General features: G+C 36.2%; 1 long non-coding RNA gene across 2 annotated transcripts; it reads left to right on the top strand.

Moving 5' to 3' along the window:
* The first annotated feature begins 33,176 nt into the window (after window positions 1-33,176).
* LOC106998587 (uncharacterized) lies at window positions 33,177-59,428 on the top strand. Of its 2 annotated transcripts, none has more exons than XR_003729871.2 (6): window positions 33,177-33,269; window positions 33,393-33,508; window positions 35,287-35,545; window positions 51,735-51,988; window positions 58,388-58,613; window positions 59,208-59,428. It is a non-coding gene; the product is annotated as an uncharacterized LOC106998587 (long non-coding RNA). The 2 variants fall into 2 exon arrangements; XR_013417485.1 differs by having other exon boundaries at window positions 35,287-35,413.
* Window positions 59,429-72,089: the final 12,661 nt, after the last annotated feature.

The following is a 72,089-nucleotide window of genomic DNA, read 5'->3' on the forward strand; positions in this document are numbered from 1 at the left end:
CGATCATGGAATGGCTCTAGACTTCTGTAGCAAATGGAAATATGAGGTTAACTCCAGGTTTATGTAAATCACCAAGGGTTAGATGAACTCTCATATGGCATGTTACACCAATTTGTAAGGACATCAGAAAACAGTTCACATTGTTTCAAAGTTGGCTCCATAAGCGGGCAATTATTTTTAATATATATCAGGGCTTAGAACATGACACCCCAAAATATGGCACCTTGGCATAAGCAGAAAGCTCACTCTCTTTCTCCAACCTTCTCTCCTCAGGCCATAAAAATCATTCTCTATCCCTCCATGTGGAGAATGAAGACCTTTTGGGACACCTTGTACCCAGAGAAAAGGAATGAAAATACATACAGCCAGAGCAGAATCTGAACAAACAGGTCAACAGGCCTTGCTAAGTTCCCCCTGGTTTATTGATCATATCCTTTTTGATCAATCAGTTTTGTTTGTTTGTTTGTTTGTTTGTTTTGAGATGGAGTCTCACTCTGTTGCCCAGGCTAGAGTGTGCAGTGGCATGATCTCAGCTTACCTCAACCTCTGCCTCCTGGGTTCAAGCAATTCTCCTGCCTCAGCCTTCCAAGTAGCTGGGATTACAGGTACCCACCACCACGCCCGGCTAATTTTTGTATTTTTAGTAGAGATGCGGTTTCACCATGTTGTCCAGGCTGGACAATCAGACTTCTATGTGACTGTCCATTCTTTAGCAAACCTAGGCATAAAAATACACAGCTTTTCCTAAGTCTTTGGGTCGTCATTTCTGAAGTTTCCCGTGTCACATAAAATTTTGGTTAAAAAATTTTGTTATGCCTTTCTCTTGTTAATCTGCCTTTTGTTATAGGTGTCAGCCACTGATTGTCAACTTCACAATTGGTGTGAAAAAGATACTACTTTTTCTCTCCTGCACATCTAATGAAATTCTTCAGTTTAAATCCTTAGGTGTAAACCAATAATATCCCCAATCTTTGTTTTGTACTAACAGTCTTGCCTTTTTCTAAATCAAATACATCCTTGTGGATTATTACTCTCACCTACATTGTCTTCAGAAAAGGAAAATAAAATTACTCTATTGGAGATCACAATGACACAATATTCTGAAAGTGGAGCTGCCTTATAAAACTATTTTTTGTTCCATTCTTTCACAGCTATTTTTAAAGTTCTGTTTTTAAAATTCACAGTTCTACTCTTTGAGACTTCAACTACAAAGTCAAGTATTGCCATTCTTAACATTTAATTCATACTTGCAGCCAGGAGTTCAAGACCATCCTGGGCAACATAGTGAGATCCTATCTCTACAATTTTTTTTTAAAATTAGCTGTGCTTGGTGACATGTACCTGCAGTCCCAGCTACTTGTGAGGCTGAGGTGAAAGGACTGCTTGAGCCCAGACGTTCAAAGCTGCAGTGAGCTATGGTCATACCACTGCACTCCACCCTGGGTAAGAGAACAAGACCCAGTCACAAAAAAAAAAAAAAAAGAAAAAAAAATTCTTCCTGCATTCAACGACATTGCCTTTCATTTTGGCCATTTCCTCCTCTCCCCAATTGTGACCTCCATACTGAGTTATGCTACAAGTCCCTGATTCCTTTTCAGGTGGTCTCTGTAATTGGAATTGGAGGTGTGAAGGGAGTTCACATTCACACAGAGCCTGCTGAAGTAAGGTAAGCCTTACTTACACAGGCAACTTTTAACTGTGATGATACCTCAGTAAAATGTTATGCAACTTCGGTGTCTTTTAAATATTCTGTGACACTTTCAGAGGAAATTTTCCAGTACATAAAATTATCTCTTGTGTTACCTGAGAGAATGACAACGCTGTTTTAAAAATTACTCTGAAATTCCTAGAAAATCAAACCAAACCAAAAACCTCACTATGTTTTTTTATTTTCCCGGTAAATAAATATTTTTTCTTTGTCATATTTAGGTTGTGGTGAGAGTTACGTAGTATGTCTGAGAGTACATTATTTACCATAAATCTTTGTACAGACACTCCTATTTTTATTAGCTATTTTCAAAATATCAGAAACTAATAATTCCCCTTCATTTCCACAGAGCAATAGTGATCCTAGACCAAATTCATTCTTTTTCTCTCCAAATTGGTTATGATCCTACTTCAGTTTGGTCCACTATATTTAGGCATGAAGGACAAGGAGAGACAAGCTGTCACTGGTCAACAACAGCAGCAGCAACAACAAAACAGATACAAGGGCTTTTCAGGTTAGTCCTAGAGAATTTCACGACATCCCAGGGTTTTCACCACTTCCGTGAGTAAATTTTCTTTCCTGCTCCCATGCAGGAAATGGTTCAGCGTTGGCAAGCCATTCAGGCCCTTGTTACTGCTATGTTATGAATGTGCCCCCCTGAATTTCATGCATGGGTTTCCAAATTTCCTATGTGGCAGTACTGAGAGGTGGAACGTTTAAGAAGTGAGTGGTTCATGAGTGCTCTGCCCTCCTGAGTGGATTAATCTTCTCATGACTTAATAAATTGATGGGTTAATGGATTAATGGGCAATCATAGGAGTGGAACTGGTGGCTTTCTAAGAGGAAGAGAGGCCTGAGCTAGCATGGTAGCATGCTCAGCCCCCTCACCGTGTGATGGTCTGCACTGCCTCAGGACTCTGCATAATCCTCACCAGGAGGAAGGCTCTCACCAGACACTGAGCCATGCCCTTGGACTTCCAAGCCACCAGAATTGTAAGAAATTTCTTTTCTTTATAAATTACCCAGTTTCAGGTGTTCTATTATAAGCCACAGAAAACAGACTAAGACAGCTGTGTTATTAAGACTCTCACTTTTGAGAAAATGTAGACATGATCCTGAAAAGAGATATATATATGTGTAGGTGTATGTGAGTTACACAGTTCTAAGATTGCTTGTCTTCAAAATATACAACAAAATAATTAATAGGAAAAAGAGGCACAGTACGATGTTGTAATTATTTTTCAGAAAAAGCTATCAGACTAGGATGGAGAAAGTGATGTCATGTTGTCAAGGGAAGACTTTGATTTTAAAGGGGGATCTATTTACTTATTGCATATATATAGACAGCTTTAAAGAATATTAAACCTACTAAGCTACTTATGGCTTTGCTCTTAGAACTACTTCCTTTGGTGTTTGGTTTCAGTTGGCTTCTTTGAGTCATCTTGCTTCTCTGGACAAGTGAGGTATTTGCTGTCAGTGATGTGGGCTGAATCAATATGGTGTCACTGTTTATGCTTTAAATTGATGAGTTTTCAGAAGGTGGCAGTGGTATGAGAGCCAGTGATTCAGCTCACCCTAGGATTGTTAACAGAGGTTAATATAGTAGATACATGGTGTGTTCTATTTTTCTTTCAAAATAATGATATATTAAAAATATTATGAACATGGAAAAAGCTTTCAATAAAATCCAGCATCCCTTCATGAAGAAAATCCTCAATAAACTAGTCATCGAAGGAATATACCTCAAAATAATAAGAGCAATCTATGAAAAATCCATAGCCAACATCATACTGAACAGGCAAAAACTGGAAGAATTCCCTTCAAACTGAAACAAGACAAGGATGTTCACTGTCATCATTCCTATTCAGCACAGTACTGGAAGTCCTAGTCAAAACAATCAGGCAAGAAAAAAAAACAAACGACATCGAAGTAGGAAAATAAGTCAAACTTATTTTCTTCATGGATATGATTCTATACCTAGAAAACCCTAAAGACTTTACCAAAAGGCTCCTGGAACTGATAAATGACTTCAATAAAATTTCAGGACACAAAATAACTGTACAAAAATTAGTAGCATTTCTACAAACCAATAACATTCAAGCTGAGTGCCAAATCAAGAATGCAATTCCCTTTACAATAGCCAGCCATATACAAAAAATTATGTGGGAACATATCTAACCAAGGACGTGGAACATCTCTACAAGGAGAACCACAAAACATTGCTAAATGAAATTACCGATGACACAAACAAATGGGAAAACATTCCATGCTCATGGATACAAGAATCAATGTTGTTAAAATGACCATACTGCCCAAAGTATGGTCATCAATCTATAGATTCCATGCAATTCCTCCCAATATCATTTTTCACAGAATTAGAAAAAACAACCCTTAAATTCATATGGAACCAAAATAGAGCCCAAATAGCCAAGGCAATACTAAGCTAAAAGAATGAAACTGGGGGTATCACATTACCCAACTTCAAGCTATACTACAGAGCTGCAGTAACCAAAACAGCATGGTTCTGGTAAAAAAAAAAAAAAAAAAAAAAAAAAAAAAAACAAACCAGATATATACACCAATGGAACAGAATAGGGAAGCCAGCAATAAAGTCACACACCTACAGCCATCTGATCTTCAACAAATTGGACAAAAATAAGCAATGGGGAATTGACTCCCCACCCAATAAGTGGTGCTAAGAAAGCTGGCTAGCCATAGGCAGAAGAATGAAACTGGACCCCTAATTTTCATTATATATAAAAATTTATATAAAAATTAACTTGGCTGGGTGCAGTGGCTCACACCTGTAATCCCAACACTTTGGGAGGCTGAGGAGGGCGGATCACCTGAAGTCAAGAGTTCAAGACCAACCTTGTCAACAAGGAGAAACCCTGACTCTACTGAAAATACAGAAATTAGCTGGGCATAGTTGCAGATGCCTGTAATCCCATCTACTCAGGAGGCTGAGGCAGGAGAATCTCTTGAACCTGGGAGGTGGAGGTTGCAGTGAGCCAAGATGGTGCCACTGCACTCCAGCCTGGGCAACAGACAAAAAAAAAACAAACAAACAAACAAACAAAAAAACTCATGACAGATAAAAGATTTAAATGTAAGATCTCAAACTATGATAATCCAAGAAGAAAACATAGGGCATTCTAGACATTGACTTTGGGAAAGAATTTATGACTAAGTGCTCAAAATCAATGGCAACAAAAATAAATTGGCATGTGGGACCTAATTAAACTAAAAAGCTTCTGCACATCAAAAGAAAATATCAACAGAGTAATTAAGCAGATTACTTACAGATTGGGAGAAAATATTCACAAATGATGAATCCAGGGAAAGTCTGGTATTCAGCATCCAGAGGAAACTTAAACAACTGAACAAGCAAAAAACAAATAACCCCCTCAAAAAATGGGTGAAAGTCATGAACAGACACTTCTCAAAAGAAGATTCAAGAGGCCAACTGACATTTGAAAAAATGCTCCACATCATGAATCAAAACCACAATGAGATACCATCTCACACCAGTCAGAATAACTATTAAAAATTTAAAAAGCAACAGAAGTTGGTGAGCATGTGGAAAAAGGGATACTTATACTCTGTTGGTGGGAAAATCAACAGTTTAGCTACAGTGGAAAGCAGTTTGGAGATGTTTCAAATAAAACAGAGTTACCATTTGACCCAGAAATCCCCTTACTGGATATATATCCAAAAGAAAACAAATTATTCTACCAAAAAGGCACATCATGCACTCACCTGTTCATTGCGACACTATTCACAATAAAAAAGACATGGAATCAACCTAGCTGTCCATCAACAGTGGACTGAATAAAGAAACTGTGATACATATACACCATGCAATACTACACAACTATGCAAAATAATGAAATCATGTCCTTTGCAGCAACATAGTTGCAACTTGAGGCCATTATCCTAAGCAAATTAACCAGGAACAGAAAACCAAATACCACGGCCTCACTCGTAAGTGGGAGCTAAACATTGGGTACTCATGGATGTAAAGATGGGAACAATAGAAACTGGAGACTACTAGAGGGGGCAAAAAGGGAGATAAACAATCATTGAAAAATTATTGGGTACTATACTCAGTACTTTGGTGACAGGATCATTCATACCCCAAACCTAAGCATCATAGAATATAACTCGGAAACAAACTTGTACATGTACCCCTGAATCTAAAATAAAAGTTGAAAAAAATATGAATTAGACTATTATATTCATAATTGATAAGTAACCACCGTGCTTTAAGCTTCCATACAGAATTTTCTGTGCAGATAATAGTCTCTTACATATGCTAATTAAGTTGGTAAAACTCTGCTATTCTTCCATAGAATATTTGCCTAATCTGTGTTTCTTTCTCTTAACATATCAAATAAACTTAATTTTCATGGGTTTGCTAAATATTTTTGCTCTGTCTTTAAGAGTTAGGTCAACTGAGTTGTTGGTGTTGAAATTCTCCAGCATTCAAACTATGGTTGGTCATTATGGAGATTGAATCTGTTTAGTCTCAAATGCCTCTGGTAGCAATAGTTTCTCTCCCATCTCTATTTTGCATGTCCTAATTTTGCTTGTAGACTATAAAATGCAATCTAGCACAAGGACTGCCTTTATTGCTTTTCAATCCTAGCATCTAACATAGCATATTTTGCAGATGCTTCTCAATTTACAATGAGACTGTCACAATAAACCCATCATAAGTTGAAAATATTATAAGTCAGAATACATTTAATGTATCTAACCTACTAGACATCATAGCTTAGCCTAGCCTACTTTAAACATGCTCAGAACACTTACATTAGCCTACGGTTGGGCAAAATCATCTAACACAAAGCCTGTTTTATAATAAAGTGTTGAATATCTCATGTAATTTATTGACTATATTACACTGTGTAGTATAGTACTGGTTTACCCTCATTATCACCTGGCTGACTCAGGGCTATGGCTCACTGCTGTTGCCCAGCATCTAGAGAGTGTCATACTGCATATCACTAGCCTGGGAAAAGATCAAAAGTCAAAATTTCAACTATAGTTTCTACTGAATGTGTATTGCTTTTGCATCATTGTAAATTCAAAAAGTCATAAGTTGAACCATCCTGTCTGGGACTGTCTGTATATATGTTTGAGCTTCACAAATATATGACATTAACAATGGTACAATATTGTAAGTAATTTTTTTAATTTTAGAAGAGTAGTATTTACTAGAGGAGTATTTCCTATGTAACTGAGAACTGTGATAAATCCTCCTAATACTTTAGCTCACTTGTTCCTCATAATAATCCTATTTTACAGATGAGGAAATGGACTTAGACTAGGAAACTTGCCCAAGGCTTAGGATAAATATATTTCATCTTAAAAGATAGGTGTGATTTGAGCTGTCACTGGCATTATCAGACTTTTTGTATCAGATTGATTGATGATAGATAACATAAATTGGGTTCTTAATATGTTAAGTATTGTTCTAAGTGTTAATTAACTTATCTTCACAGCAACATGAAGAGGGAGGTAGATTATTACTTGTGTTTTGGAGATGAAAAATGCAGACATTGAGGGTTTAGTAGCCAGGCCTCAGAGGTCCTGTAGCTAGCTGCTAAAATACCTTGCCAGAATTTAAACCATGAAGTCTCTTCAGTGGTGTGGCTTTCTGCTGATTTGTTATACAGCTGTTTATTTAAAATTAGGTTTTAACCCAGCACATGACGTGAAGACTGTTTAAGATTTCATTTCCCATTTTGAATAATTTTCTGTGTTTTCCTAGCCAAAGACATTTAATGTTAGTTTTCATTTTGATAAAATTATCTTATCAATATTTTTACATTACTGTCATCAAAAGACTGTTGTTGAGATTAATCATGCAATGTGTTTAACTAAATGATAAAATAAAAGCCACATGTTACACACAAACACACTCAACTGATTTTTAACAAAGGTACAGAGACAATTCCATGGAGGAAGGATCTTCCTTTCAACAAATGGTGTGGGAGCAATTGGGCATTCCAAAGTATAAGAATATAAAACATTTAGAAAACAATAGAGAATATCTTCAGGACTTAGAGCTAGGCAAAGAGTTCTTATTGATGACACACAAAGCATGATATATAGAAAAAGGTTTTTGTTTTTTTTTTTTTTTAAATAAATTGGACCTTGTGTTAGTCCATTTTCACACTGCTAATAAAGGCATATCAGAGACTGGGCAATTTACAAAAGAAAGGGAGGTTTAATGAACTTACAGTTCCATGTGGCTGGGGAGGCCTCACAATCATGGTGGAAGGCAAGGAGGAGCAAGTCACATCTTACATGGATTGCAACAGGCAAAGAAAAAGCTTGTGTAGGGGAACTCCCCCTCATAGAATCATCAGATCTCATGAGACTTATTATCATGAGAACAGCATGGGAAAGACTCACCCTCATGATTCAGTTACCTCCCACCAGGCCTCTCACACAACACATGGGAATTCAAGATGAGATTTGGGTGGAGACACAGCCAAACCATATCAGACCTCATAAAAATAAAAAGTGTTTGCGAAAAACCCTGTGAAGAGAATGAAAAGGCAAGCTATACAGTGAGAGAGAATATTTTTAAAGCCCATATAGAACAAAGGGATTGTATATAGAATATATAAAGAATTCTTGAAAGTCAACAGTTTTAAAAATACAAAATGATCAAAAGACACGTTTCCAAAGAGAAGGTGTGGATGACAAATAAGTGCAAGAAAAGGTGTTCAGAATCATTTGTCATTAGGAAAATGCACATTCACGCTACAGTGAGATACCACTGTAAACCTATCAGGATGGCTAAAATTAAAAATAGTGGGCCAGGCATGGTGGCTTACACCTGAAATCCTGGCACTTTGGGAGGCAAAGGCAGGCGGATCACAAGGTCAGGAGTTCAAGACCAGCCTGGTCAGCATAGTGAAACCCTGTCTCTACTAAAAATGCAAAAATCAGCTTGGCGCAGTGGCACATGCCTGCAGTCCCAGCTACTCGGGAGGCTGAGGCAGGAGAATTGCTTGAACCCAGAAGGCGGAGGTTGCAGTAAGCTGAGATCACATGCAACAGCAATCCAGCCTGGGTGACAGAGCAAAACTCCGTCTCAAAAAAAAAAAAAAAAAAAAAAAAAGAGCGATAACACCAAATGCTGATGAGAATGCCGAGAAACTGGATATCTTTTACTTTGTGGGAATCAAAAATAATAGAACCACTTGGGAAGTAGTTTGGCACTTTTTTAATAGAAATATATGTACCATTTTTGTAACTTCGTATTAATCTATAATTATTTCAAACAAAGAGTTAAATTACCCATCAAAGTAAAATGGGAATGAGTTGTTATTGTATTCATCATTTTGTTGCATCGTTTAAAATAATATAATTCATAGTGTGCTCATAGTAGATATGTGTGGCTATTTTTTAAAAGTTTTTGTCTCTAGTTGCTTCATATTAAAATGTCTGAAACATTCAAGCAATTCAAGAATAAAAATGTCCTTTAAAATGTTAGTCATGACTTGGCAAATTTTTTTTTTTTTTAATTCTGAGCAACCACTGGGTGGCAGTAAAGGCTTGGGTTTTTGTTCATTTGCCTGTTTTTTTTGAAAAGCTGAGAAAATAAGGAACTAACTGCTCTTAGCAAATTAAAAAGTCTGTAATGATAGATATTATTGCTGATTGGCAAGGTTTAAGCTGCAAATCCAATCATTAAGAAATAATATTGGTATAAGTTAAAGCAATAAGTAACACACACTCTAAGGGATCATATGCAGAGTAAAACCTTATAAACATAAACCTTGGGCTAACAGTCTGAGACGAGATGGACAATTCTAGAGAAAAAAGGAGTTTGGCATTGAGTGTTGTAATGGCATGTGGGATTTTCTGGTTCAAAATTTTACTGGCTTTCAGAAACTCTAAACAACTCCTTTATTTTTCTGTTTCCTCCCACTAATAATTAATTACACAAAATTCAACTGCTCTTCATTTCTTATTTGGAAAATAGTCTTCCTCTTTTAAATGTATATTAAAATGTCAGAATATGAGGAGAATGATAGATTCTCCTCTATAGGAGACAGAATATATCACATTTGGAAATGTGATGGGTAAGAGACTTAATGTCTTTTTATCTTTACAAAGCTGAGAGAAAACCTCCATACAACCTGTTGCATTTTTCATAAAATTTACTTGCCAGGAGCAAATTGAGACATTGACTTTAATAGCAAGTTTGAAGAGATCCTGTGCTTTTCTTCACAGCTTAACCTCATTGATGCATCTCATTCTAAATATATATTATCATCAAGGATGAGGCGTATATTTGCATGTGTTACTGTTCTTTTGTGTCATCCTAATGTCATATAAAATAAAACAATGGATATTAGGTCTGGCACTACCCAGGTGGAAGAGTCACATTCAAAATTTCTGCTGAATATTCATAATAGTATTGTCAAAGCAGATTTCCATGTGAATCAGGCATCAAAACAATTTACAGCCAAAAGGTCCAGTTTTTAGTCTGTCTGCTAAACCTTATGGCTGCAGGGCAATGAGGATAGAGCAGAATGTCTGTAATGAGACAACTACAGTGAGGTTGGGATAATAATTCATTGTATCATTGTGTGATTTGACTGTGATGATGCCATGAAAAAGCTTAGCACTGTTCCTGGGTGACAAGAGCAAGACTCTGTCTCAAAAAAAGAGAAGAAAAAAAGCCAAGCTGTGCCCTGATCACCTTGGGTACATGTCATCAGGACCTCCTGAGGCTGCGTTATGGGCACACATCCTCAACCCTGGCAAAATAAACTTTCTAAATTAACTGATACCTGTCTCAGATATTTGGGGTTCTTATTTGGGTGACCACAAAGGGATTCTGCATGGAGGTGCCCCTGACCTTTGAGAAATCTCCTATTGGTGCTTGGTACCAGCTTGAGCTATCTTTATGGCTCAAACCAACAGAAGAATGTGCTGAGACCTGGAAGCACCCCTCCAGAGAATCCTTGATCTCCTAAAATTTGGTCGAGATCTAAAGTTTATTTTGCCATACAACTAATTGTTTTGGAGTTTTACTTGCTTCCAACACAAGAAAGGCAAGTTTTTTCTGCTTCCATGACGATGGAAGGCAGGTAACTCCTTTATGGAGTTTGAACTCACTTCCAACAGGTAAGATGAATTTGAGATTTTCCTGTTTCTAGGTTAGTAGAGAGCAGTTTTAGCCTGAGACCTGTCCCTAGGTAAGTAACTGAATTGGGATTTTTCTTGGCCAAAGTGAAGATGAACAACCAGCTGGACTTAATTTCTCCTCACCATCAGAGCATCCAGTAACTGTATAAGTTGTGCCATCATTTGTTTTACTTAACTATTTTTTTGTTGTTGTTGTTTGGGTCTTTTCCCCATTGGGTTTGATTAACTCCATCTGATTTGATCAAATCTGAAGGAAAGTTCCAAATTATGGGGAACAAGACCTCTGAAGTGGCTAAATTCCCACAAAAAAAAAAAAGAAAAAAGAAAAAAAAAGGTGTTGTGGTGTGGGGAGACAAATGGCCAGCAAAAGAAAAAAAAGAATTTTTTTTAAATTTTTGAATACTTAAGGGGCTTTTTATTACATAACAAGGCCACCTTTTTGCTAGCCAAGCCAAACTGAAAGAGCAATTGCTGTTGCCCCATTTTGCATTTCCATAGCTAAGGGTTCTACCTTCTTTTTTTCCACCATGACAGCCTGGATTTGGTTCCTAAATCAAACCCTTTCTGGTTTGATACTTGATACTTCTGAAATAGCACCAATTTGTTCTAGCTGAAACATGGTAATGAGAATTCAAAAGATTTTTTTAAAGGAGCTCAATGGTTAAAAGTCAGCTTAATTAAAAGCTAACATCCAAGATGCATGTGTGTATATGTGCATGTGTGTGTATTTAAAAGGTCTTCATTTTGTTGTTGTTATCATCTTTGTTTCAAAGCCAAGCTATAAAGTAAGTTCCTCCAAAAGTCCAGGAATGAACAAGGACAGCTTGGAGGTTAAAAGCAAGATGGAGTCAGTTAGGTCATATCTTTTTCACTGTCTCAGTTAGAATTTTGCAATGGTGAATTTTGTAACTGTAAATTATGACTATTGCAGTTTTCATAAACAACCTAGATAAATGAGTAAAATAGGTAAATGTAATGGGATAAACACATGTAGACAAACTCATCATAATTTAGAATCTAAAGTTAAATTAAATAATAGATATTTTATTATTTTGGTATTTTCCAACCAAAATATACTGTAGGAAAACATTCTTTCTAAAAAGAAAATGTGTCCTTTTTAAAAAGGTGAACAATTTTTGTGTATTTCAAAGCTTATATGAACGGTATGTATAAAACAAGGTTAAAGGGAACCAGGAAATAAAAGAGATGTAAAGAAAGTTGTAGAAATAAAGAGGTATTTTTTGGTAAGAAAGCTTAAAGAAAAATAATTTTATATGAGAAAGAATCTTATATAGTAAATTTAGTCCTAGAATAAAATGACTGGTTGTTTAAGAAAGACGGATGTTCAGGACAAACCAGAAACTCCAAGTATATCATGAATGGTTTGTGTAAGTCATAGAGTGCTTATAAAAAAACAGAAAACTTTTACATGATCATGTTGTCTATAATTAAAAGAAAATTACAATGCTCTTTCTAGAGATTAGTTTTGATATAAAAAACACTTTTACATGAAAGAAATAATTAGAAAAGTGAAATTTTCTGAAGGGATTGATTTACTCTTAGTAAATTATAAGATACTGTAATTTTTTTAAAACCAAAGTTCAACTTTTATTGCATCTCGTGGTTTTCAGTTTCTCTTCCCTTTTAAGAGGCACAAAATATTAATATTAATGCTCTCCTTCAATTCATTTTCAGCTTATGTAAGTTTTTTTTCCCCTCAAGTTCCATTTGTTGTGTCCTGATGTTAACAATGGTTTCTTAAGGGTGTAAAGGAAATGTTTTCTTCCAACATAATATCCTGTGGACTGCAGAAGGTCTTTCCTTTTGCTTTTTGGTAACTGGTCTGACAGATTTTACATTTTATCGAAATAACTCCTATGCCATTTTTATTAAGTATAGTTTCCTTAGGAAAAAAAAAAAAAAACTGAGTTAAGGCCAGGTGCGGTGACTCATGCCTGTAATCCCAGCACTTTGTGAGGCCGAGGTGGGAGGATCACCTGAGGTCAGGAGTTTGCAACCAACCTGGTCAACATGGCGAAACCCCATCTCTACTACAAATACAAAAATTAGCCAGGCATGGTGGCACACACCTGTAATCCCAGCTACTCCGGAGGCTGAGACAGGAGAATTGGTTGAACCTGGGAGGTGGAGGTTGCAGTGAGTTGAGACTGTGCCCATTGTATTCCAGTCTGGGTGACAGAGTGAGACTCTGTCTCAAAAAGGAAAAAAAAAAAAAAAAAGAGAGAGAAAAAAGAGAAAAAAAAGAAAAAACTGCGTAAAAAAAAAAATTTAAATTAAGGTTATTACATCTGTGGATCTTTCTGTATGTGCTTTTAAAGTCCTTGTGACATCAACTTACAGGGCTTTGACTCCTGGGTCTAAAAAGGGGACCAAATCCTGGTAAAGCATAAACATTGAAGATGAAGCTTCAATTGCCTCATCTTTAGGCACCTAGAAGATGCCAATCAAAATAAACTGCATTCCTGAGACACAGGGCCAGAAATTAAAGCTATTCAACTGCTCAAGGCCCAGGGACTATCGTGGAACAGGTGGGCATGTGGGATTGTAAGGGCCAATTTTGAGAGAAAATTATGTTCAGTTTCTTTATAAGTTAACCATTAATGTCAAAGGCACACTGATGCAAGACCAGTGTATGCCCTGTGTCAGATTAACAAGGTTTTCTTGAAGCATTATCCAACTCCTTAATAAAAGTTCTAAAGGTTATAAAAGGCTAATGGAAGTTATATCTTATAGTCAAGATTAAAATCTTATAGATTGTTTAGAAAATTTCAGAAACCTAATTTAATTGGTTTCATGCTGTTTTTATTAGGGCTAATTATGTGGAAAATTCACTCTCCTCTCTTAAATAATGAAGGTTTCCACCTTTTTTTTGAAATCCTTGAGTTATCCCTTTGATTAAATGAATAACTTATTTTACAATGATCTGTGATCCTATTTTGTGATATTAAGTGTTTCAAACCTTTGATATTTGACAAACTATCCAAAAGCAAATTACAAACTATGTCTTTTTCTGACCTAATTAATACTTCAAGATATTAGATTCCCTAACGTCCAAAATGACATAATTTGGCTTATTTGCTATCAATATTATATATGAAGCATTGTTAAATATGAAATGGTGTTTGCTTTTCTTTGGGCTGTATTTATATAAATGTGTTATTGGTATATGTTCCAAAATTATGGGAAACTCCTATAATTCTGATATTACTCAGTGTACATTATCAGTAATAATAATTGCTATGTTAAATTATTGTGTGCCACAGAGGTAACAAATTTCCTTCTCAATTATGTCTTTTGACTATGGCTGCCCTAAAATATTTGTCATCCATGGACATTTTTGTCTTGTTTTGGTCCTCTTTAGAAGATGATTTTATAATCAGCTGTAAAACCCTGACAGGTACTCTTGAAGGCAGGTTTCTGATAACTTTGGAGACTGATATCAGAATAGAGAAAAAACTTTCAGGACTTATGGAAAGCTGAAATGTTCATAAATATCAAGCAGAACAGGAATTAACTGCAGGGACTGAACTAATAGAAGACTGAAATAATCTTTTTTACTTTTTTCTTAAAATGTTACTGGTTCTATGTTTTATTTTTCAGAGTAAAAGAAACGTTTCTTTTGAGCTATTGACAGCTTTTAACAATTAAGTATACTCTACTCCTATGAACAAAATTTGGAGCATATTTGTTTGTCTCTACCTTATTTCTCCAGAATTTAGAAACCATTTATGAGTATTCTTAATATATGGCAATATAGTTATTTGCATGAGTGCAAGAAGAATCTATTTTCATTTGTAACAGGACACAATTAGAGAAACTGGTTATTTTACCAAAGCTTTGACTGGAATGGTGTGCTTTACTTTCAGGAATCAAACTTTACTTATACAGCCAATAAAACCCCCTTGGGAAAACTGGCCTCATATCTTGTCTACACCATCCCTGTAGAGAATTCCTGACCTGTGGTAAGTAAAGAATGTCACTTTCTGACAGACCCAAGAGCCCCAAGTTGTCTTGGGACCTCAAGAGGAGAAGAATTCACCCAACTCATAGATATTTGATGGTACACATCCATGGCTGGGCTTGGCTTTAAAAAAATCTTATCTGAGATTCCTTCTATAGAACAACCTCCCTTAAAGCCATTTACTTATTTATTTATTTATTTATTTATTGAGATGGAGTTTCACCCTTGTCACCCAGGCTGGAATGCAATGAAACAATATTGGCTCTCTGCAACTTCTGCCTCCTGGGTTCAAGCAATTCTTCTGCCTCAGTCTCCCAAGTAAGTGGCACTACAGGTGCCCATCACCACATCCAGCTAATTTTTGTACTTTTAGTAGAGACAGGATTTCACCATGTTGGCCAGGCTGGTCTTGAACTCCTGATCTCAGGTGATCTTCCTACCTCAGCCTCCCAAAGTGCTGGGATTACAAGCATGAGCCACTGTGCCCCTCCCATCAAAGTTAATTTAAAATGCCTGTATGAAAAATAATTATTCTTGCTGCACTTTATACAAATAATCTGGCCAGGCATAATGAAGCAAATGGGTCCTACCATGATTTGTCTCTAGTAAACCTGGGAAACTGCAGAGAGAAAAATTATGTTTCAAAAACTATAGTATACCTGTTGTTAGATTCTAGTCTTGCCTAATGTTTTTCAGTTTTTACCGTTTTCTACAATTTGGACTAAATTCTAATTTTTCCTGACTTCAAGTCTCCAAAATAATGTTTTCAATTTTTCTTCTTTCTTTTTCTTTTCCCCTGCATTTTTGCTAATGAGTAGTCACAAGGATGTAGCTATGCTTTCTTAAAGCCCCATGAACTGAACCTACTAGACAACTTAATCTTCAGAAGAAAGTAATAGCAATCTATTTACCTACATAAGCCACTGTCCTACCTGCCTACTAATGTATGGACTTCCAAGGAATGTGGCCTATATGGATTTTCCAGGATTGTTTATTTGTTTGATGTTATTTTTCTCTCTTCTTCTCCCTATTTTCTCTTCATAGGACATGCAACTTCTCAACCTTCTAAAAATGGGGTTTCCTAATAGCTTGGGACCAGCCATCTAGCAATAAACCATTGTAACCATGAGAGATCAGACAAAACCTGACACCAGAGACTCATTTTCTTTTAAAATGCTTTCTCCAAAATATTTTTAAAAGGAAAGGAGGGGGGAAATGTAATAGGAAAAGAAATCTTGGGGCACCAAAAGTCACTAAGCTAAAGGGAAAAGTCAAGCTGGGAACTGCTTAGGACAATTCTGCCTCTCTCCTCACTGAGGTAAAACACATTTCTGATTGCCTCCTTTGAAAAGGCTAATCAGAAACTCAGAAGAATGCAACTGTTTGTCTGTTACCTACCTGTTACTTGGAAGCCCCCTTTCTGCTAGAGTTGTCCCGCCTTTCCAGACGAAACCAGTGTAAATCTTACATATATTGACTGATGTCTCATATCTCCCTAAAATGTGTAAAATCAAAATGTGACCCAACCACATTGGGCACATGTCATCAGAATCTCCTGAGGCTGTGTCACGGGCATGCATCCTCAACCATGGCAAAATAAGCTTTCTAAATTAACTGAGACCTGTCTCAGATATTCAGCTTCACATATTCATCTCATCTTGGCCGTCTCAGCAAAGAAGCAAGAGGTAGAAAATCCATTTTTATTAATGACAACATTAAAGCACAGAATATACTGTAGGAGACTGTCTCCAATACTTTCCAGAAGTGTTTGCCACACCAAAATCAGTGGCATTTACTTTTGTGAGCAGATAATTAATCTGTGCTACCAACTTCACAACTGAGTGGAAATCAAGTAAGGTAGCTGAAAAAAAAATACTGAATCATTTTAATTACGAGTCCATGATTACCAATGTGCTACGCACTGTAAAATGATTTTATCAGCAAATCTTTGCAACTCTATGATGCAACATTGTTTTTACACATGAGGAAACTGGATTCAGCAAGGTGAGGTGACTTAGGTCACACAGCTTGGAGCAAGCGGAACAAGATTTTAAGCCCTGATACGTTTGCCTGAAGGCTTAGCTGTTTCCACTGTGAATACTGACCTTTAAATTAGGACGTGAACTCAACTGAAAATCTTCTAACCCAGAGATATGAACCCACTAATAATCATCCCAAAAGCCATTCCTTATTTGCTGTTTTCTAGGGTATGGAGACCTTGGCATTTCAGGATCCAGTCTCTGTTTGAGAGGCAATATAGCTTTAGAGTTAGGCATATCTGCTAGATATAAGATGCAAAAGCCATGTAGCTTCTTTATGTCTCAATTTCCTTCTCGCTACATTATTAAATTTGTATACTAATATTTACTAGGTTGCAGAAGGGATCAAATGGGAAAATTTTTCTAAGGTACTTATCATAGTACTTGTCATGAAGTAACTTATTGTCTCTTACATAGTGCATGGTTTTTGAGGCATATATTGCTAAATTACTCATTTTTGGCCAGCACCTGGGTCCAGGTTATTTAGGGCTTTGCCATTTGGAGTGTGAACAGAGGAATAGCAGCACTGGCCTCATCTAGGAGCTGGTTAGATCTACAGAATGTCAATCATAGTTTCTGGCCTAGGCCTATTGACCAGAGACCTGTAATGTAACAAGATCCTCCAAATATTTTTTTATGTACATGAGATTTTGAGAAGCGCTTAAACATAGAGTATTTTCTCATTCTTATTGGCCTCTATAATAGGTAAGTCAGCTTACTTCTTCCATTTCTATCCATCGTACTATCCCTCTATGTCTCAATACAGATACGCATACATACAGGCACATACATATATCTATCTATGTGTTTGCATGTGAATTTATATGTATACTCATTATATGTATGCTTTGTGTCAGGCAGTATGATAAAAAGTTAGGTTTGTTAGTGAACAAGATAGTCTTTGCTCTCCTAGAATTTGAAATTACTGGAGGACAAGCACCATAATCAAAAGGGGAATCTCTCTGAAGGCCTAAGGTTGAACCAGAAATAAGTTGCAGGGGGATTCACAAGAAAGAAGGTAGACATCCCACCTGAAATTCATGAATTGGTCTTTCTACATAGCCAGTGGTAAAGTCTGATGAGAAGTCTCAGCTTCATAACATTAAAAATTTATTTCCATGGGCTTGGGGAATCCTGTGAGTCCATGGGTTGTCAGTTGAATCTGCTCATACAATAATTCTTGAGGCGTCTTGGTCTAGATTAAATTCACTTTGGTGTGAGCTCAAGGGAGCCTCTAATTGTTCCACTAGAGGATTCAGTTTATAGCCTCGCCTCCTAAACTATACTAGGTGAATGGAATTAAGAACTCTTACTCAAAGTGAAGCTTGTTAATTAGAGCTTATTTATTACTATACTTTGTAATCGTACAGATTATAATTATCATTATGTCATATATTACAACTATATGGTAATATCAATAATTATTGTTCTTTAGGTACTAGTAGATTATTATTCAATAGATAGTAAATAATATCACATAATTATATGTAATTATAATTTATAATATATTATTCATGCATCATAATCAGATTTGTGAATGGTTTTGATTTTCTATTTCAAAATATAATAAAGTTTAAAGCTTGAGCTTTCCTCACAGATGTGATTCCTGGGTTGATTGTTTCTCTATTTTGTAGCCCGATCTCTCATCTAATAAGTTATTTACCAAGAGGTCAGTACATAAATGAGTTCCATAAAGTCCTCCAAACTGAATAGCACGTTGTCTCATATTGCATTGATACATAGAAGTTTTGACATTTTTAAAACCTCTGATAACAGAGGAATAAGGAAGCCAGTTTGCTAACCTAAGAAAAGTAAACTTTTTTGGTGGGCTGAGGAAGTTAAGGAAACTGGCTCTACCTGGGTATATTGACTGATTTACATGCTTGCATTTACTTTTAAATTGTGTGGATATTGAAGTCTTCTCTCTCTTTATAGCTATGTTTTATTCACAGCAAAGCATAAGGACCATTTTGAGGGGTTTATTGATTGGTGAGCATTTGCTTTGAGTATTCAGGAATCCTATCTGGACACCATGCCACCACGTGGGAGAAGTCCTTTCATAAGCTTACAAGATAGGTACTGTCATTATTACTATATTTTTAAGGGTGGAAACTAAAGCTCAGTAGTATTTATCACTTGAGCTTGGGAAGAAATGTTTTACCCAAAAGAGGCTGCATAGGTCAAACACTTAAATACATCCAATGTATATTCACCTAGATTAATTTATTGCTCTTTACCCAGTCTGAAGGTGGTAATAGGATACCCCAATTTTCTTTGGGAATATTTTATCTTACCATATTTTTTTTCAGCTACACATATTCTTAGCTATCTTTTGTCTGAATTAGTATGAAATTAAATATTTTTTTCATTTTTTTAATAGCAGCTTTATTGTGGTATTACTTCTATACCATACAATTCACTCATTTAAAGTATGAACTTCAAGATTTTTAGAAGTATTCCACTTATTTTATTTTATTAATTAATTTTTAAAGTGTATAATTGACACATAATAATTGCAAATATTCATGGGGTACAATGTGATGTTTTAATATATTATATAATGACCAAATCAGGGTAATGACCTTATCTATCACTTTAGATGCTGATCAGTTCCATGTGGTGATAATATTTAGAATCTTCTCTTCTAGCTACCTTGAAGTATATGCTACATTGGTGTTTGCTATAGTCACTCTATTGTGTGATAGAACACCAGGACTGATTCTTCTGGTCTCACTGTAGCTGGCATTATCAATTTTTAAGGAATCCTATTCTAATTTAATTAGTCTCTGGACATGGAATATGGTTTATTTTCCTTTTTATTTTGATATAATTTATTTTGTTTTTTTTATCACCTTACTGAAAGATTACCCACTTGCTAGCTATGTAAACCTTGGTGGGTTACTTACCAGCTCTGGGTCTCAATTTTCTCATCTAAAAATGGGGTAAATAGCAATCATACATACGTCATAGGGTTGTTATAATAAATAATCAGTTAATTTTTAAAAAGTTACTATAACAGTGCTTGGCACATAATGAGAGCAATGTGTTTGCCAAGAAAAAATTAAAAAGAGATAATATGTCCAGAAAATTAGCTTACGTTTTTTCTAGATAATTTCTAACTAACTTTCTTTAATTGTGAGAAATTGAAATAGCGAGGCACAGTGGCTCATACCTGTAATCCCAGCACTTTGGGAGGCCAAGGTGGGCAGATAGCTTTAGACCAGAAGTTTGAGACTAGCCTGGACAACATGGTGAACCTACCCCCCATCACCACATCTCTACCAAATAATACAAAAATTAGTCAGGTGTGATGATGCAAACCTGTAGTACCAGCTACTTAGGAGGCTAAGGTGAGAGAATTACTCAAGCCGCAGAGGTTGAGGCTGCAGTGAGCTGAGATTGCACCACTGCTCTCCAGCCTGGGCAACAGAGTGAGATCCTGTCTTAAAAAAGAGAGAGAGAGAGAGAGAAATTGAAAAATTGAAACACAAAATGCTGGACCCTCAGTAGAAAAATCAACATTTTTTTTTTAGAACTATTTTCAAGGGGTTATTGGGAGGGTGCCATAGGGCTCATAGCCCTTCCCTTCTAGGCTATAATTCTCCTACACAGGTGTCAGTTATTGAAGGGCTGGCAGCATAACGGAGAATCTTCCAGAAAGTTGGTGACTGATAAATGTTGTCTGAATTAATGAGCATTTAACTCATTCTTTCTCAGTAATTATCCTGGAATTCTCAGCTTGGTCAAACACCCCCTTTTCCAGATGTCCCTAGTTAGTCCAGATCCTTGTGACCACAGCAGTCAACCACAAAGTCACTGTGGTGGGAGAATTCTGACATAGCTAGGAGTGCCTGGAAGAGGCAGAGGTTGATAGATGGTAACTTCCAGAAACCACACCACCAACTTCTGCATCTTCCAGTTAAGTAATTTGAAATAAACTTTTGAAAATGAGATGACTTCAGTATCCTGTTTGTATTAACATGAAGAAGCACATCAAAGTATTTCATGCGAAATAATAATGATAGGATAATCCTTGGAATTTTAAACCATTTTGTCCAATGAGTGGGTTTTTTAAAAAATATTTCTCTAGAGAAGTTCAATATTTAAAAAACATTGTTCAGCACATGTTTATTGAACAATCAGCAAAATAAAATAATCTGTTGTCCACATTCAAAGCATTTTTTGAAAGTTGTAGATAAGTATTTTTAAAATATTGCCATTGTTTTAAAAATATTTGCTGATGTCCTGGGTTCTTAGGGAGATAATGCACTTAGCATATGAGTGTTCATGAATTTTAGTGTCATTATTGTTATTGCTATTATTACTGGTATTCTCATCTTTAGTAGTTTCCATTCCTCACCCTTCTACTTCTTACCATCATCCTTTTAGGTCTAATTGCAATCTTCCATGGCTTGCTCCAAGCCTGGCTTTTGGACTCATGCTGCTCCCTACACCCCCAAGTCCAGCAAGGATTTTTGGTTGGAATTTTTGCCAGAAACCAAGCTTTAAATCTTGTTCATCACGTCCTCTAACTGGTAGCTAAATGGGATCAGCAAAACTAACCCAACAGCCACTTTGCACACACTTTAACCTCCAATGAAGTTATGGCAGTTGTGTCTCCAGCATTATGTCTAAGAGAGTCATGGGGGGAAGATGAAGAGAATATGGGAAGAACAAAGTAGGTAGCAAGTTGATAAAGTTATGAATGAAAGCAGAGTAAAGGTGGGCAAATGAATATGAGAAGGGGTCTGTTCCCTACTGAGACAGGTCACTGGTGGAGAAAAATATGTGGAAAGGTACAAAGGCCTAGTGAAGTAAACACGGGCACAATCTCTTTTCTTCTAAGAGTCTTTCAGTTTTCCTTTCATTAAATGTTTTTCTTTTTGAAAATGACATCTCAGAAAATTGTCTTTTTTTTTTCCCATGACATCCTTGTTAGATCTCTAGGATATGATACTAATATAAGGAAACCTATCGTGAGATGTATTATGAGACCAAAGAAAACCAGTGGGTGACGTATTTCCTTTTGACTATTAGCTGTTGTGGCTGCACTCTGTGATGAAAATTATGGATAACATAGGATAAAGGCAATATTTAAAATATTGTCTTTTTTTTTTTTGAGATGAAGTCTTCCTCTTGTTGCCCAGACTGGAGTGCAGTGGTGTGTTCTAGGCTCACTGCCACCTCTGCCTCCCAGGTTCAAGCAATTCTCCTGCCTCAGCCTCCCAAGTAGCTGGGATTACAGGTGCCCACCATCATGCCTGGATAATTTTTGCATTTTTAATAGAGACAGGGTTTCACCATGTTGGCCATGCTGGTCCTGAACTCCTGACCTCAGGTGATCCACCTGCCTTGGCCTCCCAAAGGGCTGGGATTACAGGCATGAGTCACCGCACCTAGCCTGTTTTTAAAAATGTTGTTGATGTCCTGGGTTATTATGGAGATATGCACTTAGCATATGAGCGTTCATGGGGTAAAGTATATTTGTTCTCAGTGCCTGTATTCGCTTGCTAGGGCTGCCTTAACAAGATACTACAGACTGGATGGATTAAACAATGATAATTTATTGTGTTGGAGGTCCAGAGCCTGGATGTCTAAGACGAAGGTGTCAGCAAGGTTGTTACCTTCTGAAGATTATGGAGAATCTTCCATGCCTCTCTCCTAGCTTCTGGTGGTTTGCCCACAATCTTTGGCTTGTAGAAGCATCACCCCGTGTCTGCCTTCATCTTCATATGGCATTCTGCCTGCCTGTGTGCCTGTGTCAAAATTTCCACTTTTTGTAATAACACTGGGCATATTGGATGAGGGACCTACTCTCCTCCATTGTGATTTCATCTTAAGTAATTAAATCTGCAATCACACTATTTCCAAATAAGGTCACGTTCTGAGGTACTGGGAGTTAGGACTTCAACATATGAATTTTAAGGGGACACAATTCAATCAATAACATTGCCAGTTCAGGAAAATTTAACTTAATTTACTGTTCTTGGAAACCTATCATTTAGGTTGAGGGTTCTTTCTTGGATAGGACTTCTTAATGAATAAAACCCATTAACTTAAAAACTTTTAATTAATAAAGTACCATTTCCAAGCTACCTACATAGAAACTTTCGCATGTATCTCACATGGAAAAACCTACCTATATTAAGTGAAAGTCGTCATCCAAGTAAATTTGTAATGAGTGAAGAGGGCACAGGTGAACACAGGAGTCCAAGTTGTTCCTCCCATACGTCAGTCCTAAAATCAAAAAGTCGTCTTTCAGTGTCAATGTCAGGTCCAAGTTGCCTGAAGAAATCCTAATGGTTTGTTTTTGTTTTTGTTTTTCCAAGATAATTACTGTCTGGGCTAATGGTCTGTTTTTGATAGACTGTTTCTATCTTGACTGGATAAATTCTTTCCAAGTCTGTCTTCCCCGCTTCTCCTATTGGTTAAAGGAAATCCTTTGTGAAGCTTGTCTGCAATCTCTAGATATGGGGTCTTAGAGGTAACAGAGAATCTACTCATTCTTTTCTGTACACTTCATCTTTAAGGAGCAGGGGAGGCTGAGGAGAGGTAATTCCATTTCTGTTTTATCTCTAGAATACATACACACACCCTATGAAAACATTTAGTCCTAACCAAGTATACTCCACACCTATCACCCTCTCCCTACCCCCGACACATGCACACACACACAAGCTCTCTCTTCCTGTGTTGTGGGAAACTTTTAGGGGCAGTTGCATATGAAATGTTCATTAAAACTGCCTGAGCAGTTTGAGGCTATTGTATTATACTTGAAAATGAAGAGTATCTTATTTTTAACATTGAACTGTTAACGCATGCAGGGAATTGGGAAGAAATGTGAGTCTGACTAATAGATGATTAGAGAAAAAGCCATAGGGTTAACTGGAGTACAAACAGCAAGAGAATCATGAAAGTAATTTTATTTGGAGTTTTTGAATAGCTAAACTTTCAAATTTGTTTTTTAGATTCTGGTAGGAAAATATACAAGCTGTTTCTCCTCCCCTAGAAAAAGCTGATATCAGAAATAAGTCAAAATTATAGGCATATTTTTTCCATTTACTAAAATTTTTATAGAATAAGGACTTCCAATTATCCAAGGAGGAATTTTGAATATTATGCATGTGTGCTTGCACGACTGAGAATTTTTGTGTCTATTTTTTGTAAAAAATATAAAATACATGTATTTATAGAAGGGAAAGTTTAAAAAGTAAAATTAAAAAGTAAAATAAGGTAAGGTGTGATTATTTATTTTGAGCTTATTTTAGATTTTTTCTTTCAAAATCATGAATTTAAAAGAAAATAGAATTTGTTCAAATATTTCAAGATTGCTTTTAATAAGTACCATCAAGGCACTATTCCTTTCTTGTGAGACCTTGCCCCTGGTTTCTGTGGCACCATGAGAGTGATTCAATAGGAGCAAATGAACAGTTACACACAAACACACACCCAGGCACACTTAAATGTTGGCATTCCTCTTTGCAAGTCTCACATCCTTAAAGACAGAGTTAATGTTTGTGCTAAAGATAGTGGTGTTCACTGAACATTCCGTTGCTGTCCATATTTCTCAACTTCCTTGCAATTATGCAGGACCTTGTGATTTGTTTTGGTCAATGGTTGTGTGTGGGAATGATGTGTAATGTTTGCCATTTTAACATAGCAGATGTGTAATGTTTGCCATTTTAACATAGCAGCCTACTCAGCTAATACAAAGGTTTTACACAGGATATACCACAACACGCTTTAACTGTTCAAATATCCACAATTTTATCCTCCTAGTGTGAAAAAGATCTAAAGGTATATTCTGACGGTCATGGACTCTCAGTCCTGGGTCATCTTTCTAGCTGGGGAAGAGGAGGAGGCTGACACATCTTTCTAGCTGGGAGGTCTATAATTTTTTAAAAGACAGACAAATTAGAGCAACTGGCCCATTGTAAGAGGACAAGGTGGCCACTTACATAGAATTTTAGGGTGCTAACTGATGCCTTTTTCACTTAGAGCACACTAGGGCTACACAGAATATTAATTATCTTAGCTTAATTTAAACACATTTTTAAACTTCCAGTTCACATGTTTAACATTGAAATGTTTAAGCATTTGAATCCTTCTGCTGCATTTTAAACATTCAACACTGGCAGCCGTTGCATTATCTCAACAGAAAATGCACCTTAAAATCAATTAGGCTCATTCCATTTGAATATGCAACTCGTGTTAAATAAAACATTTAAATATTCCCTTCAAAAATTAATGTTTGACAATTATTGGGCCTACTAAAATTATCTTCCAAGAAAGCAATTGCTCAAAGAAACAGCATAAGAGGAAGAAACTGGCCCTACTTCATGTTGCCGCAGGACAGCCCACCTTCCTCTCTGTACTGTGATGTTTGCAAGATTGCAGCTTCTATGACACTCAATAATTAGGAATATAATCAGTCATTTTCATTGCTGTAAATAGTGCATTGTAGAGTCCCCACCAGCATTCTGCTTCACCATCTGAGGTCCCAATTAAAATCAAAGGAGGAAGAAAGGATCTACTACTTGAAAGTATCCCACTGATTCATTGTTAAAAAAATTTTTTTTTGAATAGTTTTGTTCCAGTCATACCAGCTGGAAGTGATTTCCCTTTAACTATTAAATAGAACTTTCTCTTTTGGCCTTCGGTAACACTTGCATTTATCTCCGGCTTAGTTCATTGCAGCAAATGTTTCTAATATTTCAGAAAACTCCAAGTGCAAATCATTAATATAGAAACATGAAAGACATTTAATACCATTAATCCTTCCCCACAATTTAAAAGATTACATTTAAATTAGAATTTAAATATAGGATGAAATAGGATTAAAGATTAGGGCTATCTGCTTTCGAACCAAAGGTATAATTCTATGTATCTCTTGGGTACGGCAGCTAAGGAAATGCAAAAACTTTGTGTTTTCTTAACTCAAGGAGCTATTGAGAGGGGAGACCTGTTAGTTCTCTGCATCCAAAAGGCTGACTACATTTTTTTTTAATATATACAGATGTTCGTAGTTTGAAACATCAAGACTCATAGAGTTGAGCTGACAAATTTAAAACTCTGCAATTTTGGATTTACAAGCACTATGCTAAGCACTAGACAATAGTGAAGAAAACTGAACATGAATTGTGTCACCATGGTGCTTGAATAGTGATGGAGACAGAGATTACACTAATAATGTAAAATTATATTTGTGATAAGGACAGTATGTGGTATTTGGAGCCACATCATCATTTAGCCAAGGGATGTGATATATAACTTGCAGACCAGACAAACTTTCCTTGAGAGAGTGATGATAGAGATGAAATCTGAAGGTTTACTTTTAGCAAATGAAGTGGGAGGGGAGACACTGTAAGAATTTAGCAAATGAAGTGTCCAGGCAGAGACAACAGTATGTGTTAAGGACTTGTGTTCAGATGATATGCAGACATTGCATTTTTCAGCTCTCGAAGTTTGATTTGAGTCCTTTTCCATTATCTCCCATGTCTTTGCATGCGTAAATCTTCTTGAATATATGGCATGTAGTTATACTAACTGATTTGATGTTCTTGTCTACTAAATCTGTATTGTTTCTAAGTCTATTTTTATTGATTGATTTTCCTCTTTATTATGGGCTATATATTCCTGCTTCTTTGTAACGATGGTAAGTTTTAATTATATGCTAGAAAATGTGAATTTTACCTTTTTGGGAGTTGCATATTTTTGTATTTCTATGCATATTCTTGAATTTTGCCCTAGGATGCTGTTAAATTACATAGAAACAGTTTGCTTCTGTTTTTTGTTCTTAAGATTTGTTAAGTGGGACCAGAGTAGCCTTCAGTAGCCAATTTTGACCTTTTAGTAAGGTAGTAATGTTTTTTGTATTCTATCCAATGCCCCTTGAATTAAGAGGGTTTCCAGTCTCACCGGTGGGCACACAAGCTATTCTCAGCTCTGGGTGAGCCCTAGGGGTTATTTCCCCTGATCCTTTGGGTGTTTCTTTTTCCAGCCTTGGGTAATTTACTCACATGCATATCCTGATCAATATTTGCCTGAATACCCAAGGGGGATCAGACAAACATGCATGAGAGCCCTCCCTTCATGGCCTTCCTCAGGTCCATTTTGTCAGCGCATGCACACTATGTAAATTTGTGCATATTCAAAGAGGTTGAGGCAATGCGGAGTTTTTAAAGGCAAATGAGGAGGATTACCTAGGTTTTTTAATTTGTTTGTTTGTTTTTAAGTCAATCATCCTTGGCTACAAAGATCAATAAAAAGGGCAAATCAGTCCAAGGTTAAACAGAAAGTTGCTGGGCAGACGCCCTTGCAGAAGCATTTACTGGACAAGGTTGTGGTGACCTTTGTGCAAGGTTGTGGTTTTTGCAGTCTGTTTTTCTAGTTGTTGTTATCAGACAAACATGCATGAGAGCCCTCCCTTCATGGCCTTCCTCAGGTCCATTTTGTCAGCGCATGACACAAGTAACTCCATTTTGATTCTGACAGCTTTGACAGCCTTGTGAACTCTTGCTTCCTTGGCCTCCTTGAACTCTCAGCTCCATCTCCTCAACTCAGGGAAGTCAATGGACTTCTAGGTTCTTCATCTTTTTTTATTTTGTCCTGCTATAACAAAATACAAGAGACTGGGTAATTTATAAAGAAAAAAATTAATTTTCTCACAGTTCCGGAAGCTGAAAAATCCAAGATCGAGGCACTAGCAAGTTTATTGTCTGGTAAGGGTTGCTCTCAGCTTCCAAGATAGTGCTTGATTGCTGCATTCTCTGAGGGGAGGAAAACTGTCTTCTCACATGCATGGTAGAAGTAGAAGGTGGAAGGGCATTCTCTGAGGAGAGGAAAACTGTCTTCTTACATGCATGGTAGAAGGTGGAGGGGCAAGTGTGAAGCATCTTTTATAAGGGCCATAATCCCACTCACAGGGGAGGAGCTCTTATGGTCTAATTGCATGTTAAAAGCTCCACCTTTTAATACTTTCACATTGGCCAGTAAGTTTTAATACCTACATTTTGGAGAGGACACATTCAAACCATTGCACCCTCCCTATACTGCAGCCTGGAAACTCTTCAGGCAGTGAACTGATCCAACTACAGGGCTCACCTTGGTTGCTTTCCTTGTCACAGGAATTGCAATCCTGTGCTACCAGTGTCTACAAACCATTGTTTTATGTCTTGTTCACTTTTGTGGTTGTTTCACATGGAAGGGTAAATTAAGTCCCTGTTACTCCATGATGGCAGGAAGTGGAAGTTTGAAAGACTGATAAAACACCTATGTGGCTAGAATTACATGCTGCCAGATGAGACCAGAGGAGTAGACTAGCAGCCAGAAGATTTTCCAATCTGAAAAATATTAATGCATCTTTTTCTCTTTGCCTTTTCATATACACAATGTGTAGATGCCACCATAAGGCACCTGTTTACTTGGAGCAGGGGATGTGACATAAAAGAGATACAGAAGCATCCTTATGTTATTTTGATTATCATTTTTATTATTATTATTTGAGACAGAGTGATTCTGTCACCCAGGCTGGAGTTCAGTGGTGCAATCTCAGCTCATAGCAACCTCTGCTTCCTAGGTTCAAACAATTCTCTTGCCTCAGCCTCCCAAGTAGCTGGGACTATGGGTGCCCACCACCATGCCTGGTAATTTTTGTATTTTTTAGTAGAGACAGGGTTTCACCATGTTGCTCAGGTTGGTCTTGAACTCCTGACCTAAGGTCATCCACCCTCCTTGGCCTCCCAAAGTGCTGGGATTACAGGCATGAGCCACAATGCTCAGCCTGCTATCTTGATATTGAGGGTACAAGGTGAACTGGGAGACCTGGAGAGTCTAGCATGTAGCAAAGAGGGCATGGTACTTGGGGATTTGATATGGTCAAGGCTAGCAGAAAAGAAGGATGATGGGAACAGTAGCACTTTATGATAACTACTGGGAGAGTCCTGTAACAACCACTTCATGCACAGGTCAGCCAGGACCCACAGAACTCTGAGGGGTTTCAAACAGTCTTATTTCTCCATCCTCCAGCAGCATGAGATCTTGTGTTATCTTTACTTTTCTCATAAACTTCATTGTCATCTAGGAGGAAGGTTAAGAGAGGGTAAAAACTCTGATTTGGGATTTTCCTGGCTCATTTAAACAGCCTAAGTTACTTAGAGACTGTTTAAATGAGCATGCATCAAAATTTCTCCATCTTTTGACTTACCAGATTCTTTTTCCTCTGATACTTCTGAAGATGAGGTCTTTTAAGTAAATGAGGTCTTTTACTGATGAGGTATTTGAAGACCAGAACAGTAAATAGAAAATAAAGGAGTTTTTTATATTTTTATTTTATTAGTTTTTTTTTTAACATATCTGAATGTTGTGTGAGTAAATCTGCAACCTCACCATAAAGTTAAGAATTTCTGTTTTAATAATGGAGAGTCAGTTATGTTTTTTAAGCATAGGTAGTTGGTGTGAGGGACAGGATCATATTGGTGTTTTCAAAAGTTTGAAGTGCATTTCAGAAGTTCACTCAGCCAAAGTAAGTGAACTATTAAAGCTTAGAGATCTTTCAGAGACTATTAGGTAAATGCAAAAACTGATTGAAAATACTCAGATTTTAAGAAAATATTTATGATAATCCTTAGTATATATTTATATATATATTTATATAAATATTTATTTATTTATATGTATATTTATATCTGTAGAGTTTACCACTATTCCAAGGCACCTAGATGACCATGCTACTAATATAATAATGTTAGAAGAAAGGCAAATCTCATTTTTATAAATGCTAACCCATTTTGAATACAAACCACTATCTTTTAAAATTTCTCATCTCTTTTCAGAGGAAGAACCACCTAATCCAAGAAATTTAAAAAAAAAATTACAATAGTTATTTTTACCACATGTATCAAAGTGCATTGCCTAAGGCCATGTGCTCTTTCAGTAAGTGAAAATCCATAAAAATAATTCTATACTAAGAGGTATATCACCATTCTTTCTCAAGCTGGAGGCTCCATCCTTACCTTGGACATTCCCAAGTGTCCAATCCGATTGTTAACAACTGTCACAATTTATGAAGTTCTTTGAATATACCTTATCTGGATGGTTGGTAAATCAGAATAATAAGGATATTTGGCCCTTGAATTAATTAGTAGCTGCTTGATTTGACTAATCTCTTCTAGTCCCTACTACAGCTGGTACTATCTTATAAATCTTACTTAAGGAAATGGCTGACTCAAAGTTTTCTAGTCATTTTGCTTCTTGTTACCAATTGTATTAGTTCTGTCTCATGCTGCTAATAGAGACCTACCTGAGACTCGGTAATTTATAAAGGAAAGAGGTTTAATTGACTCACAGTTTAGCAAGGCTGGGGAGGCCTCAGGAAACTTACAATCATGGCAGAAGGGGAAGCAAACACATCCTTCACATGGCAACAAGAAGGAGAAGTGCCAAGCAAAGTGAGAAAAGCCCCTTATAAAACCATCAGATCTCATGAGAACTCACTATCATGAGAACAGCATGGGGGTAACCACCCCCATGATTCAATTACTCCCACCAGGACCCTCCCATGACATGTGGGGATTATGGGAATTACAGTTCAAGATGAAATTTGTGTGAGGACACAGCCAAATCATATCATCAGTGATCCCTTTTCTCATGTACCTAATGCAGGAAGAAAATTGAGGTTTTACATTCTGAAGTGCTATTCCATCTTTAAAAATCAGAACTTTCTTTATGCTTGAATGTCCCATTCCATATTTTAATGTAAGTGTTTTTCAATCAAGTAGATTTCTTTGTATTTTTTTTTTACACAGGTAATATTTGAATATATGATTGTTCAGAAATAATTGAAAGATATAGGTAAGTAAAATAGAATTAAAAAGTCACTTATACCAACAACAGCCTGGAAGTAATCACTGTTATCTTCCTCTTACTGTACATTCTTCAGATTTCATATTATTGTTATTTGTAAACATAAAGACATCATGCTTCTTTTGTTCAGCAATGTATTATGAACCTGCTTCTTTGCCAGTAAATATTATTTTAAAACATTATTTTAAAAGGGTGTTCTATTACATGAATATGCCTTACTTTACTTAATAAAGCCCTCATTTTTGGATGTTCAAGTTCTTTTAATTTTTTTTTTTTTTTTTTTTTTTTGAGACGAAGTCTTGTTCTGTCACCCAGGCTGGAGTGCAGTAGTGCGATCTCGGCTCACTGCAAGCTCTGCCTTCCGGGTTCACGCCATTCTCCTGCCTCAGCCTCCCGAGTAGCTGGGACTACAGGCGCCCGCCACCACGCCCAGCTAATTTTTTGTATTTTCGGTAGAGACGAGGTTTCACTGTGTTAGGCAGGATGGTCTCAATCTCCTGACCTCGTGATCCACCCACCTCGGCCTCCCAAAGTGCTGGGATTATAGGCGTGAGCCACCACGCCGGGCCAAGTTCTTTTAATTTTTTAAAAATATTGCAAACATAGCTACACAATTTAACAAACACAGTTGCAAAAACAGGTAAATGTTTGAGTGTATCATGAACTGCTTTCTTCAAATTAATTGGGAAATATGTAATGAATTGAGATGACTTAAAATTGACCCCTGTTGCCATTTTCCTTATCATGGAAAAGAGTAAAATATATGTTACCTTTCCAACCACATCATAGAAAAATGCCACATAACGATGCTACACTGAGGCATCTAGGGAGTCAATTATGCATCCTCAAACTCCCAGTAGGACTAATTAGGTTTGCATAACCTGTTTCACCATGTGGTTTGGTTCACAAGGTATGGACTGCTTATGACCAAATGACTTATTAAAACATATGTACTCAAACCAGTTAAAAACAATAATAATAAAGTTCAACTTGTATAAATCTACTGGGAAAATAAACTACAATTTATAGGACATCTGATAGGAAAAATAGCACCTGTACATTAGCTGTGAATTGTGATTCCATTTTTGGCTACATCCTGACTGGAGCATACAGGAAGCATGCAGTGATCAGTTTGCTCCCAGAGTCCTCATGGTAAAACACAAGACAGATGAGCTAAGGACTGCATTGTGGAAAGGGTGCCAGGGGGACCAGGGCCACATAGTTCCTGTTTCTTCATTCTGTTTTCTATGTTAAGAAAAGGAGAGAGAGAGAGAGAGCATGAGGAAGAAAAAGGAGAGAGGCAGAAAGAGAGAGAGAGGCACTGATTGACTTGGCTCAGGAAATACTCAAGCAGATAATTTTTGGTTATTTCATCTTTTAGATCCCTGTGTCTTTGACTCTTAGAGGATCAGTTGGAGCAAACAATTTAGAAAGTAAACCCACTAAGCAATAAGCTTTAGGCAATGCGTTTGGAGCCCATCAGAGAGTATAACTATTTTGGTAGTAATTATAAGTGTACAGTGGAAAAGTAAAACTCACATGTCCAGATCTGTCTCTGATTACAAGTCTGAAAGATAGAGAAAATGAGCAGGATAATTTAAAGGCAGCTGGCAAGTGAGTTTTATTTCCAGATGACATTGCCAGAAAGCTCCTCTGGTTTAAAAACATAGTCATTACTTTTAAAACAAATCAAAATGTTAACATTTTTTACTTCCATTTATTTATTTAAAAGATATATTATGCATATATGTGTGTGTGTGTGTGTATACACACACACACACACACACACACACACACACATATATATACCAGGTATACCAATGTATAATACAGAGGAAATTAATTAATATAAAATGTACCAAAGAATATAGAAAATAATACCATGAATACGCATGGCCAGGCAAAAACTTCCAAGGCTGTTTGTGTTTCCTCACCTATTACTTCATGACATATATAAACATTGCCAAACATTATGTAATAATTTTGTATATTCTTTAACTTTATATAAATACATTTTTTCTGTATGTATTTTTCTGTAACTTGATATTATATTTGTAAGAATCAACCATATTAACACCTGTAGCACTAGGTCATTTGTGATAATGTCTATTTTGTTTGACATTAATGTAACTATATATAGCAATTTTGGTTTTTATAAGTTAGTATATGTTTTTCTATGTAAGTCACAGATTTGTATGTGCTTTAGCTTTATTTTATGTGTGCCTCTTGCTACAATATGAATGTTTGTGTCCCACCAAAATTCAAATGTTGAAACCTAATCTCCAATGCAAGAGTATTAAGAGGTAGAGACTTTGGGAGGTGATTAGGTCATGAGGGCTCCACCCTCATGAATGGGACTAATGCCCTTATAAAAGAGGCTTGAGGGAGTCTGCCCCGTTTCCATGTGAGGACACCTAGAAAGCAACATCTATGAGGAATGAGCTCTAACCAGACACAAATCTGCTGGGAGCTTTAGCTTGAACTTCCCAGCTCCACAACAGTAAGCAACAAATTACTATTTTTTTTTTCTTTCCAGAATAAATGAATTATGATATTACCAGGGTCAAAGTGAATTTGACTTTCAATTTTATACAATCCATCAATGACTATTCTCTTTTTAAAGGCTTGGCAGCTCTTTGGGGGTTGGAAGAAGACCATGAAGCTCTAAGTGCTTCAGAGGAATGGGGTTGCCAAAACAGATGTGAGAGACACAGAGAGGAGGCTGGGCCAGTGCTGAAGGTAAAGATCCAATTCACCGTTCCGGCTAAACTTGATCTTACCGGTAGTTTCAATAAAATAAAGTAACAACTATTTCTCCTAAGAATTTACTATTGACTTTTTAAGAAGCAAATATACCATTGCTTAGAAAATAATGGGTTATTGTTTTCCTTTTGAATACAGTTTTCTTTTTCTTTTTTACTTTATTTTTCATACCTCCAAGCAGCACCAGAACAGATGAATTCAGTTTTCTGTGCATGTATTCTCCAGGGAGAGTCAGGGGAAAATTTTTACTTTTGTAGTGGCTGGAAAGTATATGTTTCTTCATAGCAAGGAAAAGTTGTGTATGACACTTCAAAAGTAGAGTCCTTCGGTTCCTCCTGGGGACCAGCGTAGCAGCTGCTATGAGATAAAAGTTTCAATAGACTCTTTGCTCAGAAAAATGGAGAAAATTGAATCCCTTGGAACTAGATATTTATTCCTTTATGTTGTTTAGTTCAGGTTATGATTTCAATGGGAATCTTCAATCAGAACTGTAGTGAAGGTTTATCTTCCTTGAAATGAGATAAATTGGCCAAAATCATCCCCTACTTGCATAAACTTATACAATTTCAGATAACAGTCACTGGTGGGTGATGTTTCTTTATTTTGTATCTAACGCCTGCTCTATGCGTTCTCTGCTCTATGCGTTCTCTCCTCCTAGGGTGTTATTTTGGGTCTGAGTGCAGAAGTAAGAGACATGTGCTAAAAGGTCATCAGTTTAGAACCAGCCCTAGATCTCCTGGGATCCTGCCCAGCTGAATCTTCCTCCTTGTAACATGGGCTTTGGGAATTCATGAGAGATTTAAATAAAGTTAGAGACACTGCGGAAATGAATTCATAGGGCCCTGGGGAAATGCTGAGGATATAGGGGCAGGAACTATGGTTGGGGCAGAGAGGAACAGGAGATCTGGAGATATTTATAGCAATAAGTTGTCACTCAGTTCATAGTGGATGACTAAAATGAGGCGTGTCTGCCCTCTGAGCAACCTGAATGGAAGGAAGCGTTTTCACCTTTTATCTGCAGTGAGTGGGTGCTCCACAGAATGTTCAATCAAATCTGAACTGAAAGAAACATTTTAAACTCACACTTCAGGAGATCATAGAATAAACAGAAATTAGCAAGAGATTTTAATTTCAATTTTCTACTTGTGATAGTCACTGGTAAGAAAAAACTATAAAATAAAATAACAATCTATATTCTAGTTAGTCTCAAGCAGAATTTTTGGGGATTGCTATTGAAAGTTCTATATAATCGTTCTTTATATTAAAAGTATATTTGTCTAGGCTTGGTGGCTCACGACTAATCCCAGTGCTTTGAAATGTCAAGGCAGGAAGGTTGCTTGAGCCCAGGAGTGCTAAACCAACCTGAGCAACAGGGCAAAATCCCATCTCTACCAAAAATACAAAAATTATCTGGGCATGGTGGCACATACTTATAGTTTCAGTTGCCTGGGAGGCTGAGGTGGGAGGATCACCAGAGCCCAGGAGGTTGAGGCTTCAGTGGGCAGTGATCATGCCACTGCACTCCAGTCTGGGTGACAGAGTGAGACCCTGTCCTAAAGTAAATAAATAAATAAATAAATATTTGTGTATATATATTTGTAAAAATATACATATATTTATAAATACTTTTTATTTACAAATATTCACAAATAATTAACCCATGATCTGATAACCTATTCAGAAACTTGTAAGTGATATGTTAGCCCTAGCATTGCTATATCCCTATTTATTTTCTTCTCTTACCTTCCACACAGTGTGTTTTATTAGGATTTGCTAAAGCAACGTCTTCAAAGGGGTGTTTTAGAAGAAGAGGTTGGTCGGAACCAGAAAATGCATTCCTGGGGTGATCTCTGGGATACATCCAACTGACCCTCCGAAAAGGTCAGCCACATGTGTTTAATCATTATACTACATCACCACACTCCAAAGTCAGGGTGGAACTTATCTACCAAATCTCAGCCTTCCAAGCCAACAGAGTTACTTTCTGATCCCTACTATGTATCACACTAGAAAGTAAGTATGTAGACCTTATTATCAAAGTGGCTATGCATGCTCAAAATACAAATGAGTTTAAAATGATTTCTAATTGTTGAAGCATAAATTTGAGATAATGCTGTTTTTGAATGACCTATGAACTTAGAATTGTTTTTATATTTTTTAATGGCTAAGAAGAAATTAGAAGAATAACATTTCATGACACATGAAAAGTATTTGAAATTCAAATTTCAGTGTCCATAAAGTTTTATTGATCACAGTCACATTCATTCATGCTGCTTTGTATTACAATGGCAGGATTGTGTACTTTTAACACAGCCTAAAATTTCCAGTATATGGCCTTTTAAAGAAAAAAGTTTAATATTCGCTACTTTATGCCCTTGTCAGGTAGAATTCAGGGGTCTCCATGGGTCAGATCCAGGTATGGCTATCCCCTGTTCTTTCTTTTGTATATCAGTGTATATAAATTGTCTTTCCTCTGGTCTACATAGCCAGGAGCATAGCTTGAGTAACCAGTTATAATGTTTTCTGATATTCTGCATGGGAAGAACTCAGAGGGCCACTCCAGATGTATTCCGGAGGACACCAAATGTCTGGGGGACACCAAATGTATTCACAGGGACACTCCAAATTATATTCTGTGTGGGAGGAACTCACAAGGACACTCCAAATGTAGTACAATCTGTATGTATATGGCACTGTATGTATATGGCACTTCAGTCCATTTATGAACCGAAAAGTTGAGAAGCCTATTTCTGGCACAGCACTATATTCTGGTACCCCAGAGGCACCATAAAATTCTAACTTGATTTTTGCTGTATTAAGAATACCACCTCTGTGATCTTCTTATTTGGTCATAATTTTTTTGAGTTTTTTATCCTTCAAATAGCTAGGCCATTATTTTGGAATGCTCAGACTTGTAGAAATTTTTTTTTTTTCCAGTTCATTCCCACGATTCGGAGTGGAATTTGCATGCCTTTAGATTATTTAACGTGATTTCACAGGTTTACTGGGGCATCCAAAGTCAAGTAAAACTGTGCTAACACCATGACATTTTTCCTTTGGAATTACATTCTGGGGAACTGGAATTCTATTTTTCTATTCCCTGTGCTTTGGGAAACCAAGAATACTGGCTTCATAGCAGCAAAGACAGTGATTAATATTCTGTGCTCAATGTTCCATTGGTCTGAGAGTAAAGGGAAAAGGGTTCAGAGCCATTTCTGCCTCCAACTAGTTTTGTAGCTTTATGCTCCTCATTTAAATTATATGGACCTTAGTTTCTTTTTTAATTGGCAAATAATAATTGTATATATTTATGGGATCCAATGTAGTATTTTCATACATGTATACATGTTAGGATAATCAAATTAGGTGAGTTAACATATCCCTCACAGAACATTTGATATCCTCTTTTAGCTGTTTTAAAATATATAATACATTATTATTAACTATAGTCACCATGCTATGCAGTAGATCATGTTCCTTATGTTCCTTATGTCTAACTGAAACTCTGTACCCTTTCACCATCATCTCCCCTTTCCTTGTCTACTCCTGTGCCCCAATCATTGCCAGCCTCTGATCCATTCTACTCTCTACTTGAACGAATTTGACTTTTTTAGATTTCATATAAAAGTGAAATCATATGGCATTTTTCTCTCGGTGCCTGGCTTATTTCATTTAGCCTAATGTCCTCTAGGTTCATCCACGTTGTCACAAATGCCAGAATTTCCTCTCTCTCTCTCTCTTTCTCACTGTGTGTGTATGTGTGTGTGTGTGTGTGTGTGTGTGTGTAAAGTCCTAAGAGTATTCTATTGTGTATATATATGACATTTAAAATATCAATTTATGCTTCAGTAGACACTTGGGTTTTTTCCATATCTTGGCTCTTGTGAAAAATTCTTCAGTGAAGGTGGGAGTGCAGATATCTCTTCAAAATACTGATTTCAATTCCTTTGGGTATATACTGTACCCCAAAGTGGGATTTCTGGATTATATTGCAAGTCTTTTTATAGTTTTTTTGAGGAAGCTCAATACTGTATTCCAAAATGGCTGTATTAATTTGTAATATCACCACCAATATACAAGGGTTTCTTTTTCTCCACATCCTTGCCAACACTTAACTTTGGTTTTTTTAAATCCAATTGAACAGGTAGGTATGAGGTGATATTTCATTGTGGTTTTGATTTGCATTTCTTTAATGATTAGTGATGTTGAGCAGTTTTTTCTTATATCTGTTAACTATTTTTGTCTTCTTTTGAGCAATGTCTATTCAGCTTTTTTGTCCATTTTTAAATAGGTTTATTTGTTTTCTTGTTACTGAGTAATTTGTGTCCTTGTATATTTTGAATATTAGCCCCCTTATCTGATGTATAATTTGCAAATATTTTCTCCCAATCTGTGCATTATCTCTTCACTCTATTGTTTCTTTTGCTGCCCAGAAACTTTTTAGTTCAATACAATTATATTTGTCTATTTTGCTTTTGTTGCCTGTGTTTCTGGGATTATATCTGAAAAGTCATTGTTCCAGACTCTGTCATGGAACTTTCCCCCTATGTTTTCTTCTAGTGGCTTTACAGTGTCATGTCTTACATTTAAGTCTTTAATCCATTTTGGCTTTATTCTTGTATAAGAGTGAAATAAAGGTACTTTTCATCCTTTTTCATGTGGATATCCAGTTTTCCCATTTATTGAAGAGACTGCCCTTTCCTCATTTTGTCTTCTTGGAACCTCTGTCAAAATTGACTATGGATGTGTAGGTTTATTTCTGGGCACTCTGTACGATTCCATTGGTCAATGTGTCTGTTTTTATGCCAGTACATTCTGTTTTGATTACTATAGCTTTGGAATATGTTTTGAAATCCAGTTGTGTGATATCTTTAGCTTTGTTCTTTTTGGTTAAGAATGGTTTGGCTATTGAGGTCTCTTGTGGACCCATATGAGTTTTACAATTGTTTTTTCTGTTTCTGTGAAAAATGACATTAGAACTTTCATAGAGGTTGCATTGAATCTGAAGACTGCTTTAGTAGTATAACATTTTAATAATATTAATCCTTCAAATCCATGAACACAGGGTATGTTTTCTTTTATTTGTGTAATCTTCAATTACCTTCATCAATGTTTTATAGTTTTCAGTATACAGATCTTCCATCTCTTTGGTTAAATTTACTCATAAGCATTTTATTTATCTATTTTTGACACTATTACAAATGGGATTGTTTTCTTAATTTATTTTTCACATAGTTTGTTATTAATATGTGGAAACACTACTGTTTTTTTGTATGTTAATTTTGTGTTCTGCAACTTTGCTGAATTAGTTCATTAGTTCTAACAGGTTTTTGGTGAAGTCTTCTGAATTTTCTATGTAAAATATCATGTCAGCAAAAAGACAATTTCACTTCTTCCTTTCCTATGCAGATGCCTTTTCTTTTCTTGCCTAATTGTTCTGGCTTGGATTTCCAGTACTGTGTTGAACAGACGTGGTGAGAGTGGGCATCCTTGTCTTGTTTCTGATCTTAGAGGAAAAGCTTTCAATTTTTCACTATTAAGTACAATGTTAGCTGTGGGCTTTTAATACATGACCTTAGTTGTTTGGAGGAACATTCCTTCTACACCTAATTTTATCATAAAAGGAAGCTGGATTTTGTCAAGTGCTTTCTCTATTTCAACTGAGAAATCATGCACTTTTTGTCTTTCATTCTGTTAATATGGTGAATCACATTTATTGGTTTGTATATGTAGAACCAAACTTGCATTCCAGAGATAAATCCCACTTAATCATGGTGAGTGATCCTTTTAAAGTATTGTTGAATATGGTTTGCTAGTATCTTGTTGTGAAATTCTGCATCTGTTTGTCAGTGATATTGGCCTGTAGTTTTCTTTTTTCATAGTGTCTTTGTCCAGTTTTAGTGGCAGAGTAATGTGGCCTAATAAAATGAATTTGGAAGTATTCTTTCTTCTTCAATTCTCTGGAACAGTTTGAGCAGAACTGGTATTAGTTTTAAAAAAATATTTCATAGAGTTCAGTTATGAAGCCATCTGGTTCTGAGTTTTTCTTTAGGTGATTTAAAAAGCCTGATTTAATACTCTGACTCATTATTGGTCTGTTTAGATTTCCAGTTTCTTCATGATTCAGCTTGGTAGGTTATATGCTTCTAGGAATTTATTTTTTTTTTCTAGGTTGTTCAATTCCTTAGTGCATAATTGCTCATAGTAGTCTCATGATGCTTTCTCATCAGTTGTAATGTCTCCTTTTTTATTTTAAATTTTATTTATTTGGGGTTTTTTTCTTTTTCCTTAATCTAGCTAAGGGTTTGTCAGTTTTATTAAGCTTTTCTAAAAACCAATTTCTTAATTTTATTCATCTTCTCTATTGGTTTTCTAGTCTCTGTTTTATTTATTTCTGCTCTGATCTTTGTTATTCCTTTCTTCTGCTAACCTTGGGCTTAGTCATACTTCTTTTTCTAGTTCCTTAAAGTATAATATTAGGTTGTTTATTTGAGATCTTTCTTCTTTTTTTGATGTAGATGCTTATTGCCATAAACTTCTCTCTTAGAACAGCTTTTACCATATCCCATAAGTCTGGTATGTTGTGTTTCCATTTTCATTTGTCTCAAGATTTTAAAAATTTCTCCTTTAATTTCTTCTTTAACCCAACAGTTGTTCAGGGACATGTTATTTAATTTCCACATATTTGTTCATTTCCCATGATTCCTCCTGTTCTTGTTTTTTAGTTTCATACCACTGTGGTCAGCAAAGACAGTTAATATAGGACCTTAGTTTTCAAAATTATGAATCAATGTAGTTTGACTAGATGACCTTGGTGGCTACCAACAACTGTAAAATATAATGCTCTTATTTTAACTCATTAAAGATTGCCCTCCTCCTCCACTGAATTGACTCAGAGTATTTAGGATTTTGTCAAGTTATATATTTGCTGCCTATCTATCTGAAATTTAGTGGAATTTGTTTTGTTTTTAATGCAATTGAACTATTGCAATGAATAGATGTAATGGAAATATTGTAGTGAAATGCTTTTCACTACATTTAAAGAAAAGTCACTGGATGGCAGTTAATAATTATAAAAAGTACAAAGACAGTAATAATAAGATAAATAAATATAAGATAATTGGCTGTATGTATACAAACTAAGAACATTCTGGTGGTAAAGATGAGCATGAGTTAAAAAAAATTCTAGGCATTATATTTAAAACAAGGAACAATCTGCCTGCACTGATCTAAATAAAAACAGCTTCTCAAACCTCCATCTTCTTCCATATCATCATGTTTAGGATTAAATTGTTCATGTATTTTTTGACTATTAAAGGCACAACATTTGTCAACTCAACCCTCTTCAGACTTTATCAGTAACAAAAAGTTGCTAATGCTTGATGAAATGATGGGTGAGAAGGTGGGGAGGCAGAAGCAGCCAACAGAGAAGACAAAGGATCTAAGAAACTGAGAGAGAAAGAAAGGAGAAAAATATGTAGAAATTTCAAGTTGATGATAATATTCTAAGACCAGTTGAACACTTACTTTATTTTCTGAAAAAGAATCTTTGACCCCATGTAACACATTGTGAATGTATTTTGTTCTTCCTGACTCAACCTAAGAACAGAACATTGAATTCAAGATTGACTACAAAGTTAATAAATATATAAAATTTTATAAAATAAAAGTACAAAGACAATAATAATATAAGTAAATATAACAATGTATAACTATATGTATAACTATATATACATAGTTATATTATGTATAACTATATATACATAGTTTGTAACTATGTATACAAACTAAGAACATTCTGGTGGTAAAGATGTACCAATATAAGAAAGTTCTATTTGATGTTGACCCGGACAAAGCACACTTCATCCCGAAGGCATTTTTGACGGTAAATCTAAACAGCCTGTTGTCTTTGTCTTTTTCAAATAGTTTACTGGTGAGCAGCCAGACATTTGAAAATAATTTCTGTTTTTCCACAGCTTGAAGATTGAATCAGAAAAAGTAGTACAATCATTTTGAAAATAAATATTTTTAAAACCAATCATTTGGAGGATGATTTGTTTTATATAAGCAAATTACATGTAAAATATTTTTATTCCTTCTTTGTATAAAAATACTAACTTCAGGCATTTTGCTATGTTGTATTAAGAAAATGTCTCCTCTACCCCACTACCAAGGGGCTGTTCCTTTCAGATGAAAAGGTTGTTCTTTCTTAATACTAGCTAGGTCACTTTGGTAGTTTGCTGTCAGGACATGAAGTATTACTAGTGTTCTCTCACTTACCAATGAAGGTAATTTTGAATGCCTCCAGTCAGCATTTTGTTTTGGAAAAAAGATTGATTCAGGACTTAATGCTTGTTGAGATTATGAGAATAATTCACCAATCTGTGCCTCATCTAAAATGAAAGCAGTGGACATAACTTACTATTGTCCATCTTTAAAATTTTATGATTAGAGTAAAAACCAGAGAGAAATGAGGTAATGCTTGAGGCAAATTATTACACTCAAACTCTCTCATGTTGTGTCTCAAGTACCCTAAGGATGCAGCTGTCCATGACTGGCAGTTAACAGTCACATTATTGCCATGTAAAGTAAGAAAAGGCTACTTTATTTAACTTCTATGAACCAGGATATGCATTAGTTGTTAAGGATACAAAACTAAATAAATCGTGACCCTTGTCCCTGAAGAAGTGTGGCAGTATTTGCAGATGAAGTTGTAAACAGAGTTAAACTGTTATGTAATAGTAAGTAGAAAGCAGGCATTCAAACGAAATCATTCAGGGATTGAAAATATTTGCTGATTATATTAGTTTCTTATTGCTGTTGTAACAAAGTACCAAAAATTAGTGATTTTAAACATCACAAATCTATTATTTTATAGTTCTGAAGTCAGAAGTCAAAATGAGTCCCAACCAGGCTAAAATCAAGGAGTTTGTCGGGTGTGTTTTTTTCTATGGGCACCAAGGGAATTCATTCTTTTACTTTTTCCAGCTTCTAGAGGCCACCTGCACTTTTTGCTTCATGCTAGCCCTCTCCTGTCTTCAAAGCCAGCAATGAACAGCTAGTCTTTTTCACAGCATATTACTCTGACATTCAGTCTTCTGACTCCTCTTTCACTTATAAGGACCCATATAATTACCTATTACCCACTAGAAAATCCAGGACAGTCTCCTCATCTGATATGGTTTGCCTATGTCCCCAACCAAATCTCATCTTTAATTGTAGCTCCCATAATTCCCACATGTTGTGGGAGGGACCCAGTGGGAGATAATTGAATCATGGGAGTGGTTCCTCCATACTGTTCTCATGGTAGTGAATAAGTCTCACAAGATCTAATAGTTTTAAAAAGGAAAATCCCTTTTGCTTGGTTCTCAGTCTCTCTCTTGCCTACCGCCATGTGAGATGTGGCTTTTGCCTTCTGCCATGATTGTGAGGCCTCCTAGCCATGTGGAACTGTGAGTTCATTAAACCTCTTTTACTTCATAAGTTACCCAGTCTTGGGTATGTCTTTATCAGCAGCATGAAAATGGACTAATACACTTTCTCAACATTAATTTATTAACAATTTTAATTCCATCTGCAACCTTAATTCCTTCTTGTCATGTAACATAGCATATTCACAGTTTCCAGGGATTAGGAAGTAGACATCTTTAGAAAGCTATTATTCTGCCTACCACATTGATGGGATTGTAAATCTTGAGTTTTCATGTAGCTTTCATGACCAATTCCAGTTAAGCTTACTCGTGCAATGGTCATTTAAAAACATGCAATTAGTTCCATGAATTTGAAGTCCTCCCCAAGTCTGATATGAGTCTTTAAAAATTCATCCAGGACACAAAGGACAACTGGATTAGAACATTGCTGACATGGCTTTTATGAGAACTGTGTGGTGCCTATATAGTCCCAGTCTGTATTTTTAATTCTGGTTCATTCTGACTGTGTGTTGCTTCAGTATGTACAACTCCAAGGAACTGATGTTTTATTAGCACCATCTGTTTATTACAGATTATGAGTCATCAGTTGGCTCCCAAAACCTTAAGGCCTTAGACACTTTAATATTAATTGACAAGTCTTTGTGAGTATGAACCCAGAAAATCTGAGACAGGTCCCAGTTAACTTAGAAAGTTTATTTTGCCAAGGTTGAGGATGCATGCCATGACACAGACTCAGGAGGTCCTGATGACATATGTCCAAGGTGGTCAGGGCTCAGCTTGGTTTTATGCATTTTAGGGAGGCATGAGACATCAGTCAGTATGTATAAGATGTACGTTGGTTCAGTCTGGAGAAGTGGGACAACTTAAGGCAAAGACGAAACAACTCGAAGTGGGGAGGGAGCTTCCAGGTCATAGGTAGATAAGAGACAAATGGTTGCATTCTTTTGAGTTTCTGATTTCTGTCACTCAGGCTGGAGTGCATGGCATGATCCCAGCTCACTGCAATTTCTCCCTCCTGGGTTCAAGCAATTCTTGTGCTTTAGCCTCCCAATAAGCCGGAATTACAGGTATGCACCACCATGCTAGGCTAGTTTTTGTATTTTTGGTAGAGACGGGATTTTGCCATGTTGACCAGCTGGTCTCAAACTCCTGGCCTCAAGCAGTCTGCCTGCCTCGGCCTACCAAAGATCTGGGATTACAGTTGTGAGCCACTGCACCTGGCCAGTGGAAACACATTTAAATGCTCCTCTCTTTTGAAAACAACAGTTAGTTTTTGAACCGTAAAGGAAATATTTGTTAATTGTAGACATTTTGAAACAATTCTAAAATTCAAAGAATTAAAATCATCCATAACTCTTTTACCTACTCGTAGTTAAGTTTTTGTTATATTTCTCTCCAGTCGGTAATAATCTTTTCTTGAATGATGTGAAAAAATCACTAGTGCTTGGTGTTTGGTGTTTTTTTTTATTATTCATAATTCAATCAACCTCATTTTACCAATTTATTTCCAACTCAATAAGGAGTTGAAAATTTTATATACACGTTGGCAGAGCCTAAAAATGATAAACCAAATTCTCCTGTCTTTCAGAAATTTAGAAATGGAGTTTATGTAAGCATTACCTTTCTACTCTTCCTAACCTTTAGGGCCACTACATGACATTTTTTTTTTTTTAAACAAAAAGGAAGGAAAAGTCTGAGTATTTATTTTGAGCAAACATTCTGTTAGCCATGGGAAAACAAAAGGGTATAAAACATTTGTCTTCAAAGAGTTTATAGTGCGGTTGTATAGGAAGACACATCTTCAAAGAAAATTTCAATGCAACTGGAAGATGGGGCTCTAAGGACCCAGCCTCTCTCATGGAGGAGGTAACATTGCCCAAAGAATCTCTTTCCAGAGAGAATCAGTTTCCTCTCTGTGGTTACAAGAACATGGCAAGTGCCAAGTGTTCATTCTGGAGGATCACCGGAAAACTATGGGCCAGTGAATCTGGAGAATTACAAAACTGGGTCAGGTATAGTCAGTTCCTGAGAGAATCATGGTGCCATTCACCAGGATAAGAAAATCCCAAGGAAAGTGGACATCATTTTACTGAAAAGGAAAATAAATGATTTTGTCTGGACACGATTGACTGTCATCATGTGGTGATATCCTGCATCAGGCATCAAAGAATCGTAGATCAATGAACAATTAATACTTGAAGGGATTTTAGAGGCAATTATTGTGTTAAAATTTTTTCATCCTAGACATAGCGGAAGATAAGTTTCCAAGAGATTTAATAATTTTGCAAATGCCACCAAACGAGTTGGTTATAGAAGTGGGACTAAAAGATAAATTCCTTCTTTTTATGCTACTAGCACATGAGAAATCCTGAATTTTTGTTCCTTGTTCTTTGGTGATGGTGGGTTCAGTCATCTCAGACAATCTCAAAAGGGAATTTTGGACAAGGTAACCCCCAACATCCTTTCCAGCTCTGATAGTCTACTACCATCAGATAAGCTCAGGAGAAATGTGGCTTGCTGAAGAACGGATTTGTAAGCACTGAGAACGTTTAAGATCCCTGAGAGAAAAAATGATGACAGGGATCAGGATATCAATGATTAAGCTTTGTGCTACCTCTTGATATGTGGTGTGGAAGAAAGAAGAGAAACCACAAAGGACACCCACAAAGAAGTGGGTATTGAAGCAGAAGAATAGGAAAAGGCCTGGGACAGAGACAAGAGGAGGGGCTGAAGAAGGACTGATTAAATGTGGCAAATGCCACAGATGTCAAGGCAGATGGGAATTGGGAAACGGCAATGGGATTTGATAATGAGATTGGACAGGAAGAGTCTTTGTATTAAAAGATTTAAAGTACATTGATTAAAGTAAATTATCTATTAAAAGATGATAACAAAAGAGAAAATATTGAATGTAGGTAGTTCGAAGATAAATAAGAATAAGAGATAAGGTGTATAGAATTGTGCAGGCTATAAGAACAATTACAGGCAGAGGAGAAGAAAAGCAAGAGATTGAAGATTTGTGAAGAAGGATTTGTCTGATGGCATGAAGTTCCAGAAGAGTTGGAAGATGGGGAATACGCTTAACACAGCTAGAGAGGCTGATTCAGGCAAGGGGAAGGTGGGCACCTCTTCCTCTGAAAAAGGAGTAAAGGAAGAATAGGCACCTGAAAATACAGAGATATTTAGAGTTCTGTGGATGCATAGCTGGTTTGAGGTGGAGGAAAGTATATGAAGGATTTTGTGACAAGGAATTTGTCTTCTTAGTCATTATAGTGGCAAGACCCGGGCTGAGTGGTGAGACTGAGTAGCTAAGGACTGAGCAAAAAGATCCAAGCAGGGGCTGGAGGGAGAGATCCACAGAGGGTTAAGAAAAGAAGGGGGAGCTGCTGTAAAGTTAGGTAGAAAATGTTTCAGTGCTTCTCTGATGCATAATTGTGTGACTTTTATTTCAATGTTTGGGGGCTGAGGGTGGAACCGTAGAAAGTAGGTTTCCCAGGGCTAGGGATTAGCAGAACTGAAAATTAAAGGATGGAAGCTGCCAGGGACTCCAAACAACTTAAAGTTGCTGATCATGTGTCTCAGGCTGAACAGTGAGGTGATGAAGTGGTAAAGGTACTAATGAGCTTGATAAAGTGGTGGGATTAAGGGGCTGGCCCTCACACTAGGGGAGGAGCAAGATCAGTAACATGAGGGAATGGGAAATGCTAGGTCAGAAAGTCATGGCTAGATAGAAAAATCATTGAGTGAAAAGAGGAAGCAGAGAGAATGGCTTATGAAATAACAGATCCCTGACCTTGTGGAGCTCACATGCCATCAGAAAAACCATCAGTAAACAATAAAAATAATAAAGGAGAAGATTACTTAGCAGTATGAGGAAAAGGGGAGAGGAGAGCAGAGTAAGGGAGATTGGGACTGCCAGGGGAGGGGGACAGGAGGGAAGTTTTCACAGTGGTTGTCGGCCGTCACTGAGGTATGATTTGAGTAAGGATGGATGGAGGTGAAGGTGGTCCAGGGTAAGGGTGTTCTAAGAAGAGCGGGCAGCATGGAGTGTGTGAGGCACAGCAGGGAGGCTGTCCACTACTTTTTGCTACATAGTGTTGCTGGGCTCGTGCCTTCTCTGAGCTGCAGAGCTGCGAAGCTCTGCTTTTATGTTGTGACCAGAGCTTGCAATAGTGCATGCTCTGTCCCGGATCCCTTTCCTCTGGGTAGTAGCAGTACCCACATTGTCATTTTTGTGCCTTACTTCTAAAATAAAAGAGTCTGTATTGCAGGTATTAGGTGTGCAGGTTCCTGGCTGTGAAAAAAATAATAATAATTTTCTGCCTAATCTGATCTTAAGCTAGAGGAGTAGACTCAGAAATGGAGCAAATGAATCTTTATCCTTTTGTGATTTGGGTATTCAGAAGAATAAACTTTTATTTATTAAAATGTTTCACTGAGATCTTAAGTCTTTATTGGACAGTAGGGGTTTAAGATTAATAGAGTCATCCAAAAGATCTCAGTAACAAAATACAGTCTTAGTAACTGACATGATAATTCTTCTGAGGAAAAAAATACAGGTTTGATGTTAAAATGCCTGTCTGGATAGGCCCTTAGGAATTCACAGATTTTGACGAAGGCTTTGGATTGTGAGGTTATGAAATTGAGGGGTTGAGTCAAGACTGTTAATTTTTTCAGGAGTCAGAGAGGCCTGATCTTGGATCTGAATTATACAAGAGTTAAGAGTAATTGGGAAATTGATTCAAGTCAGCAAATACATTAACAGTGGCTATTTGTTTGCTATGATTATACACATTCTATTATGCATTGCTGACAAAGAGAACCACCTGACATGAAATTTTCCCTTAAGCACAATAATTCTTTGGTAAATGTTTCCTAAGTATCTATAATAATGAAACAAAGAAGATTTACAAAGATCAAAGCAAGCTTGTTAATCAACAATTAATCTCAGGAACAAGTTGTAAAAATACATTCATTACAGCAAAGCCACCTTTACCTTAGAATTCTAACAAATAATTAATTTGAAATAGAGTTTGAGTAAATGTGTATCAAAGACAAAGCCCAGAAGACAGGGTGTGAGTGATAGTATTACTTGATAAAACTCCCTGGGATTTCTGTAGTCTGTTACATGTTTGTTTATAGGAGCTCAGCTGAGAATGTTTAATTCATCAAAACAAAGTTATCTTTCCAAGATGTTCTTATAAACGCCATTAAGACCACATTGTCTAAGATGAACTCCTGCCCAGACAGACTTGGAAATTGACATGTAATTTTCCAACCCATATTGCTAGTAAAATTAGAATCTTTTAATGTAATTTCTATTAACTGGTGACTGCTAGGAGATTATAAAGAATTTATGTTCCCAGATAATGTAAGTGCTCACAACTGTTGCAGGGAAATCTCAAATCATATTCATTCACTGTATCACGGTCTAGGCCAGAAGGTTTTCTGTCTTCAATAGCCAATATTCAAGGTAGCAGTTGGTTTTGTTTTTGCTTTCTCTCTTTAATGATGTTTCTCAGCTTAAAATGTGTGACCCCACCCCTCCCCTCTCCTCCCTTCCCCTTCCCTCCCTGCTCCTTCCCTCCTATTCCCTCCTCTCTCCTACCCTCCTCTTCCCTCCCTTCTCCCCTCCTCTTCCCTCTCCCCTTCTCTTCCTTCCCCTCTCCTCCCCTCCTCTTCCTCCCCCTCTCCTCACCTTTCCTCCCCTCTTCTTCCTCCCCCTCTCCTCCCCTCCCCTGTTCTTCCCTTTCCTCCCCTCCCCTCCCCTCCCTTGCCCTCCCTTCTCTTCTCTTTCAATTCCCAGGGAGGTAGCAAAAACATTGAATTTCTAAACTGTCATCCTAATTGATAGTTTAAAGTCCAAGAGCTTTAATGTGCCACTGTGTTCTTCTGTAACCTTGTTTCTAACATGTTGATACCTTTTTGATGCTCTTGAGAGCTCACGGATGGCTCATATGATTCTTCTATCTGTCAAGTATCACCTTCTGCCAATCTCACTTCACACACCAAGCATCATCTGAGGGAGGAGGTTGAATTTCCTGAATTGAATCAGGAAAAAATTTCTGGTGGAAGATATATATGTATATATGTGTGTGTATATATATGTATGTGTGTGTATATATATGTAAAAGCTAAAAACCAATGGATGAACAGAAGCTGCCCAGACAATGAAGACAGCTAAGAGTGTTCTGGAAAAGGGGAGAGATGTCAAAATAATTAAAACATGGCTCCTATGGATCTTTGTAATACAGTTCAGTATGGACCACAGTGGCACATTAAAGCTGTTGGCTGCATTGTAGTGAATAACCTGGGGTATAAAATGGAGGTAAGCAAGTGCGGTGATAACCCAGGTGAGCAAATAGGATGACTCAGAATAGGGCAGTGGTGTGGGGTGTTGGAAAGAGACACATCTAAAAAATGATTAGGAGATAAGTTAAACAAAATTTGATTTTTGGCTAAATATGAGAGTGAGGGAGAGAAAAGAGTGAGGGAAAACTCAGGTTTCCAGCTTGAGTAATTGGTTGGAGAGTGATGTTGTTCACTAGGAAAGGGAACACCTAGGGAGAAGCTGGTTGGAAAAAAGGTGAAGATGGTGAGTTCAGTTTTGGACATGTTGAGCTTTAAATGTCCAGAAGCCATCACAGTAGCTGTGCCCAATAGACAAGTATGCACACAAGGCTGGGGCTCAACAGAGAAATCTAGCCTAATGATTTGAGTTTTATTTCCATGGAAGTTGATAAATCACTGGTGGAGTGTGTGCACTGCAAAAAAGAAGGTGGCTTAGACTATGCCTTGAGGAAATATTTTCTCTTTCAAAGGCAAGCAGAAGAGGACCTATAAAAAATATCTGAAAGGAAATGAGGTTAGAATTAAGGAAATCAGCAGGAAAACGTGTTTGAGGAATTAGTGGATCAACAAGTGGTGAAAATTCCCCACCAGATCTATGAAAAATTTCACCAGTAATCCTGACAATAGCAGTTTCAGTGGCAAGGCAGGGGAGAAAGCTGTATTGCAGTGGGTTGAAGAAGGAGTGGGATAAAAGGGAACAAGGATGACAAAGATGCCAAAAACAAAGATGCCAAAGGCAATTGCAGCAAACAAAAATTTAAAAATGGGACCTTCTTAAAATAAAGAGCTTTGCATAGGAAAAAAAAAAAAAAAAAACTATCAACAGAGTAAACAGACAACCAACAAAATGGGAGAAAATATTTGCAAACTATGTGCAAACTATGTGTGTAACAAAATATCCACAATTTATAAGAAACTTAAATCAACAAGCAAAAAACCAAAAACTCCATTAAAAAGTGGTCAAAGGGTATGAACAGACACTTTTCAAAAGAAGACATATGCTGGCCATCAAATATATAAAAAACACTCGACATCACTAATCATTAGAGAAATGCAGATCAAAACCACAGTGAAATACTATCTCACATCAGTCAATGATAATTAATGAAAAGTAAAAAAAAAAAAAGTAACATGCTGGCAAGGTTGCAAAGAAAAGGGAACACATGTACACTGCTGGTGGGAGTGTAAATTAGTCCAGGCATTGTAGAAAGTAGTCTGGTGCTATCTCAAAGAACTCAAAGCAGAGTTATTATTTGATCTAGCAATCCCATTGCTGGGTATATACCAAAAGGAATATAAATTGTTCTGCCATAAAGACACATGCACATGTATGTTCATTGCAGCACTATCCACAATAGCAAACACATAGAACCATCCTAAATGCCCATCAATGATAGACTGGATAAAGAAAATGTGGTATATATACACCATGGAATACTACACAACCATAAAAAAAGAACAAGATCATGTCCTTTGCAATAACGTGGATGGAGCTGGAGGTCATTATCCTAAGTGAACTAACACAGCGACAGAAAACCAAATACCACATCTTCTCATTTAGAAGTGGGAGCTAAACATTGAGTACACATGGACACAAAGAAGGGAACAACAGACACAGGGGCCTACTTGAGGGTTGAGAGAGGGAGGAGAATAAAGATTGAAAAATCACCTGTAGAGTACTATGCTTATTAGCTGGGTGGCAAAATGACCTGTACACTAAACCCCAGTGACACACAGTTTATTTATAGGAGAAATCTGCACATGTACCCCTGAACTTAAAATAAAATTTAAAAATTTTTAAAAGTGAATGAGGGTTAAAATTGACAACTTTTTCAAGAATTTTAGTTGAAGAGAATGAGAAGTGGGAGGATAGCTGGGTGGGAATGTGCAGTAGACAATTTATTTTTTAATATAGGAGAGGCTCAAACATGATATATACTTATGAATCAGTAGGAAATGAATGACTGAAGACATTGAAGTTTTGAAGGAAATGTTCCAATCTTTTATTCTAGAATACATGTGGGTAAAAGTAAATATTGAGAAAGTATACTAAGTATTACAGCAATATTCAATTTTTATGTCATTTTCATTGTTCATCAAACATCGTAGAAGATTTAAGTCAGGCATAACATTTATTTTGATGCATCATTTCCTTAATATAGACCTGGTTTAGATTGTATTGTTTACAAGATGTTTGAAATCAGAACTTTGTGAACATATTTGTACAGTTGTTACACATTTTCGTGGCAAAAGTATTTTCAACTTTCTGAGTAATACTATTGAGCATTATGGTAAACAGTCAAAGGGTGCAAAACTATGCAAATGTCCCATTCTGAGTAAAGTGAAAAAGTTTGTGGTATAAATTAAGCAGATGTGTTGTACTAATGAGAACAAAATTAGCCTTGACACATTTCTGGCAGGTCTAGAGAAAGAGAAGATATGTTCTCCACCACACACGAAGTGTTGCATCAGGGCAACCACGGATGTCATCGTTGAGCCTAGGAAGTGCCAGGAATATGCTCTACTTGGACAAATCCTGCCTCCCAGTGGGACCAGAGTCGAAACCTCAGTGACTTTCCAGGTTGAACCAATTGAGAGATTTTGAAACTATTTTGATCAGACTGGAAAGTTAGGGACCACCATTGAAGAACTTGAGAGGTGACAAATTCCACAGGTATGTGCATTTGGTGAAGACTGGCCACTTTAGTAAACACTAATCAAGCTCTTATACATAGAAGTAGAAACCCCAGAGAACTTCAACTGGATTATCAGACAGAAAAAAAAAAAAAAAAAAAAAAAAAAGGGTTGAATGTTACTTTGATTTTGTCCACACTTTCTTTTCTTTCCCAATGGATAGAGTCATGGAAGTAATTCTAGAAAATAAAATGGAAAATGCAAATGTTTTCTAACCAGATGGCCTAATTTTGGAGTAATTCTAATTAACTGAACATTGGATGAAAGGGACTTGGGCCTCCTATCTTCTTTAGTAAACTTCAGGGAGGTGGTACTTATAAAATGAACAGACACTTTTCAAAAGAAGACATATGCTGGCCATCAAACATAAAAAATACTTTACATCACTAATCATTAGAAAAATGCAGATCAAAACCACAGTGAAATACTATCTCACATCAGTCAGAATGGCTATTTCCCCTTAAATCTACAATTAAAAATATTTTATTTTCCCTAAAATTATATATACTGATTTAATTTGGAAATTCTTATAATGGTATATTTTAGTTATTCTGAGAACATAATTACCTACACTGAGTATCTATATTTTTAAAGAAATGAATATTTCACAAAAGGTATTGGGTACAATGAGCTGCCATTCCAAGCCTCAGATACATTGAAACATGTTTTCGTGCACTACTTTTGATAAAACTGATTTGAATCAGAATAAATTGTCAATAAAGAGAACACAGACTTGTATGGGTTTTATTTTACATATTCTTACATATAAAATGAGAATTTTAAAAATTATTAAAAGGCAAGTCAAATACCTGAATTACTGATTATAATGAACAATTTTTGGAAAGAAGAAATAAGAATGTAAATTTTATTATTTTTTTTTGAGACAGAGTCTTGCTCTGTCACCCACACTGGAGTGCAGTGTCGCAGTCTCGGCTCACTGCAACCTCCACCTCCTGGATTCAAGCAATTCTGTTGCCTCAACCTCTGGAGTAGTTGGAATTACAGGCACCTGCCACCACGCCAGGCCAGTTTTTGTATTTTTAGTAGTGACGGGGTTTCACCGTGTTAACCAGGCTGATCTCAAACTCCTGACCTTGTGATCCACCCACCTTGGCCTCCCAAAGTGCTGGGATTACAGGTGTGAGCCACCACACCCAGCCAAGAATGTAAATTTTTAATGTAGAAGAAGGCATCAGCCTGATTCTGAAGAGCATATTGGTATTCACTGATTAGATTAGCAAACTTAACATCAACATTCCAAATCACTACTAAGTTATTTCATTACCAAAGCCTTTCATTATTAACCTTAAAGGCTGAGGTACAGATTTATAGGACTAAGCATTTGCTTTAGTCTTTTGGTACATAGTGATGTGATAGAATTTTTTTTTTTTTTTTTTTTTTTTTTTTTTTTGTGGCAGGGGCAGATAGGCTGCCAGGGTTTTTATGTTGCTTTATTAAAATCATTTGTATACAGCTGAGGCTGGATTTTAAAGCTATAATTCTGACCCATTTTCCTCTGCAGTTTGAAAGGAAACAAAACAAGACTGAAGTCTCAGCTGAAAATTGCTTTCAGTCTGATCCCTTGGGCCTCGGCCTCCCAAAGTGCTGGGATTACTGGCGTGAGCCCCGGCGGCTGGCCTAGATTCTTTTATACCAGACAATGCGCCTATCACTCATTTGCTCTAGTATTGGCTGATAATAGCCCTTATTCTAATAGCCCCTTCCTTTAAAGAATTGCCCTTGGCAGGCTTGGCTCAATATCTCACGCCTGTAATCCCAGCACTTTGGGAGGCCAAGGTGGGCAGATCACCTGAGTTCAGTAGTTCAAGACCAGCCCGGGCAACATGGGGAAACACTGTCTCCATAAACAATACAAAAACTAAAACAAATTAGTCGCACATGGTGGCCTACATCTGTGGTCTCAGCTACTTGGGAGGCCGAGGGGGCAGAATTGCTTGAGCCCCAGAGGTCGAGGCTGCATTGAGGCAAGATCATGTCACGGCACACTAGCCTAAGCTACAGAGCTAGACCCTGTCTTAAAAAATAATAATAATAATTGCCCTTGACAAGACCTGCCTACCAGGAAAGCACCAACCTAACCTCCACCCTGCATGGAAGTATAAAAGGCTGGCTCAGCCTCAAGGTCAGTCTACCTCTCTGGTAGAATTTTCTTTCCCAAGGGATCAGACTAAAAGTAATTTTCAGCTGAGACTTCCTTCTTATTTTGTTTCCTTTCCCCTGTATATCCAGCTTTCCTCACTCATTTCCTGAAAGTACTCAACAAGTCACATAAACCAGAATCTTCATCTCAGTCTTTGTTGCTAGGAAATAAGACCCTATATAAGATGGTAAAGTCCAACCATGTACTAAAGCTGTGTAGTCCAATGTGGTAGTCACGAGTCACCTGCAGCTGTTAAATAAAATAAACTAAGAATTCAGTTTCTCAACCACACTAGTCACATTTCAAGTGCTAAAGAGTCACATGCAGACATCACAAATATAGAACATTCCACTGTTGCAAAAGCTTCTATTGGATAGCACTACACTAAAGACTCTGTGCCCTGAAATGTTTCCTCTATTTCTACTCTTCCCCCTTAAACTCTCAAAGAAGGGCATAGTTAGTGCCCAAGTGTAGTTTGAGACTTCAACATTCCTCTCTCAGTAATTGATAGAGCAAGTAGATAGAAATCAATAAGGATAGAGAAGACTTGAAAAATGCTATCAACCAATATGACCTAAGATGTAGATAGAATATTCAACCACTAATATCAGAATATATCACCTCAGGTACACATGAAGTGGTCATCAAAATACACAAATTTTGACAAATGTAAAAGAATGGAAATCATACAAGTATATTCTTTGAAGATAATGAAATAAAAAATGGAAAATAATCTGGAATATCTTCACAATTTGAAAGTTGAACAAGGCACTTCTACAATATTTCATGGTTCAAATAGAAAGAAAAAAAGTATTCTGAATTGAATGACAATGCAAGCACATTATGTGGGGTGCAGCTATAGCTACACTTAAAGGAAAACTCATAGCAGTAAGGGATATTTTAGAAAGGAACAAATTCCTTATATCAATGATATAAGTTTTGCCTTAAGAAAGAAAAGAGTAATTTAATTCAAAACAAGCAGAAGGAGACAATAAAGATTAAAAATAAAGAGGATAAGTTAATTAAATTAAAATCAGAAAAACACTAGAAAAAAATGAGTAAAACCAAAAACTGGTTCTTTACAAAAATCAATGCAATTTATAGACAACTTTATGTCATAAATTGAAAACCTTTAGATAAATAGGCAAGTTCCTTAAAGGACACACACTGCCAATGCTCACTCAAAGAGAAATAGATAACCTTAATTGTCCTATACCTATTAAAGAAATTGAATTTGTGGTTAAAACCTTCCAGCAAAAAAATTCTGTGGTTCACTAATAAATTCTACTTAACATTTAAGGAAGAAATAATGCTAATTCTATGCAAGCTCTTGTGGAAAATTAAAAAAGAAGAGGCCAGGCATAGAGGCTCATGCTTGTAATTCCAGCACCTTGAGAGGTCAAGATGGGAGGATTGCTTTAGCCCAAGTGTTTGAGACCAGGCTGGGCAACATAGAAAGACTCCTGTGTCTACTAGAAATAAAAATAATTAGCTGGGCATGATGGTATGTGCCTGAGGTCCCAGCTACTTGGGAGGCTGAAATGGGAGGATGGCTTGAGTCTGGGAGGGGAGACTGTAGTGAGCCATGATTATGCCACTGCACTTCAGCGTATGTGACAGAGTGAGACCTAGTCTCAAAAAAAAAAAAAAAAAGAAAAGAAAAAAAAAAAAGGAAGGAAGAGAAGGAGGGAGGGAGGAAAATGGAAAAGAGGAAACTTTATCACTCATTCAATTAGGCTGGCATTACTGTATACCCAAACTAGCCAAAGTCATTATAAGAAAACTGCATATCAAAACCCTACATTTACATTGACAGTATAACCCTCCACTAAACATTAGCAAATTGAGTGCAGAAATATGTAAAAATGATAATATATCATGACCAAATTCAGTTTATTCTAGAAATGCAAGTTTGGTTTGAAGTTTGAAAATGAATTGATATTATTCAACGTATCATTCAACATAAAATACTAAAAAAGAAAAGCCATACAATCATCTCAACAGATGCAGTAAAAGTAATTGACATAATTAAGGATTCATTCATGATATAAGCTCTCAATAAAGTAAGAATAAGCAGAAACTTCCTTACTATGATAGAGGGCATCTTTGAAAAACATTCAGTTGCCATCACATTTAATAGTGAAAGACTCTTCCCTTAAGACTGGGACTAACACAAAGCTGTTGGCTGTCACCTCTCCTATTCATCATTGTCCTAGTCAATTCAATAAGGGAATAAAATAAAATAAAATAAAATAAAAAGCATTCAGACTGGAAATGAAGTTGTCTTCATAAGTTACGTAATTGTGTCTGTAGAAAATTCCAAAGAATGTACAAAAAATGACTAAAACTATAAAGTGAGGTTAGCAAGTTTACAGAACACAAGATTAATATAAAAATCAACTGCATGTTCATATATAAAAAATCACTAGCAATGAATAATTGAAAACTGAAATAATAAAAGTTCTATTATGTCTGTGGTCTGTATGTAGAAAACTAAAAATATTACTAATGAAATGTATCAAAGAAGACCTAAATGAATGGAGAGATATATTGTGTTCTTATGTTAGGATATTTAATATTATTAATGTATCAATTCTCCCTAAGTTGATTTATAGATTCTATGCAATCCCAATAAAAATTTTAGCAGAATTTTAAATAGAAATTTACAAAGTGATTCTAAAATTTATATGGAGAGGCAAAGGAATTAGATGAGCCAAAATAATTTTGAGGATGTTCAAAGTTTGAAAACTCACATTACCTGATTTAAAAATTTGTTATAAAGCTATGGTAATATTTTGGCCAAAAGACAGACATAAAGATCAATGGAACAGATCAGAGAATCTAGAAATATACCCAGCTCTATATGGTCAATTAATTTTCCTTTGGTCAATTAACTTTTTGACAAAGTTGCCAATCTAATTGAACAAAGAAAGACTATTCTTTTAAAAAGTGATACTGGAAAAACTGGACAAATTCATGAGATAAAGAACCTTGATCCATACCTGACACCATACAGAAAGATTAACTAAAATGGTTAATTTACCTCAGTGTAAACATAAAATCTATACTACTTCTAGAAGAGAAATTCGAAAATCTTTGTGATCTTGTGTTAAACAAAATTTTCGTGGCTATGACAGCAAAAGTAGGATGCATAAAAGAAAAGAAGTATATAAATTGGACTTTACCAAAATTGTACACTTTTATTCTTCAAAATAAACTGTCAAAAAAACTAAAAGACAAGCATTTGTGAAACACATATCTCGTAAAAGATTTTTATTCAGAATATCTTACATCCACCCAAAACTCAATAATGAGAAACCAATCAAGTCAATTAAAATAGGGACAAAGTATTTGAATAGATACTTCACTAAGTATATTACTTCACAAAGATATTCAAGATCATTCATCATTAGTACCATTTAAATTAAAGCAACAGGAACTATCATTGGGTACTCAATAAAATGACTACATTATAAAGAAGAAAACAAAAATCTGACCATACCAAGTACTGGTGAGAATATAGAATAACCGAAACTCATTCATTGCTGGCAATATGCAAAGTGGTAGAGATAGTTTGGAAAATAGTTTGGCAATTTCTTAAAAAATTAAACTTATACTTCTATGACCCAGCAGTAAGTCTCATTCCTAGGGATTTACCCAATTAAAATGAAGACTTACGCTCCTGCAAATGCCTGTATAACAGTGTTTGTAGTGCTTATATTTATAATAGATCAACACTAGAAACAACAACAACTGGTGAATACTTAAAAGTGTGGTAAATCTATGCCATGTAATACTACTCAGCAACAAAAAGGAACAAACTACTGATAAATATGACATCACGGCTGCATAACTACATCTCAAATTTATTTTGCTGAGTGAAACAAGCCAATTTTAAAAGGCTACATACTGTATGATATCACTATATGACATTCTGAAAAGGCAAAACTACAAGGATAGAAAATAGATCATGAGTTGCCAGGTTTGGGGATGTTGAGAGTGGCTCATTATAGAGTGGCATGAGGGAATTATTTGTGGGGATGGAACTGTTCCATATTTTGATTGTGGTGGTTATGTAACTGTATGTGTTTGTCAAAACTCATAGAAGTATACACCAAGAAGTTTGAATATTATTGTATGTAAGTTCTATCTCAATTAAAAATATAGAAAAATTACAGAAGACAGAAAATATTTGAAGAAATAAAATATTTTTTTCAGAACAAAGACAAGACCCTACAATCAAAAGAATTCACAGATTATAGTACAAGCTAGATAAGAAGAAAATACTGAACAGAAACATCCCTATACACTGACACATACTTGTGAAATTTAAGATCATCAAAGCCAAGATTGTGCCATTGCACTCCAGCCTGGGCAACAAGAGTGAAACTCCATCTCAAAGAAAAAAAAAAAGAGAATAAAAAAACGGAAGTATGGGGGTATGGTAAGTAAAAACTATAAAATAGGAGCATATATATAAATTCTAAATGAGTATCTAAATGAGTTAAACTCATCAATAATAATAGACAAGGTAGAATTTGAGATAAAATATACCTTGAGGGGAGAGATGCTACATATTAATAAAAAATAAATCAAGGAAACGAAATAATCACAAATGCATATGAACTTAATTGCAGAGACTCCAAAAGTATTTATAAGGTGGTAGCTGACAAAATTATTAGAAAATGGATCCATTAATAATTATAATTGGATTTTAATAATATGAACACAGTAAAATGAATATCAACTTTCGTCCTGAATGGAGGTTTTCTTTTGAGATCAGAAAAAGACAATGATGCCTACTATCACTACTATTTGGCGTGAGACTGAATATCATGACCAATGCAGAGATGGGAAAAAGCAGTGAGTCTTGTAAGTATAAGAAAGGAAGAGACAGCAGAGAGGATGCGATAAGCTACATAGTAAATCTAACAAAATCAACTGCAGGAAATCAAAACTGCAATTTTTGAGTTACATATTCTATATATGGATTGCTGACAGACAATATAATTATTATTACCTTTTGACTTCCTTCTAGGAGAAAAATCCTGAAGATTGAGATCCTAGTGAACACAAAGTAAATCCTGTTTGCCTGTGACAGGCCCTGTTGATACAATTAAGTGACCCCACACTCTCAGATGGATACCACTTGGACAGTATTCATGTGATTACCCAAATTCTGATTGCTGAATTTTATGTAATGAAAATATCAATAGAATATCAGATGTAACTCATAATATAATTTAGTTTCTTTTTGTAAGCATAGTGAAAAGTATAAAATAAATATCAATTTATTTGAATATTTAAATTTGTTTCTCCTATTGATGTTGTTGATCTGCCCATCCACTTGAAGGAGGCAGGAATCATCACTGTAGTATTCAAACCATGAACGTTATAGTGGTTTACAAGAATTAGGAATGAAAAGAAAAGAAAATATGTCCAAAACAAAGAGAAAATGAGAGGAGATATACCCTTGAATGTACACCATCTTAATATTTGGAACATTACTGCAATCCTACAATTCATTTAAAAAATATTTTACATAGATCTCATGCAAGCTTGAAAGTAAGAAAAGTACAGATGTGGTTTTTAATTTCTATTATCAGATAGAGTTCTTTAAGTGAAAATAAGAACAAAAACACATGGAAATATGAAGTGAAGAAATTTCATAAAAATTTAGCATACATAAAAACTAGGAAATAATTTGAGCATAACTCATTAGATTATTGTTAATTTATTTTCCAAGATAACATTAAATTACTGCATCTCTGACTACTAAGATTGGGTTAATTTATTTGTTATTTTCATAGACATGAAAAGAATCTACAAACTTTAACCATTAGTACTCTCTTTCTATTTAAGAGATGCTAACTGATAACAAAATAAGGTCTGATTGGCGTATTTCTGCATATTTTAAGTCATATTTGAGTAAATGTGCTAAAAAATGATGCAATATCATAAAAGAAAGTAGCAAGATTGAAAGAAAGCTAAATTATATCATAAATCACAAATGAGGGTGAGTTGTCATTTCTATAACTATTAAGAAATGTCCCGATCTGGAAAAGCTAAAGATTTAGCTATTACTAAAGATTTTGGGTAAGAAAAATTTACTGTATTATCATTGACCTAATAAGGATCACTGATTCATTAAAAAGTATGTAAACATTGCTGGAACCTAGATTTTTAGGAACCATGACCTTTTGCCTATATTTGTGAATGCATTCAATTGACTATGTTGTTTTTGGCTAGTGAAGACACAATAGCTAAATTCTGACACATCATGCATAAAGAGAGCCTTTCTTTCTTTTTCTTTTTTGACCACATATTCTAAACATAACAAAATCTCTATATATAGTCTTACATTTTATATATAATGTAAAGTCTATATATTATATATAGCATAGTTTTTTATATATAATATAAAGTCTATATATTATATATATTTAATTTTTTTGAGAGAGGGTCTTATTCTTGTCACCCAGGGTAGAGTGCAGTGGTATGATATCAGCTCACTGCAACCGCCACCTCCCAGGCTCAAGCAATCCTCCCACCTCAGACTCTTGAATAGCTGGGACCATAGACACATGCCACATGCCTGGCTAATTTTTGCATTTTTTGTACAGATGGGCTTTCCCAGTGTTACCCAAGTTAGAGTCAAGCTGGACTTGAACTCCTGAGCTCAAGTGATCTGCCTGCCTTGGTCTCCCAAACGCTGGGATTCCAGGCGTGAGCCACTGTGCCTGGCCCCAGATACATATTTTTCAATCTCACTCCTTCAAGAAACTTTACTCAGTTTACATATTGCGAACATCTGTCCTTTGTGGTATTGTTCTCTGCTTTCTCCCTCCTATCCTTTTCCTGCATAAACAGTATTGCTCTTCACATAGTATGTAGATTAGATACTATCTTTTTTTTTTAAGGCAGTTTACTTATTTGACAGAAAGAGACATGCTATATTCATAGAATATATCTGATGTATAAAACTCATAAATAAGGTTTGCCTTACTTTAGGACTTAGATTTATTGGGGGAACAAGATATCCTAATGACTGTCACATTTTAAATTTTATGATTCCTCTCTCTGCCTTAAATTCCAAACTCGCATTTCCCTGAATCTACTTAGCTATACAATTATGTCTCACAAACAGTTCGCACTCAATGCATAGCTATATGTATTATCTTGCTTCCTATTTACAAGTGGGTACAATCATTATAATGCAACTTTCTAAATGTCTACTTTAACCTATTTTACAAATCTGAAAAATCATAATAGTAACACTTATCTTCTAAATTTGGGAGAATTATATGAACTAATATATATAAAGTGCTTTGTAGAGACCAGCAATTTTCAAAATTATTTTTATTGCCCCACTTAGCAACATGTTCTTGGTTACAATATTTATACTTCCTTCGTGTCTCTCAAATTCTTTTCCTTCTTTCTTCTTCCTCCTGCCACTTCCCTGGTTATGTTTTCTCATCTAGATTATTTCACAAACCACCTACCTTATCTTTTGGCCTGCAAACTACACCATACCCTGTATGCTCAACATACACTTTACGCTGCAGGTAGACTGACAGCAAGAAAGCTAAATGGTGATTTTATCACCATGATTCTTCAAAATCCCTCAACTGTTTGCAAAGATAAAATATAACACCCAGTGTCAGTAAGCATGCTAGAAAATGGCATCTCACATGTCATCATAGGCATGAAAATTGACATTTTTTTCAGAAAGCGACTTGCCTCTATACCAAACCCTTTCAATAGTACTTCTTGCTTGACCCAGCAGTGCCACTTACATGTACAATCCTGAATTAAAGGGAGAAAATGTGCTCTGGATTTCTGGCAAAGCTTCCTTTAAGAGCAAAACCCCTTTTCAACAAGTGGTCATATGCTAGGATAAAAACAATAGGAAATAATAATAATAAAAAAGAAAACTACCTTTGTTAGTGCCAAGAATAGAAAACGACAGTCACATACCATAAAATCAAGGAAATATCAGCCAAGTCTAGGGAAAATTTAATTATCCAGAAGGCACCAAGACGGAGAAAAGAATGCATCATTGTGGAAAATGAGTGGAGAACATTCTGGTGAGAGTTAGGAGAAATATGGTTGGTCCCAACTGAGTTGCGGCACAGTCTCATTTGCTGCCCATGACCTCAGATCAGTATCACTGCAAGGCTGTTAGAATCAGGGCTGTGGAATAAAGCAGGTAGTCAAGTCACACAATTCTTTGCTGATAGAATCTGAAGTAAGTTTACTTTTCTTCTCTATGTTTTCCCCATTTCCAAATTTCCATAGATGAAAAATTAATTTGACAGCAAAACCCCCAAAAATCAATAAAAATGATGGTGGCTTCTTAATTCCTTATTTGAATGGGCAGTTATTCCCTGCCTGTTTATACTCCAGTTATTCCACCTGTGCTAAAACATTTAGAAATTGACAGTACGATATGGTCTTTTTTCCTTCCATATCTTTGCAACTGCTTTCCCCTGCAACTGTTTAGGGAGTTCCTTGTAATTAGATGTCACTCAACTAAACATTTACCTTCTTTGTGAAATACTCTGTGATGTCTGTGTGCATGATTACATACTTCCACTTTTGTGATCCCATTGTACTCTGTCAACATCTCAGTTGTGATATTCACCACACTAGGAAATTTCTGTATACATTTCTCTCTCCTGTACCATGAACGCTCTAGGACTGCAGGAATTGTTAGTTTAAACTTTGTATGGAATTTAGTAAATGTTTGTTTAATCAACTCATAAGAAAATTGGGTGTTAATATTTTACTTTGTTCAGTTTCTTCATTGGGTTTAGTGGAGAAATTTCTCACAATATTGCCTGGAGGACAAGTTTGAGTACAGATATATTCTTCTTACATAGTTTTTCTTTTTATATTTGTCATTATATGTCCATTTCCAATGAGTAAGTGTTTAATTACATTTGTTCATTCCATATTCACATTCCACTTACTGTTGTAGAATGTGGAGATCATGTTTCTTGTGTTTGACTTACTTCACACATGGGAGAAGTTGCATGCACGTGAATTCGCTTAAATTATTTCACAAAGCGGAAGGGTGCAGTGGCTCATGCCTGTAATCCCAGCACTTTGGGAGGCTGAGGTGGTGGAACACTGGAAGTCAGGAGTTTGAGACCAGCCTGGCCAACATGGTGAAAGTCTCTACTAAAAATACAAAAATTAACTGGCGTCATGGCATATGCCTGTAGTCCCAGCTACTCGAGAGGCTGAGGCAGGAGAATCGCTTGAACCCAGAAGGCGGAGGTTGCAGTGAACTGAGATTGTGCCACTGCACTCCAGCCTGGTGGACAAAGCAAGATCCTGTCTCAAAAAAAAAAAAAAAAAAAAAAAAAAAAATCACAAAGCGATGGCTGCATTTTCATTTCATCAAAAATAAAGATTATTAGTTACTAATTGTATTATTTATCAGATGTGGAAGCAAAAGGATTTTAAATTCACTGTGCAGAGGAGGTATGCTTATAGAGACTTAAGAAAACAAACTGATTGCTTGAATTTTTCTGTAAGCTCACCTGCCAAAAAACAATTCTGATCTGGCTCTTAGATTTTAGTAGATTAAAGTTATGGAAAACAGGAATATGTTCCTATGCAAAATGTTTTGGTAAAAGATTTTATGCCGATATTGAGTGAATTTTAAGCTTATTTAGTCTGAAGTAAACTACTAAGTTTTTTTCCAGAACCTCAACTAAACCCAAATATTTGGAGGAAAAAAGGAAGCAAAAACAAATGTTCAATTATACGACAGAAGGTAATTTCAAAAATGAATGATTAAAGATTTTGACTTTTTAATGTTATAACAACATATAACATATAACATTATAGTAGTTATGTTATAATAACATAACTGTTTTCATTTATTTTTAACAAAATCATTAAATTGGTCCTTTCCATGCTTTACTACAAACTCTTTCAATTGTTCTCCATTTCTTTGACAAGCTAGAAGGGTCTAGATGTTTCTCATGTGGTGAGCCCTGTCAAAACACTTTTAAGTTTGCATTTTTTCCAGATAAATGTAACAATACCCATAAATCATACTTATTTGGAATCTTATCTAATATTGCATTGAAACAATTGGAAATAAGGCAAAAGCTTTTCTGAAGGAATGCAACATTTTCCTCTCAAACCTCAGACAAAATCTAAAACCTGTGTGAGCCTAAACTGAAAAGAGGAGGAGGGAAAGAAGGAAACATATTCAGTGGTGGACACTGTGCTAAAATGTAATTTTACACTTCCATTGAATCCTATTTTATAAAAACCTGCATTTTTAGTTTTAATTTTGATTCATAGTGCTCTTTGTGAATCATTGAAATGACACATGTTAAAGATTACAAAACAAATAACACAATTTGCACTTCCAGTTTTCAGAATTTCTGGTTTGGCAGTTTGCGAGCTCTTTGAATTTAAGATAAAGAGGGAAACACAATTTCTACAGAAGTGTTATTTCTTCTCAAAACATGATCCAGACATTCATAGAACCATTGAATTTGCTATTGCTATTCTGACTACCTGAGAAATATAAACTTTTTGCGTGTGTGTGTATGTGTGTGTATGTGTGTGTGTTATGTGACATTTGGCATTGGGGCTGGTGGTGAAAGATAAAACAAAACTGCATGTCCTGTCTGCTTTTCTGGTGAGTCCAACATCTGAAGATGTAAATTCAACAAAAATTGGACATCTCCCTAGATAAGATGACTCTAAATAAACATTTTATTTATAGTTCTCTGCTGACACAAATATAACTTGCTAAATCATGCATGTATCCTGGAATATGTGTAAAGCCAGTTTTGCTAAAGTGATTAATTTGTAGACTGTGTATTTTTTCTTATGTGTTCCTTGAGTCAATGAGTTAAATAATGGGATATGCTGTGGGCATGTCACAGTCTGACTCAGTGACTCATGCGTTGGCAGTGGCCACGTAAACAGAGCTACTGTGTCTGAAAGCAATGGGTAGCTAGATACCTTTTTGACAGCTCAATATGAAAACTTAAAGAATTTCAAAACAGGCTGGGTGTGGTGGCTCACGCCGGCAATCCCAGTACTTTGAGAGGCTGACGTGGGAGGATCATTTGAGCCCAGAATCTCGAGACCACCCTGGGCAGCCTAGCAAGACCCTATCTCTGCATGTAAAAACAACAACAAAATTATAATAGTAATAAAAAAGACATTCAAAACAAAAAATATTTGCAAGGATTTTGTTTCTGGGTCTTTTGATTTTGTTGTGAGATTTTTAATTAAAATAGAATAAAAACCTGAACTTCAAAATCAAGATCTGCTTATTTGGAAATTTTGTCTGTTACTCAAGTCCATTCTTTTACTTTTTCAAAATAAATTAATATTACCTATTTCTGGATCTCCTACATTGCAGTTTCTTCAAGATTAATAAAAGTATATTTAAAAATTATTTTTCAACAGAGCAGTGTCCCCTTTCCAGGCTATAGTCCAACATGGTAAGATAATGGAATCGTATGCTAAGCAGACTATCATCTTGATTCCAAGAATTATCTAGGAAAATTACTTAACAATTGATGATTTTGAATAATTTATCCTGAGAGATTTTGCCAACTCACAAAATAAGAATCATTGGAATTACTAATTGTACTAGAGAGCATATGTACTACATAGAGTACTAAGAAACTTACTAGCTTTCTAGCTGTGTTGACTAGGTTTAGAACCTTACCTCACACACAAACTGTGTGAAATGAGGTCTAAGTTCTTCGTCTTCTTTATCTTCAGTTCCTTACTTATAAAAGATAAAGAACTAATCAAACCTGTAGGATTTTTGAAGATCAAAAAAACAGAATGCTATTTTTAAAATTTTCCTTACACCATACTTATCATAAGTAAATCCTCAATTTATAGTAGTTTCTGCCATATTTTAATGCTCACAAACAAAAGAACATGATGCAGGTACACCTATTAAAACTAGATGTATCAATAAAAACAGGTATTTTAGTGAATATAAAACTTCAATAATGAAAATCATATAATGACTCAAGAGTATTAGTTTTATGATTTTTTTTTCTTTTTTTTTTTTTGGAGACAGGGTTTTACTCTGTTACTCAGACTGGAACGCAGTGGTGCAATCACAGCAGGGTCTCACTATGTTGCCCAGGCTGGTCTTGAACTCCTGGGCTCAAGTGATCCTCCCACTTTGGCCTCCCAAAGCTCTGGGATTACAGGTGTGAGTCCCTGTGCCTGGCCAGTTTTGCTGTATTATTGTTGTAAACATTTTGGCAATACGGGGACAACTTAATTTATCAAAAATCAACACAATGTTTTAAGAGCTCTCTATTATTTTTGGCTCAATTAATTTGGCTTAAAAGCAAAAGATTGAGTTACTTGGATATTTTTAATTCTACCACAAACTTACTTATGTAAGTATCTGTGGGGAAGTTTTGTAAATCGGTTTCCAGTTATCTAACTTCAGGGTTATTTTTTAAAAGGGAAAATATCAGAATTTTCTGTTTTTAATAAAGTAGAACAAGAATTTTTTAAACATTTTATTTTATCATAATTTCAAGTTTTACATAATTTCAAGATTATCTGAATAGAAAAAATGACACTCATTTTATTCTTTACCTAGATTCACAAATTATTAACATTTTTGCTCTAGTTGTTTTATCATTTACTCTCTTAATAACCTTTTTTTAACCATGTGAACAGTGTGTGTTTCCTAAGAACACATTCTCTTGAATAACTAGTAAAATGACCACAGTAAAAAATATATATATATCATTTATACAATAGGAATGCTTCATCCAGAGGCAATATTCAAATTTAGTCCATTATCCCAACAATGTCCTATATTTTTTTTCCTGGTCTAAAATTTTACTCAGTGTTAATAATTGTGCTTAATCATCATGTCCCTGGAATGTTTTTAAATCTAGATTAAATCCTCAGTCTTTTCTCTTATAACCTTGGCAGCTTGTAGAGTACCTGTTATTTTGTGGAATGTCACTCAGTTTGAGTCTGTCTGACATTTCCTCTGTTTAGAACCAGGTCGTGCATGTCAGATAGGGAAACAAACGTGAGATTTTCCTCTTCTCAGCACATCACATCAGGAAGCACATGATGTTGGCCTGTCCCGTGATTGGTGATGTCAGCTATGATTTATTGGCTAAGATGGTTCTGCTAGGTTTTTCCACTGCAAATTTATTATTTCCTCTTAGTCATTTGTAATTAATTTGTGGAGAGATACTTTGAAGACACCTAAATATTCTTTATTCATCAAACTTTGACCTACTCATTTAAGTACTCATTGATAATTTTTGCTTACATCAGTTTTTATTATAATAGTTCAAAAATGGTGATTTTCTAAGTCTACCATCCCTTCTACATTTATTAGTTGACTTTCCACTTAAAAGGATGAGATTCCCCCACTACTAATTTAGTTTTTGTTCATTTATTTAGATTTGGATGGGTTAATTGATTCTTATATAACTCAACGATTAATAATAATCCATCACCAGGATTATTATCAGGATTCTTTGAGCTTTCTCTTCCTGGGGGTGACTTTAACTCAATTGTCCCTTATCTTTCTTGTGCATTTTTTCAGAACCCCTTTTCTCTGTGGGAATGACTGCAGAAGAGCTTCAAAAGTTGGCTATGCTGGAATTTGGTGCTGATTTTTATACCTATGGGTAATTTTCACTTGTAATATTTTTCTGTCTTCTAATTATGCCAAAGGTGAGAATTTTGTGTGGTTTTATTCTTGTTGCTTAGAGGTTGTTTGAGGAGATTTGGATTTAGGCAGCTGTCATTCATATACCTCAACGGCTCAGGACTCTGGGTTGCAAAGACTTTTACCATCTGGCTTAAGAGTTCCTTTAACGAGGAGGAATCGTCTTGTTTGTAAAATAACGTGAGAAACTAAATTTCAATATAATGTGAAAACTTAACAGCATGGGTTCTAAGAAAATAAAAATGAAGAAAAGCTATATTCTTTGCAAAAGTGATGAACAAATATTAGAAAAAGAGTAGTAGCTGGGCACGGTGGCTCACTCCTGTAATCCCAGCACTTTGGGGGCCCGAGGCAGGTGGATCACTTGAGGTCAGGATTTCAAGACCAGGCTGGGCAACATGGCAAAACCCTGTCTCTACTAAAACTACAAAAATAGCTGGGCTTGGTGGCATACGCCTGTAATCCCAGCTACTGAGGAGGCTGAGACTGGAGAATCGCTTGAACCTGGGAGACAGAGGTTGCAGTGAGCCGTGATTGCGCCACTGCACTCCAGCCTGGGGAACAGAGTGAGACAACGACTCAAAAAAAAAAAAAAAATTTGTAAAACGAGTGAGAGAGAAGAGAGGAGAAAGAATGGCCAAGTAATATAGCAGAGCAAATATCCATGGAGGAAAATGAACAGTAAGAGATTATTGAAAGCAGGTCAAATAAATGTAAATAATGAGAAAGTATAATACTAAATTTTAAATTTTTAGAGGCCATGTAAATACATTTATGTATCATTTCGAATCGTAAGATAAATGTAATACATGAACAAATATTATGGGTGAGCCATTTATAGGGTTATTCAGAGGAATAAGGTTGCTTTTCATGTCCTGGTTGTCACAGAGCAGAGGACAGGAGAATAGTTATAGGGGATCAGATGCCAATGACATCAGTAGTCCAGTGGAGGCAGGCAGGCAGAGCACGGGTAACCGTGAAGATATGAACCCCAAGGAATTCTCAGACATCTTCATAAGGGTACTAGATTTCCCATAGAACGTGGGATAGAGTTCTTGGATTGTGGTTTTAGAGTGAGCAGGCATGAGCTCCATGTAGTCTACACTGTGACTGAGAGATGGCCATTGTGCCATATACATATGAACAGTCCAGGCGGGGTGTGAGGGTCAGAGAGCAAGTCAAGTAGGTTGTATCTAGCTATCCTACAGGAAGGTGTTCTCCAGGAGGTGGCTGTGCAAGGTAGATACCTGGATCAACCACACTAAAGAATTAGGAGAAAGTGGACAATGGGAAACTGTGTCGGGGGTGACTAAGCTCTGCTTCTAGTATAAGTCCAACTGATATTTAGAAAGGATTCTGATGCAACATAACATTATAAGAATTCACTACAGTAATTACTTAAGTTTCCGTTTGTAGGCATAGTTTTCATCTTGTCATTCATCAAAGAGATTTGTACTTACTCATGTGAATGTTTTAGTTTATTAAATGTGTCTTCCTAATTAAGATAGCCCAACTATGTAATAAATACTTAACTCCTAGTATTCCTCTTCCTTTCGTGAGCATTCTCAAAATTAACTTCTTTACCTGTTCACAAGATGTATGCATTTATAAATGACCAAAGTCCTATGGTGTTTTGGGTGTATAGTCTTTCCCTTCCCAATTTTGGTTTTGTAATTGGTCTTCTGTAGAATACATTTATATATTCAACACATATCTGTGAAGTGCAGGAGTAATGCATGGAAGGAACATGTGAGGGATATATGTGTGATACTTTCCATGGAGTGGTCAGAAAAGCTCTCACTGAGAGAATGGGAGTTTTGAGTTAAAAAAAAAAAAAAAGGAAAGAAGCAAGGTAATTAGCCATACACATATCTGAGAAAAGTACATCCCAGGTAGAGGAAAATTCATATGCAAAGTCCCTGAGTAATTTAAGAAAACATTAAACAGGCCAATGTGCTTTAAGTAAAAAGAGTGAAAGAGAAATAATAGGACATGAAGTTTGAAAGCTAATGGGGACCAGGGCATGTAAGGGCTTGTAGGTGCTGATAAGGACTTTAGCTTATATTCCCCTTGAGATGGGAAGACACAGAAATGTTTTGAGTAGGGGAGTGGCATCGTCTCATTTATATCTCTCAGGATCATCATTCTGGCTACTCTTCTGAGGCTAGTGTGTTTGGAATGGTGGAGGGAACTGGAGAGGCAGTAAACTAGGCCACGCTCAGGATTGTGGAGACCATTGGGAGGTTATCACAATAATTCTATAAAGATATTGTGGTGTCCTGAACCAGTATGATGGCAAGGAAGGTGATTAGAAGTGCCAGATTCTGGATATGTATTGAAAATAGAATTCCCATGTGAGATGTAATAGCAAGAGAGGAGTCAAAAATGACTTCAAATTGACTAAGGAACTTAAAAAAGGATGAATTTATTTACTGAGAAGGGGAAGACTGTATGAGGAGCTACTTTAGTAGGAATTATCAGTTTGGATTTGGACATACTAGGTTTGAGATGCCTGCTGGATAAGGAAATGTCACTGTGGGGTGTGGTGGCTCACATCTATAATCCCAGTGCTCTGGAAGGCCTATGTGGGAGGATTGCTTGAGCCCAGGAGATCAAGACCAGCCTAGGCAACACAGGGAGATCCTGTCTCTACAAAAAATTTAAAAATTAGCTGGGTCTAAGTCCCATCTACTCGAAGGGAGGGCTAGGTGGGAGGATCACTTCAGCCTGGGGGACAGATGCTTCAGTGAGCCAAGATTGCACCACTGCACTCCAACCTGCATGGCAGAGTAAGACCTCATCTCAAACGGAAAAATAGGAAATGTCAGGCAGGAAGTTTTGGGTCTGGGTACATGGGTTTGCAGTTAAACATGCTGATAGTATTTAATGGCAGGAGATAGGGATCCCTTAGGGAGTGAGTGTAGATAATAAAGGGAAAAGAACTAAAGACAGTGTTGTGAGACACTCCAATATTTAAAGGGTGAGGAGACAAAAAGGAAGCACAGTGGTATCCTGGGATCCTGGGAAGCTGAGAAGTTTGTTTTGGCTAATTAATTGCACCATTGAGCAGAAGCAGGGAGGGGTTCATCATGAGAACTGACTTTTTCTTACAGGGTGACTTCTTCAGATCAGGATGCAGCAACACTTTCAAACAGGAGAACATCCTAATAAAGGTCTAAACTATGATCCCATGGACCAGGGAGGCTCAGAGGGTGGTTGGAGTTTCAGGATTTCTGGGTACATGCAGAACTCGAAATTCTCCACATATCTCATTGCAATTCTCTAGTGCTTGTTCACTCCTGACCAGTATGCTGCACGATGTGCAATCAAGCATATGGATGGTGGAATCAGTCTAATTGTTTTCATCCTTGCTGCAATACTACCAGCTATTTGACCTATGAGAATTTGCTTAACTTCTTTATGCCTTAGTTTCCTAACCCGTGAAACACGGAAGACAATAGTACTTACTTAATAGGGTTTTTCTGAATATTAAGTATGATAATATAAATATAGCACTTAGTATAGTGTCTTGAATAGAGCATTTTCTAAGTGTTAGCCAGGACTATTATTGTGAGACTTGGTGAGGCTTGGCATTCAACAGATGGTGTAACTGGTGCAGATGGACAACTTACAGCATGAGCCTTTGGCCACATCAGCCCTGCAGCTGCCTGAGCTAAATAATTATTTCACATGATTTTAGAAAGTCCCTGGGTTTTTAAATGTATTTGACTTGAGCCAAGAATTTAGAATTTTGAACTTTTTAATAAGTTAATACTTTTTCTGTTCTAATTATATTTCACAACGGAGTATGTTTATGATATTTTTCATTACAGAATTAATACAGGTTTGCTGGGAAAAAAATGGCCACGATAGATAGATGTTAGTAAGAAAGTTAAAATAAAATGAAAGCTCTTTACCCTAAGGTAACATTAACAGTTTGGTGAATAATCTCTTACACATCTCTGTATACATCTATGAAGCTCTGAGGGCCTACGTCTCTCCAGGAGTCCCAAGAAGTCCAGGCTCCAGTCAGGTCTCAAAGTTCCCTCCTGGTACAAAAGCAACTAAGTGTTGCATTCATTTTGCCCATCAAGATCTTGGAAACACAGAAGCCATGTTTGTACCGTACCGGCTGCTGAAACTGCCCTGCTTAGAAAAAAGAAGATGGCAATTGACTTGTATTTGAGAGAGGCAGGCTGTAAA

The sequence above is a fragment of the Macaca mulatta genome, chromosome 5, assembly GCF_049350105.2.
Source record: "Macaca mulatta isolate MMU2019108-1 chromosome 5, T2T-MMU8v2.0, whole genome shotgun sequence".
Classification (NCBI taxonomy): Eukaryota; Metazoa; Chordata; class Mammalia; order Primates; family Cercopithecidae; genus Macaca; species Macaca mulatta.